This window comes from Emydura macquarii, unplaced genomic scaffold (genome assembly GCF_026122565.2).
Source record: "Emydura macquarii macquarii isolate MOO-44397 ecotype Brisbane River unplaced genomic scaffold, CSIRO-AGI_Emac_v2 contig_3220, whole genome shotgun sequence".
NCBI lineage: Eukaryota > Metazoa > Chordata > Testudines > Chelidae > Emydura > Emydura macquarii.
The window spans coordinates 1,460,998-1,521,945 of record NW_027133357.1 but is presented as its reverse complement, the minus strand read 5'-3'; the positions used below and the strand labels follow the sequence as shown (position 1 = coordinate 1,521,945).

The window sequence follows — 60,948 nt, the reverse complement described above, 5'->3', positions numbered from 1 at the left end:
TTCCCATCCCCAGCTCCCAGCCCAGGCAGGTGGCTCTTTGCACCGGCCCGTGCTGCTGGGCGCGGCGGCCATGGGATGTGGAACAGCCCCATCTCTGCTTCCTCTCCCACCGCTGCAACATGCGACACACAAGCAGCTTTCGTAGCGGCCCCTTTGCCCAGCTGATTCTCAGCTCAGGCTAGCAGCTCAGGCACCACAGCAGCCCCCGGAGCGGATTGCTGGGGGAAGGAAGGGGGTCTCCGACCATGGGTGACTTGTAAAAGAAGAGAGAGCAGCAACGCTTGGAGGACAGAGCATCCTAGAGCAGGGAGATCCGGCAATCCCAGTGGCTGGCTGGGGCCTAACTGAGCCCAAGCACCCTGATAGCCCAGGCACCCACGAGCCAGAGTGGATTTTCAAAGGACCGGCTCCCCCTGGTTTTCTGTCTATCTAGAGCCGTGTCATAGCCCGCAGCCCCGAGGTAACCAGGCACCGCACACTAACTCGCTTTCCCTTCGGTCCACTTTAAATTGTCTGCCTCTTAACGTCACTGCACGGCCCTCGGCCTTGCCCAAGGAGAGGGGGCCCATTTACCTTCTCTGAGCACGTTACACATTGTGCTGGCTCCCTCTGACCCGTCCTCTTGGATTCATCTCCTCTGAGTTGTTAAGGCATCATTGACAGTCACCTCTGGCATCTCTACCCCCATGCCTGGGACAGGCATGATAGGGACAGCGCGCCTGAGGACTGGGCTGGGGGAGGGAGGGGAAGGGTTAGGGCACGGGGAACGGCTGTGCTGTGGTGACCACAGCGGTCAGGGTTGCTCCCCACCAGCAAGAGCAGCCTGTGGCAGCGCTGTGCCGGGGCAGGCTATGCTCCCGGTGCCGTCAGCATGTGGTCGTGACATGGTGAAAGGCGGGGGCCCCTGAACGGCCTTTAGTCCTAGCAGGGGAACAACCGGTTTCTGGGACACTAGAGATGGGGGAAGGGTTTTGGTATACGTGTCCCTCTGGGCCCGCCTCGGCCCAGGGTGTGATATTTCCACCCCGAAGCAGACGAGGCCTCACGTCCTGGCATGAGTGGCGTGCTGCACTCTGTACCCTACACCTTCCCCAGCCCGTCTGCCCAGCATTGGGGGGGGGGGCCTGCTCTTGCTCCAGCCTTGCTCTGACCACGCCCTGGCCACATGATTCTGGCTCCAGCCACTAGGCCTGACAATCCCCATCACAGGTGCTGCTGCCCTCAGTACCATAGGGAATGGCACGGAGGTTGCCGGGGGAACAGTAGTTCTACGGTTGCCAGGGGCCATTGTTCTATTCAGCAGGACTGTCCAACGCACGGCTCCCTTCTTGGGACAATGCAGGGTCCTCCACCAGCTCTGCAGCAGGAGACCTGACAAGGAGCTGCTGGAGAGGCTGCAGAACCCTCCTGGGATGACACCGAAGCCACCACACTTGCCTCCCAGCACGGGAAGCCCAAAGCACCCACCTTCCCAGAAGTTTCCCTCAAGCTTCGCTGTCTCTCAGAACATCTCTGCTGGCAAGAGCCACTGGGTGGCGAATGGAGCCAGGCTTACCCTGCCCCCCACCCTCCTGCCCCCCAAGGGCAGGGCTCATAGGAGCCTTGTGGCCCATTGCAGGGGGAACCGGGCCAGGGACTTGGAGAGACGACCTGTGAAACCCCCCCCAGCGCGTGGCTTGGGGCCCTGTTTATGTCCACAACAAGCTGCACTCGGCTTGTACTGAAACTCTGGAACCTCTTAGTAATTTCATGGACACTGGAAACTGCCTAACGCTGGGCAGACGGGCTGGGGAAGGTGTAGGGTGCAGAGCGCAGCACCCACTCATGCCAGGACGCAAGGCCTCAGCTGCTTCAGGGCAGAAATGATCGTCCTGGCACAGAGCAGAGGCAGCGGCTCCCTGTGCACCTGGCGTCCCTATGCAGCACATCTCCTCTTGGCCCAACTCCTCTGGCCTCTCCTAGCCAGAAACCCAAACAGCACCCAGGGGGCGCCACCTGCTGGCAGCTTCTGCTATTGCACTAGATTGGCACACAAAGGCTTGGGTCAGACAGCTGGTTTAGTGACTCGGCTGCTGGGCCATGAATCTGCCACGTGCTAACAGTTCCTGAGCGTGCTTTGAGCTACCCCACTGTGGGACAAGACTAGATCAAAGCGATTCCATCGGTGCAGATCAGCAGGGCCCACGTGCGGCCAATTCACACACAGGCTCGCCCTGCACTGCCTGTTCCTGAAGACTAGCCCGAGGGAGGATTGTGGAACTGCAAAGTTTGCTGTCTGGTTGGAACATGGGGTAGCAGTAACCGCCACAATACATGCACCCTGGAATCTATTCTGGGCCCCCCACAGCTACACCACTGCAAGCTGGAGTCTGCGGCTCGCTAGCACTGGAAAAAGTTAGGGGTGGAGAGGAAAATCCTCGGCTAATCGCAATTTGATGGCCCTTTTTTTATGCCCAAATCAGGACACCCCTCCCTGGCACCTGATCTGCACAGGTGCTGTGCACATGCAGCTCGCCCCATGAATCTTTTCATAATTAGCTACATCTCATTTTAGCTGACGACTGAAGGCAACGTAAGAATTGAAACACCCAACACTCATTAAAACTAAAAACGGGAGTTTGAAAAATCTCTGAGACTCGACTCTCCACTCCCTTACGTCAGCGCCACTCCATCGGCTTCAGCGATGGCCACTCCAGCCGTGTCCCCTGGGTATTTCAGGGTCTGTCTCCGCCGTGGTCACAGGGCGTGACTGAAGCTAGCTCAGGAACATGCAGACGTGCTGGAATCGCAGCCTGTGAGGGCAGTGTAGACAGGCTCTAGGAAATGACACCACCTGAAAATGACTGCTCCCACGACTCCTCCTTGTCCCAGCTCAGGCACACCGCCCAAGTAGCGTGAAACCATTTGGGCCCCTCCACCTCAACGACTGAACCAGTTTATAGGTGGCCTGGACAGGAGTTAAACAAAGCAGCCAACGGGGCGCTTCTGTGCGTTTTTGTGGTTTTCGATGAAGGCCCGAAAGGACGCGGGGTTTCGCTTTTTCCTGCCTGGTGTTTTCTGAGAGGTGAAGGCTGGATGCGGCGGGGTTTGCTGGAGACCCTCAGACCTTTCACCACCACGTTGAAGCCACCAGAGGGACACAAACCCCCCCACCTGGTGCCGGTTCCCTTTAACACCCCTGCCCAGGACACGGTTGCTGATAGTGATTGTTGGCAGCACGTTATCTTCAGCCTGTGAATTGATCCTTCGCTTCCCTCCTACAGCGTGAGCTGTTCCCTGGGGTCAAAATCGACTAACTCAGTGTCCTGCACCTTCCAAAGAGGCAGGAGGCTAGTGCTTTCACACTCCCACTTGGAGACCCATTCACGTACTGCCCCCTAGAGGGAAAAGCTGAGCTCTCCAAGGACCATGAGTGTGAGCACAGGCTGATCTGAGCAGAGCAGCGGGAGCTGGGACGCCTGGGTTCAATTCTTGCTGTGCCATTGGCTTAAGCCGTGCCTCGGTTTCCCGGTGTGTAGGATGAGTGGTAATAACCTATCCCACGGGCACTGGGGGTTAATCTCAGGTCTGGAAGGCAATTTGGAGACAGAGCGACAGCGAGTCCTGAGCGTTATTAGTGATTTACGGCACCGAGGGCCGCATAGAAATCAGCATGGGGATGAACAGTGAAATCTCTGGCTGAAGGCAGCTCCCACAGCTCCAAAGCAACCCCCACCCCCCTCTGTGACTCACACACACCCCCAGCCAAAGAGTTTACTTAAATAGTTCGTATTTATTGATCATGCTCGTTTTTTAACATGACATCGGAGAACAGGGAACGCGTGTCGGCGGTTGCATCCGAACGATGTGGCAGTACCAGAGTGAGGGCAGGTGAGAGGAAGGGTGGGGGTGGGGGAGCAGGGCTAAGATACATCTCTAAAGGGAATCAAAAAACTTCCTAGGCCTACTAGCACGGAGAAGCAGGACGGGTCTGGCAAGGCAGGGGGGATAGTCCCCTACTGATAAGCCACGCCCCACAGGCCACTGAGGTGCCTATCCCCACTCCATAGCCAGGATCAGCAGAGTCCCTCTGCTCTCTGATTAGCACTGCTCTGTGTCCCGGCACCGGCCAGAGCCCAGCTGCAGCCTGCACTAGACCCGGACGTGCAGTGACGGCTCCTCAGAGCCGCCGGCATCAGGACCACAGGCAAGGGCTGCAGGGGTGGGAGTAACGGCAGATCCGTGGACGGAGAGCTCCTCCACCCCGCGGAGACTGGCACCAGCGGACCAGCCCCTTCGTGAGTGCTCTGGCCAGGGTGGCACCAGCGAGGAGAGTGGCATGGGGGAGGCTGTTGGGACTGGCTCTCTGACAGCTCCCCGCAGGTCAGAGCGGGAGTGGCAGGCACTGGCTGCTGTGGCTGGGGCTTCATGGGAACAGATCCAGCTGATCCCAGAGCCCCGGAGAGAGAGCAAGCGCTGGGTGAGAAAGGCGACGGGGATGGACAGAGGAGGGGAGCAGCCTGCACACCCGGGCCCAGGCAGGGACTGTGACCAGAGTTAGGGGGCTGGGAGCTTAGCAAACGCTGCCCTGAGCCCAGGAACAGGGGACTGCACCCCCCGAGCCACTGGGGCCAGGGAACCTCCCCGCTCTGTGCCCATGTGCGACACCCTGATCGCCCACCATGCCAGTGAGCTGGGCCTGAATGAAAGGCAGATGGGCAAGGGCAGAGTCAGGGCGGGCAGCGCTTACCCACCCAGCTCCCTATGGCTCCGCCCCCTGCCACATACTGCCAGCCCCTCCCTAGCCAAGGGGTCACCCCCCAACCCATAAAAGCTTCACTGAAAGGGGACTCGTGGGGCCGAGCTCCTCTCCGCACCCCCGGCAGAGCAGGCAGGGACCCCCTTCCCCACGGCCGTGGGCGCATTTTCTGGATCTGCTCCACGGGGAGCCAGAGATGGCTCCTCCCCCGTCCCCAGAGCGCAGTGTGAACCCACGGCTGGGCACTGACGCACGTTGTGGGGCCCGGAAGCAGAGCGGGTGCCACTGCGGTGGCTCCACAGGGGATGGGGGACGGCCATGAGGCAGGGGCACCGCCCGTAGGAGGACGGTCCTGCAGCCCAACACACAGACGGTGCACAGGAGCCCCCAGGATTGCCCCCGGGAGACGAGGCTGGCTGTAACCGCCCTGACTGGGAGGTTCCCGGGAGTTAGAGGGTTAAAGACATCCAGGGCCCTCCCCTGCTGCCAGCACAGATAAACGTTCAGACTGACACTAGATGCGAACTGAGTTAAAAATAGCAGGCCCAGCCTCTTCTCCGGCCCCTCCTCCCATGCCAACCCAGAGCAGGACCCGCAGGCCGGGCACAGACCCACGCTGCTCTTGGGGGGGGGTGGGGGGGGGGGTGTGTGTGTCTCAGGACTTGGGCATCACAGTCTGAGGAATTTGGAGAATGGATCCTCCTTTATTTAAAAAGTACCTGGCCCAGCTAGTCCCCGGCGCCCGAGTACTGGGCCAGGGCGAAACCCAGCTCTCGGCCACCTGCCCTTATGGCTACAGATCCAGACACAGAGACATCCAGCCACACGAGTCACCGGACTGACATAACCTGAAGGCAACATCTTTCCCGGGCATAAAAGCCACGCTGAGTGTGGCACCTGCCCAGAGCACCATGCTCCAGCTACCACCACCCCCAAGAGAGAGGCCCACCAGGACCTTGACTCGTACCAGAGCCCGTGTGCTTTCACGCCAGCACACTGGCGCCTCAACTGCCTGCCACTGGGCAGGAACACGGGCTCACTAGCACCTCCAAGCCTCCCAGGGTGCTAGGATCCATGCTCCTGGCCTGCGATCCAGCCCCTTCTGCATCGGTGCCCCCCAAACGGCTCCGCAGACCCTCACGCCGGAGTCAGGCAGGAGTTTAAAAAAGAAAAAAACCCAGAACAAACAAACCCAAAACAAAAAATAATAATAACCCAAAGCAACCAACTAAAAAGGCCCCGATCTGTTACCAACGGCAGCCACTAAGGAAAGAGACTTAACCCCTTCCTTGGGGAAACACCAAGCAAAAGGGAATGCACGGAAACCAACCACAGGAAACGGACAGAATCCCCAGGATGGAGGTGGGGGGGGCATCTCCTCATGCTCCAGGCTAGCCTTTGTGTGGGGAGAGCGCGCCTGGGGGTGAGCGTGCAGACCAGCGTCTTTCACTGAGCACCCAGACTGGAGCTCATGGTTAAGGAGTCCTCTTCTTGGATGGTCTCCAACTCCGCCGACTGCACGGCCTGCGTAATGAGGGTCAGCTCCTGGCACAGCGTCTCGAAACGGTAGCTCACGCGGATGTCCGGCACGTTGGTGCGTCTGATGTCGTTCCCCTCGGAGCCTTCCTTCTGGTAATTGGGTCCCAGCCAGTAGCTCTTCACCTGGGAAAGAGAGTGGAGAGGGACAGTCAGGAGGTCTCAGGGTGGGGCTTTCATCTAGAAGGCTGACATGCTGGCTGGGAGCATCTTTACCCACTGTTGAAATGCGGCTACCTCTGGGGTGGCGAGCAGCAGTCATGTAACAGACTGCAACAATGCTATGCAACAGTCTAAGCTGGGAAGTGAACCAGAATCCCATCTCCAAGAGACACAGTGGTGGAATTCATGAAGCAGGTCTGGAATAACCAGAGCTGGAACCTGGCCAACACCCCACCCTCTGTACGATGTGCCAGGGGTTCTGTAACAGGCATTAAGGTCCTAGCCTCTGGTTCGGATCTCGTCTGAAAGGCATACAGCCCCCGGCACCGTGCTGTGTCATGTGACAGGACTCCATCTCCGGCGGCGCAGTCCCCCTGCGGCGGAGCTGGGAGCTGGGGTGTGAGCAGGTTACAGAGCACAGTACCCCCTAAAGCTGGGCAGGGGGACAGGGAGGTGGCAGGGGGGCTGTAGGGTACAGAACGCAGCCCCCACTAATGCCAGGCTGGGTGCAGGAACCTGCCCAGGTTCCTCAGCTTGGCGTGAACGCTTATTGAACAGCCGTGGATGTAAGGCCGTGCTGGGCTCGGAGAAGAGAAGGGGACCCTGTCGGGGGGACCCCAGCCTTACCTTGTGGGAGAAGCCACTCATGAGCACGCTGTTGCGAGCCAGTTCGCACATGTCGCAGGAGCTGAGCTTCCACACCTGCGTGGCGATGCTGTACTCCTCCATCAGGGGCTCCTGCAATGGCAAGGCCGGGTCAGACAGGCCCGTGCTGCTCCCCCAAACCCCACCCACAGCCAGCTCCCCAGGGCAGCCTCTCACCCCGGCCCTGCCTGCCGTGAGAGAGGAGAGCATGTGGCGGGGCTGTCGCTCGCTGGAGAGCGCAGCCAGCGCCGGTGGCACCAGGGCATGCTCCCCCACGCTGTCCTGCCCCACGAGCCACGGCCCTGCCCTGCCCGGACCCCACGAGGGCCCAGTGAGCACCAGCTGTGACTGAGCCCGGAGAGGGAAGCTGTGACGCAGGCACCTTTCAGCATGAGGAGCCCTGGTGTCAACTGCCCCCTGGGTAGGGACTCGGGAACACAGCCGTTTCCACACGGGTAGCCTGCGGTACACGCCTTTCCCCAGGGGCACAGGGCGGCCTGCAAAACCGAGCCCGGCGACCAGGTCTGAGTCTTGGCCCTGAATGAGCCCATAACTGAGGGGAGAAGGCAACGATAGTCCCAGCTTCCCTGGCATTTCGTGTCCCCCCCCTTCCTCCCAGGGTACGTCCTCCATGCAGCAGCACTGGAGTCAGAGGAATCGTGGCCCGGGGCAGAGCACAGTTGTCCCGTGTCCCCCCCCCCCCCCGCCCGCTTCGTTGGACTAGCTGCCAATGGCAGGACGGGACAGAAATCTGGGCAACGAGGGGTGACGCGCAGCAGAGCGGAGGGCTCCGGATCAAAGCAAGCCCTGGAAGCAGCGTCTCCCCCCATCACAGCATGGGGGGCTGCTTACAGCCAGGCTCCTTCCAGCCTGAACAGGGCCTGCCCTGAACCAAAACCTGGGTCAGCCCCCGACCCCTCCCCCGGCCTCAGGAGAGAATCTGGATCAGGGGCTTGGCCCAATTTCTGCTCTCACCATGGCACCTGCCGGGAGGAGCCTCATCCCAGCTGCAGAAAGCTGCGATATCACCCTCTGTGCCAGCTTAAAATAAAGCAACAGTGCTGGGGAACTCTGGCGTTCCCTCCAGCAGCTGCAACAATGCCTCTGCCCTCCTTTAAACCTGACCTTCCCCCAGCACGCGGCCCCCACCTGCGGGGTTAGCGCACGCCCAGGCCTGAGCCGACAGAGCTGCAGGGTCCAGACCTTCCTCTTCTCTAGGCTCCCTGCACAGAACCTTCTGGCTCCTCTGACGCAGAACAGGGGCCTCTGCTAAATTCCCTGCCCGCTGCATCTCCCGGGCAGGAAGGGTCTCCTCGCCTCTGTTTCACCCTAGCAATGCCCCTCGTGACACCAATCCCTCCCCAGCCACAGCGCCACAGCCTGCAGACGCGCCAAGGCTCCCCGCCCCCCAGCTGCCCTGGGCCAGGCTAGACACATCCAGCTCTTTCCATCTTTCCCCAAAGGTCGGTCCCTTCCATCCCCGATGGTTGGCCGCTGCTCTCCTTCGAGAGCCCCCCCAGTTTGCTGGCATCTCCCTGAGGCCGACACAGCGCTTTGTGTGTGTGTGGGGGGGGGTGTGTGTGTGTGTGTGTGTGTGTGTGTGTGTGTGTGTGTGGGTGTGGGTGTGGGTGTGGGTGTGGGTGTGGGTGTGGGTGTGGGTGTGGGTGTGTGCGTGTGTGGGTGTGGGTGTGGGGAGGCTGGGCGATGGGCTCTCGGCCCCGGGTGCCCCGACTTGCTCACCTTGGTGAAGTGGAACTGCAGTGGGTCATCAGTGGAGAGCGAGACAACCAGGCCACGGGAAAGATACTCGGGCAGCGGGTTGCGGTGGTAGCTCAGGAAGAGACTATTGTTGCTGAGCGGGGACATGGCGATGCCAATCTGGGCTAGGTAGTAGAGGTACTGCAGCACGGGCGCCTGGCCAGGACGAGCCGGGAGAGAGCGTGGTTAACAGGGCAGAGCAGCTCCCTTCAGACGGGCTGAACCGGACTTTTCTCCCACCCCATCTCAGAGCCCTAGGGCTCAGAATCTCCCATGCCCCCTCAGCACGCACGTTGGCTGTAAAGCATCTCTCCCTGGCATGCTAGAATGCCAGCGCTGTCCCTCTGTCTGTCTGTCTGGGCATCTGTAGCACCCTCCCCTACCTAGGTTCTCTTAACGTGCCCATCACCATGGTATCCAAGCTCCGCACCAGCCAAAGGCCTTCCCCAAGACCTGCCACGATGGAGATGCAGCCATTTGTACTGGGAACATCACAGCCCCCTGCCCGCCCTGCTCCGCTAGTGTGTCAGGGTTGCTGTCGGGTACCACACGACCAGAGCCGGCTGCAGAGCTGGGCGGGCAGGGGGAGAGGGGTGCGCGGCTCTCCGTGCTCTTACCTTGCGGAGCAGCAGACCGTGCGAGATGTTCTCCGACAGCATGAAGGCCGACACCAGGTGGTGGATCGGGCCCGCCTCCCCGCAGTGGGGGCGCAGGACAAAGGTGTGGAAGCCCCTCTTCCTGCAGAGAGGTCGCCAAAGCAGCTGAGCGCCAACCCACGGCAGCTGAGCCAGGGAGCCACGTGGGCAGGAGACACCAGGGACAGCCACCACCCAGACACAAACACCAGGAGTGGGCCTTCCCGGAGCAGGAGATCGAACAGACAAGGCCTGCGCCTGAGATCCTGCTGGGTAACTTCCCAGCCATAAGGGTCCACTCCACAGCCCAGGGGTGTGACAGACAGGCACGGCTGGATCACCGATGTCCCTCTCGGTTGGGGGGGCTGGGGGGTGGCCTATGCTGCTTCCTAGGTCCACGCAACTGGCACTGAATTGCCAGGGGAGCCCCTCAGTGCGGTGGAGATGGGCCAGGCAGGGAGAGAGGGCTCCCTTTACTCCCACGTGAGCCCCGAGTGGTGGAAATGGACGGGTTTGGGGGGGGAGGGGGAAGGGGAGGCAGGATTTCCTACCTACGCAGGTGATTCAGCACCGTCATGTTGGCATACATGTAGTACAGGTAGTAGGAGTAGGGTGGATTGTCTTCCTCGACCCAGGTCCCGGGTAGGGGGCTGTCCAGGTTGAAGATGTGCTGCTCCGGCTTGGATTCGTCATCCACGCTGTCGAAACCATCCACCTGCGACCGGGAGGATGGAGCATGAGATGCCGGAGGAGGCGCGCACAGACGGGGGGCTCCTTCCCAGGGGGAACCCACTGCTGGAGGCAGTGCTGTGCCATCCTGGGTGTCTAGACATCCCAAGCCCCAGGTGGCAGGAGGAAAGGGCACCCCAGCAGCAGGAGCCTGTTGGGCCTGAGATCTGGCATGTTACCCTCCCCCAGAAGGCTCCTGTCACCCCGTGGAAGTGGAAGCGCTTGACTGGCCACACACAGGGGCCAGCGCTGGGCAGTCCCTGCCTGCCCAGCCACTCCCAGCCCAGGGTCCCTGGGCAGTCCAGTCCAGTCCCTAAACCCAGAGGGTGGCACGCACATGTTCCAAGAAGAGGTGCAGCTCCGGGTGGCTAGCAGGGTGGATGGTGGCTTCAAAGAGGGGCAGGAAAATATTCTCCAGCATCTCCTGGAAGTTGGCCAGCTGCTTCTTGGTGCGGTACACGTCGCTGAGAGACACAGAGAGGGGGCCCGAGGGCAGGGTCAGAGCGGGCTGCCTCCACGCCGTGGCCGGCTCAACTAGGTCCCTGAACACCCTGCTAGGAGCCGGATCCTGCCTCTCCCTGCCCCAGACTCAGAGTTGTCAATTCCCTCCCTTCTGGGCTCCCTCATCCTGCAGCGTCTTCTGATCTCATCCCTCCCTCTGCTGGGTTCAAACAGCTCGTGGTCCCTGGAAGCAGGCTTCCCAATGATCCTCACTCCTTCCTGGGCATGGAGATCCAGGATGGCTCCCCCTCTAGCTGGATCCCTTGCCACCTGGGTCAAGAAGCTGCCCCTCTAGGGATCTCCTGGACGAACCAGCTTTAGCCAAGCCCAGAGCAGGGCTCCCACCCCCAGCAGAGCAGATAGAGCAAGAGGGATCATCCTGGTTCGAGCACATCAACAGCTGCCCCCGGGATCTTCCATCCCCCATGCGCACAGCTCTGGGGCAAGTGTCTGTTGCTTTCCAGGCCTCTCGCCCTCTCCCCTCACGATCTCAACAGCAGCGTAAATCATGGGCCTACGAAGAATCATCGCCCTCTCTCATCTCCACCAGGCCACCCGTCCCCATCCAGGAGCCTAACTAGCTGCTCTCTGTGCCCTCCCCCGGCCCGTGGGCCTTCCAGCAGCCTCGTGCCAGAACGTGGTCTTCTCAGTCTCACACTAGCGAGGGGGAGGAACACAGTCTGGGGATCATGGCAACAGAGAGCCAGGACTCCTGCGTTCCATCGACTCCCTTGGATGCTTCATCGCCCTGTGCTTAGAATCTGTCCTCAATAAAATGGGGAGAACCCCACTGACCCACCCCCGAATGACTATCCCTAGGAGGTGGCTAAGCAATCCAGGGGAAGGGCTTGGATATCACTAGGGCTACTGGAATACAAAGACTCAGCATCCTTGGCTGGAAGGGTCACAGTCCCTGGCGTGAGTCCACTGGACCAGCTCTGCCTGCTGGTACGCCGCAGCCCAGGGCCCCTCCTGCCACCCGGTGCCCCCGGACGGGGCGATGCTCACAAGAGGCGCGGCACCTGCACCAGCCAGCGCACGTTGTTGGAGTGCACCTTGTGGCTCACGGCCCACTTGGCCAGCTTGTCCCACTCGTCCCGCGACCGGCCGTAGATGGAGAGCCGCAGCTCGGCGTTCTGGTACTTGCTCTCCTCCAGGTCGGACATCACCTCCTGCGGAGAGCGGAACGTGCAGGTCAGCCGGGGGCAGTGCCCTCCCAGCCAGCAGGGAACGGGCGCAGGCGGGTGAGACACGGTGGTGGGGGGGGGACACACCCCCTCGTGCACATCGCAACTTGCGAAACGATCCAGGCATGCGCCTGGTCTCGCAACACAGATGTCGGCGCGCTTTGCCTCCCTAACCAAAGGCATATGCGTGTTCGCTACAGCGATGTAAGACCCCTGCACACGTGTGCACAGACCTCATCTGGGGAGACAGCCACAAATCGGGCTCATCTTATACGCGCCCCACCCCACACACACACACGTTCACCCACTGGAGATGCTCTTCTCTGGATTCCACCTGCTCCCTCAAACAGCCTCGGTTTCTCTCTGTCACCAGGCCAGTCTCTGCAGCAGGGCGGCAGAGGTGCGTAGGCCCGGGGGATGGGCCTGCTGGGAGCACAGGACCGGAGGCAGGTCTCACCTTGATTATGTGAGCGAAGTACTTCCCCGACACCTCGTTGTCCGTCTTGATGAAGATCTCGCGCAGGATGGACTCCCCGATGGGGTTGTACTTGGTGTTGAACTTGTCGAAGCGGTGGAAGGTGTTACGGTCCTGCCGACCGGGGCACAGGGACGCGTCAGTGCCTGGGCAGCCAGGAGAGGAGCACGGGCCGTCCCAGTCCCCAGGAGAAAGCCCGGAGACCTCACGGCCCCAGCCCAACTCCTCCACGACTCCCACCAGAGCAAGGCTGCAGAGATCCCTCCTCTTAGCGCCCATCCCCTGCCTCCAGCCTATGCCACCTCCTTACAAGATGCACCATCTCCCAAGAGCCCCCAGCTGCCCAGAAGGTCCCAAGGAGAGGATGCATCATGCAGCTCAGCAAAGGCCACAGGGATGGAACATCCTCTTGCCTCAGCCACTGGACGTCTCTGCAGACCAATGCTGGGACTGAGCAGGCACGGGGGTGAGAGCACGGTGAGGCAGGTCCGACCCAGAAATGGGTTTGCTTCTCCATGCACCCCAGATGGTGCTGCGCCCGGAGCAAAGGGGACCGTCCCCAGAGGGCAGCAGAACAGGAGCGCCTTGCCAGGGCGCTGGCCAGGGGAAGGCAACCTACCGCATGGACGTCCAGCGTGTCCACGCTGAGGTCGTAGGCCGTGAGGTTCATGGTCTCGAAGACCTCCTTCAGGGTCTGCTCCTTGCCTTTCTCCACGTGCACGATCTCGTCCAGGTGCTTCTTCATGGTGCGCTTGATGAAGCGCAGCAGGTGCTTCTGGTTCATGCAGGACGAGGCGTGGATGTGCGTGTCCACCTGCCGGGGGGGAAGGGGAGAAGGAGGGGACATGGGACCAAGACCCCGGAGGCTGATGCAGGTAGTCCCTGCAGACTGGGAGGAGCTTGCTGTCAGTGCCTGTGCCTGGGGGACAGAGGACCTCGCTCCCCAGGGTGGTCAATCCAACAAGGATTTGCTTGGCTGCACGCGATGAGGCGCCGGGACAGGGTGGGCCGGGCTCAGGCCCTGATCGTACCTTGCGGATGTTGTAGAAGTCCCGGTGGGGGACCTTCTTCTGAGCTGCCAGCTCCTTCATCTCGTTGAGCAGGACGTGCATCTGGAACTTGGAGCTCAGATACTGCAGCCGCCGGTAGCAGAAGGATTTTCTGGAGGAGGGAACAGGTTATGGGTCTGGGGGATCTCTCTTCAGAAATCCTTGGGCCTAAACCCCCTTCATTGCAGCGTGGTGGTTGCCTAGTGGTTAGAGCACCAGACTAGGACCCAGGAGAGCTGGGTTCTACCCCCGGCTCTGACACTCTGTGGCCCGGGGCTAGTGATGAGCTCGGTGTTATTAATTGCAACTCTCAGGGGCTGGAGTCTGAGGAGGGGGCATCCTGTACCCCCAGCGCCTGCAGCCCGAGGCTGGACTGGTCCCACTCACACGAGGCAGCCCTTGGCGCAGCTCTAACGGCGCAGCAGCCAGCCGGACAGAGGGGCCAGGAAGAATCCACATGGCCCGTCTCAGCCGGGGCCGTCGCCGGGGACAGGGAGGGACGGGAAGCCGCTCTGCTTACATGGGGCCATTGATGATCAGAGCCATCAAGACGTTCATGTCGGCGATGAACTCCTGCAGGTCAGGATACGGCAGGTCCAGCTCCACACTCCTGTGGGAGGGAGACAGGACACAGAGCCCGTCACACAGAGACATGGTAGACAGCTGTGGGGGCAGGGAAAGGGAATAGCCTGGCGGGCACCCAGCTGGCATGTGGGAGACCCAAGGTCAAGTCCCTGCTCCGGGGACTATTTCCTTATGTATACAAGATGGCCCAGCTCCAATAGGAGAGACTGAGAAAGCCCCGCGGCTAGGGCATTGCCCGGCCATGGGGGAGACCCAAATTCAAATCCCTTCTCCGCTCAGGCAGCTGGGGGTAACTGAACCCTTTCACAAGGGAAGGGGAATTAATCCAGTGCCCAGGCCCTGTTCATAGGGTTAGGGTTGTCTGCAACCACCTCCCCAAATCCCTGAAGCTATTTCCAGCAGCAGTGTTACTGGCCACCTTCCCTCCCAGCCCCCACTGGGCAGTGTTTTTGGGGGCTGCTAAACAGCTGCCATGCCCACCCCTGAGGTGGCTGCCCTAAGGTGCTAAGTAAGTGACTGTGTCTAGTTCCTAGGGCTCCCTGGGATCTTTCGATGCCATGTAAAAAACCCTCCTATTAATATTATTATTACTACAGGGAGAGGCAGTGTGGCTCAGTGCTTAGAGTAAGGCACTGGGCCCAGGACCCTGGACTCTGTTCCTGGCTCTCTGTGACACCTTAGGAAAGCCAATCAGGCTTGCAGAAGTGGCCGCTGACTTGGGGTGAATAAAGAGAGGAAGAAACCCCAAGGGGATGACCAGGAAACGCCATCCTGCGGGGCACCTGGAGCCCCATGAAGGCAGAGGGCAAAGGGAACCAGGGATCCAGATGTAAAAGGGACGCTGCATCTGCCACGCCATACAGTGCCTCTGAGAGCCTGCTGGGAAAGGGTTGGATTGGGCCCCGCGGGCAGGGCGCTCATTCCTCCTGCCCCAGAGAGGCTGCTTCGCCAGCATGGACCCGGCTCCTTTCAGTGCCCCTCCACAGATCCACCCACCCTTGCTCCTCGCCGGACCAGGTGCTGGGGTTACACCTGGGGCGCATGCCCCGGATGCCCTCCCGCCTGCTCTTCCCCCTCCCGTACCTGTCCCCAACATCCTGCTTGGTGTAGACGTGGATCACGCCGCTGACCATCCTGAGGCTGAAGCCCAGGTCGGCGGGCATGGCCTCGGGGAGGCAGGTCTCATAGGGGTGCCGGTCTGTGAACGGGGGGTGCACAGGAGCATCTGCAAACAGGACGAGCAGCGCAGGGAGAGTTCGTACCAGGCTGGGGTCTGGACAGCACCTAGCGCCAGCCTGGGATCCCTCGTGGCGCCACAGGAGTCTCCGACAAAGGCGGGGAGAGGAGGGCAACCTAGTCCAGATGCATCCCTTGCCTGCTCTCTTGCTCCCTTCCCTCCCCCACACCCAACTCCCTCCATCTCGCAACCCAGACTTTTGTCCCTCCCCCCCCGCCCCCATCAGAGATCCTCCTCCCTCAGGCCCCCCTTGTGCAGTGCCCTCTCTGATTCCCCCCCCCCCTTTGGAATAACGGGGGTGGCAGGAGCACGACCAGGGAGCAGGTGCCATGTTACCATCGGGTGGGGAAGGAGCAGGTCACCCAGCCCTTCGCCATGGAGCTGAGGGGGGGCTGGGAAAGCCCAGCTAGCTCGACCCCCCTACTCCTGGGCAGGATTGTTCCAAGGGATGCGGCTTCTCCTGCTGCCCTCCCAGGAGTCCATTCTGCAACCCAGTGGTCCTTCCTAATGGGAGCTGATCTGCAGACCCCTGCTTAGCTTCCTCCCCTTGCTCCCCACCCTCTCCTAGCTGTCCATCGCGCCCCCACCCCCAGGGTTTACCCCTCCACATCCCCATAGGCCGGCTCATTGCTCCCCCGCCCCAGCAGCCCTGGCCTCGCCTGCAGCCACGGGTGTCTCAGGGATCTCATCGTAGATCCGGGTCTCCGGCGGCTTCTCGGAGAGCTCCTGCAGGAAGCGGGCGGTGGTCTTGCAGAAGCTCTGCAGGGAGAGCCCCATGTATTTCTCCCGGATGAACAGCGCCTTCACTACGCTCTTGGCTGCGTCCAGCAGGTCTGTGAAGGGCACCTGGAGGGGGAAGAGGAGATACGGGCTCTAGCCAGGGTCGGGGGCCCACGGCCTGGAACCAGCCTGGACAGGTTTCCATGAACAAATATGCTCCACACTGAGGCCTGGGAGGATCCATCCTACCAGCATCCAGGAAGATGTGGATGCCAGTGCTTTAAGAGGTTAGAATGGGACTTGGGTTTTCCTCTCGGGGAGGAGGGAAGGGGGAAATCTTGCTCACATATAAAGGGTTAAAATGATCAGCTGATTTGGGCTTTGGAAACATTTTCTTCAGTGATATCCTGCAGCAGCAAGTTCCATGGGTTAACCCATACATGGTGGATGTAAAATAATAATAGCTTTAAAACAGTAATAGTTTCATCAGGTTTAAATGTGTTTACCTTTTAATTTCATTGATTAATTTCATCCTTGCTCTTTCACACACTCTCACGCACACACGGTCCTGGCAAGGATTTAAGAGCTACCAGACCTGCCTGCTCACCACTTAATTTCCTATATTAGGACGTTTTCCTCAGCCACCCACCGCCATGGTATGGGAGCGCCAACATTTTAAGGTTTGCGGAAGAAAACGAGTGACATTCCATGCAGATTAATGAAGATGTTGATGTTAATGATCTGGAGGATGGGGTAGATTGCACCCTCAGCAAGTTTGCAGATGACGCTAAGCTAGGGGGAGTGGTAAATACCCTGGAAGGTAGGGATAGGATACAGAGTGACCTAGACAAATTGGAGAATTGGGCCAAAAGAAATCTGATGAGGTTCAACAAGGACAAGTGTAGAGTCCTGCACTTAGGACGGAAGAATCCCATGCACAGCTACACACTGGGGACCAACGGGCTAGGCAGCAGTTCTGCAGAAACTGGAACTGGGGGTTACAGTGGATAAGAAGCTGGATATGAGTCAGCAGTGTACCCTGGTTGCCAAGAAGGTTAACGGCATATTGGGTTGCATTTGTAGGAGCATTGCCAGCAGATCAAGGAAAGTGATTATTCCCCTTTATTTGGCATTGGTGAGGCCGCATTTGGAGTATTGTGTCCAGTTTTGGGCCCCCCATTACAAAAAGGATGTGGACAAGTTGGAGAGAGTCCAGCGGAGGGAAACAAAAATCATTAGGGGGCTGGAGCACAAGACTTATGAGGAGAAGCTGAGGGAACTAGGTTTGTTTAGTCTGCAGAAGAGAAGAATGAGGGGGGATTTGATAGCGGCCTTTAACTACCTGCAAGGGAGTTCCAGGGAGGATGGGGCTAGGTTGTTCTCAGTGGTAGTAGATGACAGAACAAGGAGCAATGGTCTCAAGTTGCAGTGGGGGAGGTCTAGGTTGAATATTAGGAAAAAAAGTTTTTCCCTAGGAGGGTGGTGAAGCACTGGAATGGGTTACCTAGGGAGGTGGTGGAATCTCCATCTTTGGAGGTTTTTAAGCTGCGGCTTGACAAAGCCCTGGCTGGGATGGTTTAGCTGAGGTTAGTCCTGCTTTGAGCAGGGGGCTGGACTAGATGACCTCCTGAGGTCCCTTCCAACTCTATGATTAAAATCGAGGAGGTGTCAGTAGAAAAGACCGACCTGAAATAGGCTGTGGAGGTACAGATATGCACACACAAATCTAACGGCTACAGGGGAGTGGAGCTAGCAGGAAAAGAGTCACGTCACTGCAACACGCGTCTTTTTCAGCCGCTAACATAGGGCTCTCACCAGATACCCCGTGACTCCAAGCATGGAGACACCCAGCTCCCCACATCCATGTGCCCCCTTGCCTCCAGGCCCCACACCCTCCATCTCTGGCCTGTGAGAGGAGGGATGGCCCGGTGGTTTGGGCACTAGCCAGGGACTTGGGAAACCTGGCTCCGGTCCATGCCTTGCCACAGACCCCCCGTGAGACTTTGAGCCAGTCACTTCGCCTCTCTGGACCTGGGTCTATAAAATGTAGATAGTAGCACATCCCTGCCTCACCAGGGTATAGGGAGGGTAAATACGGTAAAGAGTGTGAGATGCTCAGTTACTATGGTAACAACAGCCATAAAAACACCATAGACAGAAGCCCGCAGCCTCCCTACTGCAGGAGCCATGCCGGGTGATTCACGGTGCCTCCCCCTGCCCTGCCCTGGGTCCCTTCCTTGAATGCCTGGGGCTGAGCCAACCAGGGAAGATGTAAAAGAGGCTGTGGCCTGAAGATGAACTCTCTGCTGCTGGCTTCAGCCAAGGAAATGGAGGGAAGCTAAGAATCCCCCGGGTGGGAACTTGGGGGCAGAGAGGAGGGAGGGAGCGACCCGATCCCCAGTCACCATCTGCCTCTGTCCTGCAGTGGGGGAGCTCCCCCATCCCAGCCTGCTGGAGGTGTAGGACAAAAGCCTGCCTGGCCCAGGCATCACCAGTCCCAGCCCTCGGCCCTCAGCGACTCCCCCAGGCTGCACAGCCCCACTGGGAGTGATACAAGGGAGTAGGGGAGGTGGAGGGAAGGGGAGGTGACAGATGACAGAACAAAGAGCAATGGTCTTAAGTTGCAAGGGGGGAAGGTCTAGGTTGGACATTAGGAAAAAGTTTTTCCCTAGGAGGGTGGTGAAGCCCTGGAATGGGTTACCTAGGGAGGTGGTGGAATCTCCATCCATAGAGGTTTTTAAGCTGCGGCTTGACAAAACCCTGGCTGGGATGATTTAGCTGAGGTTAGTGCTGCTCTGAGCAGGGGGTGGGACTAGATACCTCCTGAGGTCCCTTCCAACTCTATGATTCTAAGATGCCTCTCTGCTCCTTGGGTCGTTGCCACCTGTTGGGCACACACGCCCACTCCGTCTGCGCTGCATGTGCGGCAGGATGTGTGCGCGAGGATTTGTGTATAGCCACATCCTTCCGAGTGTGTAACACACACCCACGCAGCGGGAAGCGTTCTCCGGCTGGGGAATCATCTACATGGGGCCAGGAATCTTGAGAACAAGCAGGAAGGGTGTGTGTGTGTGTGTGCGTGTGCGCGCGCAACAGTGACGCTGTCTTGGCAATTTAACTTCCCCATCGTGGGTGTGTGTGCAAGCGAGTGATCTCCCATGCAGACAGCGTACACACTATATACGTGGTGCCAGATGTTCTGGCACCTGGGGCTTTGCCGTCTTCCCCCAGATGCTTTGACTTCTTATCTGCTGTCTTATTCAGCTTGCTGACCACGTTTGCAGCCTGGCACATTCAGAGGCAGATCAAACCCACTGCCAACAAGCCGAAGGTGATTGGAGATAAGGAATTAGAGGATCTGGAACAGAAACAGGAACCGTCCTGCCCTGGAGGACTCTAAGCAGCAGAGGCATCACACTGGCCACACAAATCATAATACACTGCTCTTTTCCACTCGTGGCTCATAACGTGCTTTGCAAGCATTAGTAAGTTTAGCCTCACAGGGGAGGAGAGGGAAACAGGCTAGGGATAGGGCAAGAAAATCAGCCCTCTAGTCATCTCACTTCCTGGAGGATACCCTCGCTAGGTCTCTTAGCATCCATCTACACAGCGAGCAGCAGCGAACCTCAGAGCTCAGGTCTACAGACTCCGGTCCACCGTACGGTGCTAAAACCAGCTGTGTAGACATTCAGGCTTGGCCTGGAGCTCAGGCTCTGAAAACCACTCCCTTCCCTAGGCTTCAGAGCCCGAATGTCTACACAGCTACTTTAAGCATCATAGTGTGGGCCCCGCGAACCAGAGTCTGCAGACCCAGGCTGTCAGACTCGCTGGCACAGGCTGCTGCTCACCGTCTAAACACACAGTTTGAGCCACAGGGTTGCATGACAAGCTCCTGATTACACTAGAGCTCCCTTTATTGCTAGCACCAGACGCAGACACACAGTCCATTGAAATTAAAGGCTCCCAGGTCCAGATCCTCAAAAATATTGAGGTGTCAGACTCCCAATGTGGAGTTACCTGAATGCCTTTGAGGAGCCGTTGACTCCAGCGGGTGTCAGAACGGGCCCACAGTGGGCCGAGTTTAAAGAGACATTGTCCAGATGAAAGTCATGGGCCAGATCCTCAGCTGGTGTAAACTGGTAGTCAGTCAGTAGAGTTATGCCAATTTCCACCAGCAGAGTGGCTGGCCCCATAAATGTTAACACTTCCTCTTGCTGCTAACAACACTTTATAGATGATTCAAGCGTCACCTTCTCCTTCACATTTGCTATCCCTTTGCATTTCACTCCCTAGATCAGTCAGTTTCTCTTTCTAGTCAGTTTCGCTCTGATCCTCAGGCACTAGCCCAAGGTGATTATATTCAGGTTCCCAGTCCTGCTGGTGAAGGGTTAATTTAAGAACACATGCACACAACCCCCCCCCCCACCCCTTTTCATACACACACTCTTTTAAATACAGGAAAACATCCAATTCAGAGCAGGCTTGGTAAACCGCATTTCAATACAAAACTACAGTCAAGTCCCTTTACGCAATACTAATGGGCTAATTAGGAGAATCCCTTTCACAACATTTAATCCCTTGTCATGTGATTTAAGCAGATGGTACCCTACAGCTCAGAACTCCTTAACCAAATTACACTGCTGCATAGCAGTACCCCCTGCCAGGGAAGGTGATCGGAAGATGGGTACCCATTGTTATTTCAGCGAGGAGAACTGTGCTAGGAACAGAGGAGGACTATTTTTAGATGTCTCCTTGTCCCCTTTCCCTCTGAATCAAGGTGAGAGAAGACTGGGCCAGATCTTCCACTGATGTAAACTGGCATCACCCTTGACGCCAATGGAGCTATGCCAATCCACACCAGTTGGAGATCCAGCCCAGGGACTGGTGGTCCCAGAATGAATGGATAATAAGGAACCTCTGAGGATCTCACTGGTTCTGGAGAAGGGAGGGCCAGCCCCTGGCTCGGGGATTCAGGGGCAGTCATGTGACCCGCTGCCCAGACAAGGAGTTTTGGGGATAGTTGCTGTGGCCCGGGGCAGAGGCGTCTCAGGGTATGCCGACACTGCAGGTGAAGGCGTCACTCCTGCACAGGTAGATGTACCTGCGCCCCCCAGCCAAAGCCTGCTGCAGATTCAGGGGGACGTGCTCGGGTTGCTGACCCGTATCGGGGTCTGCGTTATCGTGTCTTCACCGTTCTCGTTACCCGCGCTAGATTACAGGTACACTCGCACCTTCATCTGCAGCACAGACATACCCCAGAAAGGGGCTGCCCAGGGTAGGGGGACTGGCAGACCCACTGGGACACAAGCCCTTCCCCTCTAAGGGGTGCCAGGTCCAATCCTACCCCAGGTCACAGGGATTGGCTGGCTAATGGGACAAGAAGCCTTTCCCCTCTAGGGGGTGCTGGCTCTGATCCAGCCCCAAGTCAGAGGGGATCGGCTGGGACTGGGGTCTTTCAAGAGAGGGAGGGTAACCCAAGTAATCCTTAGTTCCCCCTCCCCCAGGTAGCCCCTTCTGCCAGGCAGCCTCACCCCACACGTCTCTTCCCCGGAGATGGTGACCCGCTGGAACTCTCTCTCCAGCAGCACGTCCCGCTCCTTGGGGAGATGGTCAACGAAGTCCTCATTCTGCTCCTTGAACAGCCTGTGGGGAAGGAAGGGGACGAGATGGGTCAAGGAGCAAAGGTGGGTGTCTGGCCATGGCCAAGCCCTACCTGTCCCTGTCGCTTCCAGGCAGGCATGTGGCGCTATCCAGAAAAAGCCACTGCACCAGGAGACATGCCAGGAGGGCTCAGCCCCCCTGCCATCACCAGACTCACACTGTGTGGGGATGGCTAGGGGGGTAACCGCCAGGCAGGAGGCATCTCCCTTGTGATCTCACCAGCCAGGCAGCGGCAATGGTGCTCCCAGGGCTACCAGTGGCCTGGTGAACAGCTCAGCCGCCCTGCACACCAGGGAGCTGGTACTCAGCTGGGGTGCTAGCTCCCGGGAAGCAGCCTGTAGCCAGGCTGGCACACAAGAGGGTCCCATTCACCAGAGCGCAGCTTGGCTGCTGGTGGTTGGGTTACTGGGAACCTGGCTCTGGAGATCAAAGCCCTGCCGGACAGAGCCCCCTGCCCGCCCTGGGCAGGTCAGCCCAGGAACGCATGAGCAATGAGGGGGGACAACAACAAACTGCAACAGAGACAAGAGGCAGCATCGGCACCGTCGGTGGCATCTGGAAGCAAGGACAGACAGGAGGGGGAGCTCAGAGCACGGGCGAGTGCCCGGCGGGACGAGGGATCCAGCCAGTGCCAGCACTCCCGCCTGGCCACCCTGAGGCGGGCACTTTCCCAGAGGGCACGGGAATGAAGCCCACCCCTCCCCTCCACCCCGCACTAGCTGGCCTGGCTAGAGCTTCCGCACCCTAGAGAGAGCACCCGGCTTAGCCACTGCCCAGAGGGCTGCTGCTTGACCCAGTCCCTTTCTCTTCCATCCCCCACCCATGCCTCACTATCTGCAGAGCCCCCAACACGCACCATCACTCAGGAACGGGAAGGGGCACAGAAAAACCCCCAGCTTGGCCCCTTTGACACCAGCTGAGCAGCTACTGCAGGAAGGACCGGAGCTCATTTGATGCCCCCTCACCCCCAATCCTGGTGGATCCCCTATAGGATGCGGCTCCCCAGGATCAGGGTGAGGGAGGGCAGCTCCCAGGACACTCCCAGCTCACCTCAAGTCGCTGGCAGGGAGGGGAAAAGCCAGACACTCACTGTAAATCAGCAGCACTGTCAATTTTCAGGAAGTCCTGTTTGGCTCTGAGTAAAATGTCGGGTTCTAGTCTGAGGACGAACGGGAAGCAGGGGTAGGGGCAGACGCAGACAGGGAGCAGGAGAGAGGAGGAGAGAAAACACGGGTGTTAATGCAGAAACCGACACCAGGCACGACACTGCAACCAAGTGAAACGCACCAGGATGGGGAAGGGGACCCCAGAGCAAAGAGACCAAAGACAGCCCGGGGTGCTGGGGAACCAGAGAAGAACCAGGGCTGGGGGACCCAGGAGAGCCACAACGAGCCGGTCCCCCTCCCACAAACTCCATCCAGCTCTGTTCTTTGGGGTGCTGGTGTTCCCGAGGCCTGAGCGAGGCGGAAGAGACTTGGAGCCTGCTCTGCCTGGCGGACGGGAGAGGGAGAACAACATTTCCAGCTAACCCCACGGCAGGGATCCCCCAGGGAGCCCCAGGACGCTGCAGGCTGCATGGACTCCAGGCAGGCTGGGGTAGCTTAGCACACAAGCAGGCCTGCACAAGCAAATGCTCAGCCAGAGATACATACATGGCTCCTCGGTTGCCCATCGGCTGCCCCACTGGGCTTCGTGGCAGCAGACCCGGCCCCGAGTACCGAGCGGACGGGTCTAAGAACAAGCCCGAGGGCTGCGGTGCCTCCAGCGTCCCACGGGCCCTTTCACTGTGCGTTCATTCCTGGCTGGGGTGCAGTGAGTGTCTCTGGTCTCTGACCAGCAGATCTCACAGCTGGCCCTGGAAGGGAATCTCCCGCTTGGTTAGTCCCAGCTCCCTGGTGGAGCAAAGTTGCTTGTCTAGCTGGGACCCTGTAAAATCAACGATACTTCTTCCACGCTGGCCCAAGCAGGGCATGACAGGATCAGGACCCAAGTACCTAGAGGGATAGGGGGACAGAGCAGGGGCATCGTCTTACTTCACATCCTGGCTGATCTGCCGCTCCAGTCGCTGGCGCCTCTCCTCCAGCTGCTCGATAGGGCTGTCCTCGGGGAACTCATAGGGGGCACTGCGCATGTCGCTCTCTGCCAGCGAGCGGGAGAACAGCTCCTGGGGGCAAAGCGGCACAGGACAAGCTGTGAAGGGAGCTGCCGGCTCAGCCTTCAAACTGTCTCCGCCCTGGTGAGCTGGGGCCGATCACCGGCAAGCACCAGCGTGACGAGTTCCTCCCGTCCTCAGCTGCCTCGGGGAAGCTGTGGAGGCTTTCCAAGTTACGCAGGATTTCCCAGCAGCATGGAAGTCGTGCCCCAAGGCGTGAGAGGTGAGTCAGCAAAAGGGGCAGAAAAGGAAATGGACTAGCGAGCGGAGAGTGGACGGCTGAGGGCAGTGGGCTATACAAGGAGGCCAGCTCAAACCTAAGCCAGGCCAGCACTAACCAGGAGCTGCTGCCATCCGCTAGGCTTCAGTGCGGGGACTGGTGAATGAAACTCCATCTGTCAGCACGGGGGGAATGGGCCATGAGGGCCCTACCCAAACGGTGGCCTCTCGAGAGCACAAGTGGGGCAGCACGGAGGAAACCATCACCTGCTGCGCTGCCCTCTTCAAGCCGCAGGGCTGCCGGTCCAGCACGGGTCACAGGCTGGCACTAAATGCGCTCAGGACGCTTGTTAAAAGCGAGGAGGAGTTGGTGTGGTTTGCCCAGAAGGCTCAATACATACAGAGTCCCCTGCAAAGAGACCCCCACTCATCACAGTAACCGCACCGAGGGTGTCGGGACAGGGGCCGATCAGACAGCTCTCAGCATCACCCTCCTCCCCCACGTGCGGCCTGCCCTGCATAGCTGCTTTCAGGCTCGAGACGCCTGACAGGATTAATGATCCTTCTCAATTGGATTATGATAAATCTGCCCCCAGGGGCCAGGGGTTTGCTGATCAATGGCTTTCGGCATCTGGGCCAGGAGGCACAGAGCCCTATGGACGCGACTCATCGCATTCCCGGCCCAACATCATGCCCCGGCAATGCGAGGGAACGCAGACAGCAGATCCATGCCGCAGGAGCGCTCACTTAGGGTCGCTTCTCCCCACTGCGAGCACCCAGCCCTGAGGCTGCCACACGGTGCCCCGGGCGGAGATAAAAGCCTGGAACTGCTGAGTTGGGTCTGCTCTGCAAGGATCTCCCCGGTGCCTCAGAAACACAATGCAATCACTTAACCCGGCGTCAGCTTAAGGAAATGCCCGTTTCATTTACTCAAGAGCCTGACTCTGCAACCCTGATGCGTGGCGCTGGCTCAGGCAAGGAACCCGTCAGGGACAATGGGCTGACGGACCGTGCTGCCACTCCATCAGCTCCACTGGACCACTGCCCAGCTGAGGCGCTGGCCCACGGCCGTTCATCGTAAGAGCGGCAGAACGGAGGCCATCAACGGCAAGAGTCTGGCCCGCTTTGCCGAGGTGTCAATGACACCACAAGGCGCCAGGCGATACAGAACCAGGCTCCCCATGGCTTTGGGGCTGGGAGGTGCAGGGCTCCCCAGGACACATCAGGCCTCATCCGGAAAGGAGGTGGATACACGCTGGCTGGAGCCCTAACAAGGAGCTTCCCTGAGCTCGGGCTGACCATTTCCGTTCAGGTCTCCGTGGACACGTCAAAGACCAGCGCAGCGTCTGAGCTGGAGCGATGCTCAGACCAGCCAGCCAGGAGCTGCATTGCAGTGAGTCTGCAGGGCCGGAGCTGCTGGCTTCCCCTGCTTCGTTACTGCTACCCTTCCCCGCCATTCCCTGGGGCCGTCACTAGCCTCTCAGTCACGACAACATCTGCAACGGCCAGGGGCCCTGCAGTTAAGAAAACATCCCTAAAACAGCCCCTGGTCTGACTTGCCTTCCAACAGCCAGCTGACATCTACCTGCATCGGCTCTGTTCAGGAGGAGGGGACCAGGCCATCTCACGCTCTGCCGCTGTTTCCCAGAAGCCAGCAGAGTCAAGGCGGCTCTTTTGGCCAAGCCAGTGGGGACGAGAGGGCTGCAACGTGCCCGAGGGGCTCTTACCTACCATCCCGGACAGATGGGTGGAAATGTCTCAACAGTTCATGGCGGCTGAGGAGTCACCCATAGTTCTGAAAGCCTGATTCTTCAGGCTGAGCCCTGGCAAACTCAACACACAGAGGCACAGGGAGACGGAGGCTGAGGGAAAGTGGGACCCTGCTCATTCCACTGCATGGGGACCCCTCACCAGCCTTGCTTTAAAGGGACTACAAATGTGAGACAATGGGGTGGAAAGGAAAAGATGATGGATGGAGGTGTACAGGGATGGAGGGATGGATGGGTGGGTACGTAGGCAGGCAAGCCTGGAGAATGAGGTGGGGTGGGGTGAGATGAATGACAGAAGGACAGATGAATGGATGGGCGTGCATGGGGTGGAATGGGATGGATAGATAAATAGATGGCTAAGTCACACGGAACGGAATGGGACAGATAGGTAGCTACCTCAGCAATTTCCTTGTACTTGCCATCCATGGAGGTGCGCAGGTCGACAGGGAAGTGCTTCAGGCAATGCGGCGTCCCGGGCAGGGAGCAGGCAGACTGCAGCGGTCGAGATCCCAGCCCACCATGGATCTCTGTGGAAACACATTTGAGACCAGTCAGCCAGTGAAGGGAGAGCGTGGGCTGCATGGCACAGCCAGCGGCAGATGCTGGCCACATTGAGAGACAGACTTTGGCCAGGAGTTAAAAAAAAAAAATGGAGGAAAAATACACTTTAAAAAACCCCAAACCCCAGAGTTAGCATGGAGAGGTGTTTGTACAGCGCCTAGAACAGAGGGGTCCCGGCTACTACCGGGGCTCATAAGCGCTACTGTAATAATAATAAATGGATAACACTTATAGAACCATAGAAGATTAGGGATGGAAGGGATCCCAGGAGGTCATCTAGTCCAACCCCCTGCTCACAGCAGGACCAACCCCAACTAAATTATCCCAGCCAGGGCTTTGTCAAGCCACATCTTAAAAACCTTGAAGGATGGAGATCCCTCCACCTCCCTAGGTAACCCATCCCAGTGCTTCACCACCCTCCTAGGGAAAAACTTTTTCCTAATATCCAACCTAGACCTCCTCCACTGCAACTTGAGACCATTGCTCCTTGTTCTGTCATCTACCACCACTGAGAACAGCCTAACTCCATCCTCCCTGGAACCCCCCTTCAGGTAGTTAAAGGCCGCCATCAATCCCCCCTCATTCTTCTCTTCTGCAGACTAAACAAGCCTAGTTCCCTCAGCCTCTCCTCAAGTCTTGTGCTCCAGCCCCCTAATCGTTTTCGTTGCCCTCCACTGGACTCTCTCCAACTTGTCCACATCCTTGTTGTAGTGGGGGGCCCAAAGCTGGACACAATATTCTAAATGCGGCCTCACCAATGCCGAATAGAGGGGAATAATCACTTCCCACGATATGCTGGCAATGCTCCTACTAATGCAGCCCAATATGCTATTAGCCTTCTTGGCAACCAGGGCACACTGCTGACTCACATCCAGCTTCTTGTCCAATGTAACCCCCAACTCCAGCACTGCTCGGCTCCCTTTAGACCCCTCTGCCTGCTATCACTGCAATCCAGTCTCTAATCTGTGTAAATGAGGTTTCCATACCCATCACGGCAGCATACGGGCACCTTCCACAGCAAATCAATAGCAACAGTTAAGCTCCTAGCAGTCATCATGGTGTCTCTGGCATTTCTGCCTATTTTGGAGTAAAAGCTCAGCTTGGGGTAAGGATAGGATTTTGTTTTATTTCTTCATTTCAGGGTTTGGTTTGATTTCTTTTCTGAGGTAGATGAGGGGGAGGGGAGGCAGCATTTAGATAAATGGGGGGAGGGGGTCAATAACCATGGTAATACCCTTCACTTCCTTAACTTTTTCAGGGCCTCAAAGCACTTCACAGCCACTCATTCAGCAGGCAAGAGAGCAATAGGGAAGTAGCATCTTCATTTTACAGCTGGGGAAACTGAGGCACAGAGTGACTTGCTCCAGACTAACCAGTGAAGGAGAACCCAGGATCCCCATTTCCTAGCTCCTTGCTGTGACCTCCCATTTCAGGCAGCGATTCAGACATCTAAAGCATCCAGGCCGAGGTGTGTGAGTGAGCAACAAAGCACACAGAAATATCTCAGCACATGCTGTCCTATGAAAGAGGATGCCGCTCGCGGCTTCGCTGTCAGAGGGTCTGGTGCTTTTCCTAAAGCCATTCCCTTCCCTCAGCAGTAAACAGCAGAGAGGTTCCAGGAGCACTGGATAGCTCGGAGGATTGGCAGTTCAGATACCACAGTAATAGATGCTATATAAAAATCTAAGACAGAGGGGTAATAGGAGAAGGAGGCTTTCTCTGATGGGCTGCTCCAAATCCAGTCCAGACTGACAGTAATTGGAAGATGTTACCTTCTAGTGGCTGGGTTAGTGGCCAGCATGAAATGAGGTGGTGGGTCTTAGCCCAGCTCCTAGGCAGAACAGAAGCACATAAACCAGCCCCTACGCTGATAGTGGTCATTGATAGGCCACAATAGCGTTCAGTGCCAGGGTCCCAGAATCTACGAGCCTTCGGGAATTTAACCTCGCAGCCCCCGGGAGCGAGCTCAGCAGCGCGCCCTTTTTACAGACGGGGAGCCTGAGGCCACGTTTTCGAGTACTCGGCTCTCGTTCAGGGATGTCGATTTCAAGAGCCCAGCACCCAGCAGGGTCCAGCGTTCCGAGTTCACGAGGGTTGGGCCCTTTTGAAAACACCAGCCCGAGCAGCGAAGCGACTGGCCCAAAGTCACACAAGGGCTCTCTGGCAGAGGCAGGAATAGGGCCCAGGTCCAGACCACAGCCCAACCCATAAGACCATCTTCTCTCCGAGAGGCCAGGACCTGAGTGGCCCACTGAGAGCGAAACTCCCCTCTCTTCTCTAGAGCTGGTCCCGCGAGGTCACAGCTGATGGGTTACGGAGGCCGACGCTCGTCCCACGCGGTCTGTTTTGGGGATAAACCAGACCTTCGGCCCCTAGGGCTGCTGAGCCCGCGGTGAGCTCACTGTAGCGTAGGGGTCCCTGGAGAGAATGCGAGCATCACGAGAACGACACGGGCTCTGTTCTGTTAGCCCAGGACAGTCTTAGCCTGTCGGAGGGAATACTGACGCAGCGGCCAGCTCTCACACCAGGGGAAAGCAGGCACAGAACCACAGAGAAACCTGAGTGTCTGTTTTAATGGGTGAACTGGCTAAAACTCCCTGGCCTTGGGACTTTCACAAGAACAGGAGTTACCTCCCGGCGTCCTCTAGCTCCCACTCAGAGCACAGAGAAGGCAGTGCTGAGGAAAGCTATAAACATTTCCAGATAGGAAGCTTCCCTCCCCGCTGCCCCACAAACCTCCAGTGCTAATTAGCTAGTTAATTAGCTAGGTGTGCTGCTGCTAGGCCACGGATGCTGGGCTCAATGGGCTAATGATCTGATCTCACAGATCAAACCCTAAATTCCTTCAACACAGGGGTGCCAAAAGATGCCCTTCCATAGTCAGGCGTTCAGCATACGGACAAGGAATGGATAATGCTAGCGCAACAGCGGCCAGTTGCTGCTTCCTCCTGAGACTGGTACCACCTGGAATCACAGGCCCAACTGCAAAGGGCAGGAGGACTGTCACACAACAGAGTAAGATAAATAGCACGGTCTCCCCAAGGAAAAGAATGGGAGTCCCATCGCCCGAAACACTGAAAGCCAGATTGACCAGACCCTTACTAGGGGGTCCATCCCCAGGTCCCCCTCTCATGGAGCCTCCTGTTTCTTTCCAGTCTCTCATTAGACGGGCAGACACATGCTCACTGCTAGCCAGGAGAGATGTTTATTACCTCTTCTCTCCCATAACCGCAGAATCTCCCCACGGCTGAGGAGGTTCTGCTATTCTCCCTGAAGGCCACTGTCAGGTGTAGGTGAGGGGACGGGGGAAAGAGCTGAGGGAGAGAGCGCTACTGTTTTACACTACCCAGCCCTCAGCTGAACAGTACCTGCCTCAACTCAGAGCTTCCCCAAACAGCAGCATGAAATTGCCCCCTGCCCAGGACTCTGAACAGCAGTCCTGGAACTGACCAATGTCTTGTTACTTTCACTCTGCAGCTGGTAAGCAAAGTTCTGAGCTGGGGCAGAGAGGCTGGAGCTGTCTGCCTGCAGCCTCCATCCCTGCATCCACATTCCACTCACGGGGGGGTTCGTTCCATAGCTAGAAACAACATTATATAAATTATAAATGAAAGCTTAAATTCTACAGAAGCTGGTTTCTTCTCCAAGCTCTCTGGGGAAACTCCTACTCGCTGCTGAGGTGCAGATGAATTTGATCTCAAATGCCACTGGGGAGCAGTTGAAAGGATGTTTAACTCCTAAACGGAGAAGATGGATGGGAAGGAGGTAAGGAAAAAAAAAATCAGCACAACATGCAGAAGTGTGCAAATAGAGACCCTGCCACTGGGAAGAGATTCCTTCCCCTTCCCTGTCAAACTGAGTAATCCACAGCCAGAGCAAGGAACGCCACGCTGCTGAAGGCAACATCTTTCAAATAAGAAATGAAGCCGAAATCCTGGTGACCTGGAACTCCATTGCCCTTCCCCCTTCTCAGTTTCAACTCTTCTTCATTTCCTGTCCTCAGCTGCTGCGTAACACTGATGTGCACGGTGAAACAGCGGCTGTGAGTCACCCAAGAGGTGGCTGCACTGCTGTGCAGGCTGAAGTGACTCTTGTTCATACCAGGTGTAAAGTGCTATGAGGTCCTTAGGGACTGAAGGTGCTGAGGAAATGGGAGCTGCTGCTGCTGCTATTAGCACACTTTAGCCAGCATCCCCCATGGCTACCAGCTCAGTGACTCAGCTCCCAAAGCAGGCACATTTCCTACCCCTCTTAAATATCCAGTGGGATTTTGAAACTACTGCACTGATTTAGCAAGTCTGGGTGGCGAGAGATGGACCGGTTTAATCTCTTGGAAGTTTCTCACATCCTGAGATCACTGCTCTGGATAGAAGTCAGGTCCCATGAGGAAACTAGGCTTTCTCACGCCAAAAAGTCTGAGCCGCCCTTAGACCTATTAACCCCTTTGCATCTGGGCTCCACTTGGTGGCCAGGTTGTCACTCAGTGGAGGTGTATTTGCTGCATGGGGCAGCCCTGGAGATGCACATTTTGCCCTATAACCTGGGCTGTCAGACAGCACTGAAGTGGTTAAATCATACCTCCAACCCAGAGGGCTCCCAGGGTTTTAGCTTAATGCTCTATAGACTGCCAGCCCTGTGCCGGGATGGGTGAAGGGTGTTCGCAAAGGACCCCACTGGAGCTCTCCTTTCAGACTCCATGGCCAAACCCTGGCCCTGGCTGAAAGGAAAAGCTCCCCTTCCCACTGCCAATGGCCCTCACATGTCTCCCTAATGGTCTCTGAGCACAGTGCCTGCCATCAATTCATTAGGTGAAGCAGTTGATGCGGGGCAGCCACAGCCTGGCCAGCTCCCAGGACAGGGCTCGGCTAATCCAAGCCGATGAGGGTGAGGGCCAGGCTCTCCTGACCCCCAGGCACCCCTGGCTCTGCCTCCCAGGGCGATGGCACGTGTGCAGTGCGCACGTCCGGCTGCAAGCGCCCACTTGGGAAGCACAGCCAGAGCAAACGTGTGGTTAGCTAACGAGCGTGCCACTGGGCCAGCTAGGGGCTGCAGCTCAGCTAGCCTCCAGGCAAGGGCCCAAAGATCCTCGCCCATGGAGGGGTCTGCCTGGGCTCCCTCAAATCACCACCATCAGCCTTTGGGGATCCCAAATCCTAGTGCAGCCACCTGGCCTGGGACCTGCATCCTTGCTGGGCAGCAGAGAGGCCCTGCAATGCTGCAGCAGAGCCTCAGTCATGTCAGCAGCCCAGCCTCCCCCCCCCCAACCCAACACACCTGAATGCTCAGCCATGAGACTGTTCCTCTCTCCAGCTGCATCTCCCCACCCAGCGCTCCCCCTCCTGGCCTCCAGCCGAGGGGGCTGTTGCAAGAGATGCTGCCTTCACCGAGCACGCCCAGGCATCCTTTGGCCCTCACGACTATGGGGTGCAGCCCCACCCCCCAGCCCAGAGAAGCACCCCTGGCCTCCGGCAGCCGACGCTGCTGGGTCTGTCGGTCACCGGCTGCAACCTGCTCCTCACCTCGCCCCTTGGGAAGGATGGGCTGCCCCTGCCACCCTCTGAAAATAATTGCCCAGCTCCAGGAGCCTGATACCACCCAGGCAGTGACACAGAACAGAGCTCCCCCCGCCCCCAGCGGGACTTACTGCCCCTGCAAATATCGCATTGCTAGACAGACTCTATGCCCCCCCCCCGCCCCCAGGACACATTGCTGGCTCGGCTAGAAGGGTGTCCCCCAGCAGGGCTTTATTTCCCATCCCTCCTCACACCTGGTACCAACCCCCCTTCCCTCCCCCGACAAACCTGCAGGCTCCTCGGCTCAGCCACAACCCAGCCCAGCTAAGGAACCGAGCCACTGCCTCCCCGAGCATCCCATCGCTTCCTACCTGGGCCACCCCTGGGGCGCTGATCTGGAGCGGCTGCAGCGGGCGGGGGTCCCGGGGAGGGGGCGGGGGGACCTGGCGCAGGCGATGGGCTGCAGCCGGCGTTTCACCGGCAGCCTCCTCTCCGCCGTGCAGCTGCAGTGATCCCCCAGGAGCCCAGCTCGGGAGCCGGCTTGGGCTGTACCAACCGTAGCCACGCGCCGGGGGGGGGCGGAGACCAGCCACATTCCTCCATCCAGCCCCGTGCAAAAGGCAGACAAAGCACCTCCCGAGCCATCCTCTCCTGCCCAGCCAGCACCCACGGCCCGGCTCAGCCTGCCCAAAGAGCCCCCGGCTTCTGCCAGCACCAGCTGGGCCCATCCATCGCCAGGCTGGCAGCTCTCAGCACCGGACCAGGATCAGGGCCCGGCCACGGGCGAGAGGGCTGGGCCAGGCCTGGCCATGGGCACCAGCACATGCTGCTCCAGTGCAGGCTCTTGTTCCAGCCCCAACATCCCTCTCCCAGTGGTGGGGGGGCAACTCACAGCATGACCTGACCCCCCGAACCCAGTCCTGTAGCCCGACCAAAGAGGAGACAGCCAGGGGTCCTGACTCTCCGCTCTCCCTGCTCTCACCATTGGAGCCTGCTCCCCACCCAGAGCTGGCAACAGAACCCAGGAATCCTGACCCCCACCTGTCCCTGCTCTGACCACTAGACCCCATCCCCACCCCAACTCACAACAAGGCCAAGTCTGATCCCCCTGACTCCCCCAGCCCCTTGGAGTTACTGGGAGGTGGTGAACAAGCCGTGGGCAGGGCTGGCACGAGGAGAGGAGAGGAGATTAAACCGCCCTCCTGTTGTGTGGTTTAACGTTCTCCTTATAAGGCTGAGGCCCAGCAGCTGAAAGGGGGGTGGGGTGCACCCTACTTCTGGGTGACGTTAGCTACCAGGGTTGGCTTGAGGAGCCTCCTGCTCCCGGAGCCACGGATCAATGAAACCAACGGCTCACACTGACCTAGAAGAAGCAGCAGCTGCTTCCTCTCTCCCTGAGGAGGGAATGGAAGTGCCCAGCACACTCCACTCACTCAGTCAGTCAGTCCTGGAGAGAGCAAGCTACAGGCCTGTCCTTACGCAGCTCCCCGCTCAAAGGCAGCCAGGACTGCCAGCCTCCAGACAAGCGCTGCAGCTTCCCTTCCTCTCTCGGGGGCACCCCAGCTCCTCTGCCTGGTTCCAGCCCCTGGCAGCTGCACCTAAGCCTGGCTGGAGCCCCCCCCACCTGTTACAGCCAGGGGATAATGGAGCTCAGCTCCAGGGAGGTGCTGTGCAGCTAGGCTTTAGCTGACGGGAGTCTCAGGTGCTCCTGATTTGGGTCTAATTTAGCATTTACTGGGCCAAGCAGGGAGGAAGGGGATTGGTGAGACAGCTGCCGGGCTGGGACCAAATATCCAGGGTAAGGAAACATCCATGCAGATTTGTCCCTTCAGTCTCTGCACTGTGAGTGGATCACGCTATGTTTGCCTGTCACTAAGCATGCCACCGGCACTTGCTTACTAACAAGACAGCAGGGCGGGGAGGCAGCCAAGTCTGGGAGAGCAACAGCAATGTAGTGAGGGGCATGGCAACCACCAGCCGTCAGGGAAGGGGACCTGGCGCCCCGGCTCTGCAATGAGATGCAGCAGCCAGGCGGAAGTTAACTCTGGTCCCTACCGTGTCTGGCAGAGAGAACGGGCAGCCCTGGGGAAGCACTAGCTGGGACAGCCCCAGGCCCAGCACCTATGAGGGGAGATCCGTCCCTCACAGCCTGGCAAGCAAGTCTTGGCCATTGGCATTTGGGTGCAAGAAATGAGTTGCCAAAGCTGCTCTGCATACGGGATCCCCGCTCAAACACTGGGCTCTGGCAGCCACGCCCCAGCACTATCCCTGGCTTCACAGACAAACACAGCTGTGGGGGGACCCTGGAAGCTGGCCGTAACCACTGCTAACATAGCTCTCCCGAAGCACTCTGGATGCCCAACTGGGGACACCATAAAGGACCCAATTGCCCCAGGGATTGAGCACTTGAGTTGCAGGTGTTCATTCAGCCTTTGTGACTCTCAGGTGACTCTACTCAGGCTCCCAACTCCTGAGGCCCTCTGGACACCGTGCCAGTGTTTGGCGCCCTGGATGGGAGTGCGTCGCTGCAATCGCGGCCTCGGCTCCGCTCCCAGATGGCTGCTTTATTTCCTGCTCCACGCAAGTGATTAAAGACAACAGCTCCTGTCCCTGGAGACAGAACAGGCTGGCACTGCGGAGCTGCCTGCCTCCAGCCTAACCGCGGGGCTGCAGCCCACCGCCAGCAAAGGGGTGAGCCACAAAGCCCGCACCTCTCTGCTGCACCAGGGGCCCTCGCCAGCCTCCGCCCGCTCGCTCCACTCTGCACACGCTGAACCCTGTTCCCAGCCTGACCCTCTTAGCGTCCCCTGACAGGGCCCCTCCAAGCCAAGTCCTTCTTCTTCTTATTAGAGTCACCTTAGGTCATCCTCTGAGACCCCATTCCCAGATCTTCCCCCCCGCCCCCGTGGGGCACCCTGCTCCCCGAGAGCCCGCCACTATTCCCATCTTCCTCTCTCAGCGGGTTCTTTCGCTGGCCTCTGGGCCCAGCCCTGGAGTTACACAGCCCGATCAATCGGCCGGCGGGGATCCCCAAACTCAAGAGCAGCTGCTTGCAGCACACACACACGCGTCCTCCCCCGCGAAGAGCTTGGGAAAGGAGCCGCCTTACGTAACCCGGCTGCAGCCTGCAACCTCCCATTGCATAAGGTCAGGTTCCTCAAAAGCCATAACCTCCCCCTGCAGCGCTCCAGCTCAGGGAGGGCTGTGCAGACCTGCCCCTGGGAGGGATCATCACGCTACAGGGGGGCTCCCAAGCCCCAGTGGCAGAATTATCCCCTTCCTGCCTCCTGTCCATGCTACAGATGACACGGTGCTAGCCAGCGCCGGCTTTACATATTCTGCCACCCTAGGCAAAATAAAAACGTACCCCTCCCCCCAACAGAAAAATGTTAGTATTTGCAGCAGTGCAGGGGCTGTCATTCTTGTCAATTTCACCCCTCCTGGAGTGAAATCCACAAGAAAGCCAGGGGCAGATAGAGCCTGCCTCTGGGAGGGGACAGGGCGACTGCTTCCCACTGCCAGTGGGAACACGGGCGGCTGCCACCAGGGTCCCAGCTGTACATCGGTGCCAGGAAGGAGACAAGTGGCAGCCAGGACTGAGCGGGAGGCGGGTGGCAGGCGGCTGCAGCCCAGCAGCTGCCCTTTAGGTTTTGCCGCCCTAGGCAAATGCCTGCTTTGCCTATGGCTAAGGCTGGGCCTGGTGCTATCAACAATCAGGAAGGCCCCATGTATATTTTGCCTTTCTACTGGGTCTTTCAGCCAGTGGTCCCATAGCCCTTTGCAAAGAAGAGCCAGTATAGGCACCCCCATGGCACAGACAGAGAAACTGAGGCATGGAGGAAGGAAGTGACTTGCTCAACATCACACAGAGAGTCAGTGGCAGAGCCAGGGAGGGGGTGGGATTCCTGACCCCAATCCTGTGATTGGGCCACTCCAGCTGGTATCAGCCATCAAAGGGAAGAGGGTTGGGATATATCCACATGGAGAGTCTGGCCTTCCCTGTTCCAGAAAGAGAGTCTCCGGGACCTTGCAGAGCCCTTAGCTTTGAGGATGTCTCATAGCCACGCACAGATCAAGCCTCAGCCAGGAGCTGCCAGATCCTGAAGCTACGGATTGGAGTATGGGGCTGCATGATGTCATTGTGCTGGCGAAGGGACCCCAGAGATCTCTCCATGGGAAGGTAGGGTGCTGGAGGAGTAGCACAGTAGGGGGAGAGGCTTGGTTGGAACTCCCATAATCTCTGAGCATGCAAGATGGGCACATCGCTGCCTAAGGGCTGAACAGTGGGATGGAGATTTCCCATTTAGATGCCAATGTTTGAAAACTGATCCCAGAGACTGAATCCGCCCCTTGTCTCAGATCAGGGCTAGGAGAGAGGAGGGCAGTTGTGAACTGTTCTGGTTCTCATAGCCCGGGAGAGGGGGGTGGTCAATGACCCCCCAATCCCAAAAGAAAGAACTAAAATCTAGTCCTCTTTCAGGTGCTCTCAGCCACTGCCCTGAACACCTCTGCTGGTGGCCAAGGCTGTAGCTGTATTTCTGCATCCCAAATTCCACACAGCTAGTTACCTCTCCCCTCCCCTCTGCATCCTACTGGGAGGCTAGGCCACAGGAGACAATCCTGTAGCAGCGAAGGGATTCGATGGGGCCGAAGAGGTCTTTTCCATCCCTAGAGTCAAGGGAAAAACACTGGCCTAGTCAATGACTACAAGTGTAACTGACATGTGATGATTAAACTTTCACTACCCGTTTCACAAAAGAACCAGGACCATAGCCCAGGTCTTAATACTCAGTATTCCTTTGGCAGACAATAAATGGCAGCAGCATTTGCCAGTGACATTGTCAGATATATATTGTTTTCATTTTCCAGTTGTTTTCTTCCTCAATGATGGCATCATTTTGTGTGAAAAGACAATATTAAAATAATACTCTGCCCTTCCCTCTCTTAGCTACTGCAAGACTCTTGTGCGGCTTTATAAACATTCATTCATTACACCCCTCACTGGGAAGTAGGCAACACATGGGGCAACTGAGCCACAGATGAGTGACTTGCCCAGTCAGACCACAAGCCAGTGACAGTGCTGGGAACGGCATCTAGGAGTCCTGGATTCCTTGGCAGTAGCTGTGGACCGGCACTGCCTTCATAGCTACCAACACGCCCTCCTGCCAAAGAGAAAAACCTAACACAGAAGCATAGCAATAGTCCAGTCAAATCAAAAGGCTTATTGTACCAGAGCAGCTTCACCACAGGCCTCTCAGTAGGGTCTCCATACACCTTGTGTCTAAGAAATGGGATTCTCCCACTCGCTGATCTGGGATCACTGGAAGTGCCTGTGACGGAGATTTAGGGGACACTTTTAGTTTAAAGCATCTCTGCAGCATTCGGGTATCACAGGATGTGGCTAGCCCAGCACCCTATCCACTCGGCATCATAAGACCATCCGCCCAATTTTTCCCACTCCCCTTGTGCCACCATTTACACCAGTGCAACATAAGTGTGAATCAGAACAATAGTGTTCTACACCCCGTGTCTGCATGAGTCACCGGGCAATAGAGAATCAGGCCCCTGGGTTCAAATCCTAGCCCTGTCACAAACTACCTGTGTGTCCTAAGGTGAGTCACTTCCCTGTGCCTCAGTTTCCCTACTGGGAAAACAAGTAGACAGTGCTACTTCCCTACCATTTGCATAGTGTTTTGAGATCTGCAGCTGAGACGTGGATAAGTGCCAAGCATTCTTATGGCTACAGGACTCAAGTCCCAGAAACCCCAGGATGCCTTCTCACGGGGGCTTCCCATCGGCACCTTTAACCAAAGCTGGTGAGCAGATAGCTGTGATATTAGTGTGCTCCTGCTCTCGGGAGCCCACGCTCTCTAGAGCCCTGGCAGCATCTGATTAACAGTTCCTGGAATAATTACCATCCGACGGGGTTCGCTTGCTGGGAATGCAGCAAAGAATTTTATACTAATCCGGGCTGTGTCAGTAACCAGTTGCTTTAACCCTTCAGAAAACACGTTTGCTTAAGGCATTGTACACCTTGAAGGGCAGCCATTGTCCTAGGGTTGGGGTGGCATCTCTAACCAGTGAGGCAACGGTGCAAGTCCCATTCTCCCCCTCTTTCCCCTTGTGCAACTTGTGCGCACCCTCTGCCGCGTCATCCCCTGCCCTGCCTCAGATCTCCTGCTGGGAAGCAGCAGTGGCAATGAAAGGGAGGGGCGGTGAATGGAATCTGGCAAGGAGCGATGCTTGCCAGAGACTGTCATAAGGCAGGTGGGTGGCAGGGCAGGGATCTTGGGGGGAGCACAAGGTCCCAGGAGCAGGGAGGAAGCAGGACAAGGAGAGGCTCAGCTTGGAGCCGATGGATCAGCTTTAAGGTCCTAAAGGGTTAATTGGCATCGAGAGGCCCATGTTTAAGAACAACCACAAATGTGGATCTAGGCCCCACCATCTGCTCAGCAGAAACCACCCCATTCCCTGGGCACTGGCGGTGCAGGCCCATATCAAATGCACACATCCACAGGCCGGGGACGGGGTAGAGACAGAGCCCAGGAAGCAGGTGACACAGCTCTGCCGCTGAGTCCTCAGGAACTAGGAGCCACTAACGGATCCACACAGCAACGCAGGGGAACAGATCGCACGTGGGCACTGACTCGCCAGGAACCTGCCGGGTTCCCCACGGACCGAGCGATCAGCCCTCACCCCATCTTCTCAGTTGCCCTGGAGCTCATGTGGCTTCTGCAAGCCCAGCACCCACGGGCTGCGGTCCTCAGTTTCACACGGAGGTGCAGCCATGCTGGAATCCTCTCTAAGGGTACGTCTACACTGATTCGGGCTCGTGAGGCTTGGGCTAAAGGGCTGTTTAACTGTGGTGTAGACAGCTTGAACATCTACACCAAATCAGCTGGCACAGGCCAGCCCTTGGTGTCTAATTGCAGTGGAGACAAACCCTAAGTGGCCCATCACCGGCAACCTGTCTGCAGGATGCTTTTCACAGCCAGGGGACTCCCAGCACCACGAGACATCACTACCGCAGCTGTCTGCATGAGGCAGGGTGACCAGATGTCCTGATCTTATAGGAACAGTCCCGATATTCGGAGCTTCATCTTATATAAGCGCCTGTTACCTGCCACCCCCTGTCCCGATTTTTCACCCTGGCTATCTGGTCACCCTAGCTTGAGGCAAAGCGTGTCATTGGCAATGGGCTCTCTGGCAGCGTGAACTTCCTCACAGCAGTGTCCTGTCGATACCAGCTCAGCCCCTGAATCCCGGAACCAGCTTCATCACACAGAGATGCTGATTTCATCACCTTCCTCACCTCACACCTTAGGGATGGCGCAACCCAGTGACTCTTCCTCTGCTGAATCCTGTCTGCCCTGACCTCCTCCACCTCTAGTCAGCCTCTCCACTCCCTTCGCCCAGGCTGCTTTGCTTCGCGGGAGCTTGTAACCTGTTCCACTTCCCTGTGCTAAGGAGCGCAGAGTGGGGAATGGTTGTTAGGGAGGCTACTACCCATTTCAGGAATTATAATTGCAGGCAAGAAAAACAAGGTATTGATCCACGTGCAGAAAATACACACCCCCCTGGCCCCGTGTGTCCAGGGCACACAGTATACCCCCACGACTCCACAATGCACACGCCTTCGCAGAGTCCCCATCCAGCGCACCCACACAAGTACGCAGCATGCACAGGTTAGCATCGGGGTGTCCGTCCGACACAGGCACACGAATACACACTCTCCCCAGTACACAGCTTGCTCATCAGCATCCGCTGGGCTTCTAGGGTCTACGGTAACACAGCTACTAAATGAGTAAGACTAATGTGTTCATGCAAAACAGCTACATGAGTGCACAACACCACACCCACACACAGATTAGCTAGGTGCATTATGGGTTCTTCCCCCACCACCACCTGCCTCTGACACATCAGGTAGTAGCTGCCTAGGCACTCAGATACCACGATGCCCAAGTCGGACACAGGGAAGTGAGCTAGATGGCACAGTGGTCTGATCCAGTATTAAGCCGGATTCCTTCTCACCTAGTATGGCATTCGTTGGGGGGGGCACATGCACCCACACATGAGGAGCTGGTTGGGCACGCTCGCATCCACATGGACATTTGCATCCACAAAGAAACACCCAGCCAGGCACCCCACCCATTGGTGCATGCACAGCACCCCCAAAGGTGTCAGGGACCCACCCAACATTCACAACCCCCTGAGGGGTCATGTTTTGAAGCCTGTGCTTAAGTGATGCAAGCTGGCTGTCACGGGCATCACTGGCATCCTGTGGCTGGAAAACGGGGCCCCAGGGTCACCTGCCTACAGACCTGACACCGAAGCCAGTGCACCAGGTCCCCCGACATTAGAAGATGCTGCCCAGGTCCCCACAAGTGAGATGCGGGAAGCGAATGCTGCCCACTGTGCCCCAGGCTGGACATCTCTGCAGAAACCTGCCTGTACAGGCTGGGGCACCTGGAACGCAGTGGAGGGAGACGGTTGGGCGGCTCCCAAAGGCGGTGGGGGCTATGTTCCAGGCCTGGGAGATGGCCCCAAATATTGGTTCGGTCCATGCATTCTGTGCCCACCGTCCCATGCCACCGCACACACCCTCACCGAGCGGCCTGGGCTCGCTGGGGCATAGCCACACTTGGCTCTTCCACTGCAGCTTCCATCCCAGGATCTCCAAGCACTCAAGGAAGGCAGGCGAGGAGCATCACCCCCGTGTCACAAATGGGGAAACTGCCGATAACACATCGGGGGTGGCTCAATCTAGAAACGGAAAGAACCCAGGCACCCAGCCCTCCCCCAACCCTGCCACCACACTCCTGCCCAGAGCCAGACAGCCAACCCAGGCATCCTGACCCCAGCCCCCCCAGCTCTAACCACTAAAGGTCACTGCCTCCTGGGCCTACCCCCCCCCCCCCCCACATGCGGTGCCCCACGTACATCACACGCATGCACGCCCCCATATCCACACGCAATGGGGGGTGTGTGTGGAAGGGGTCCCCTTTCCCTCCCCCCACCTCGATCCAGCCCTTGCCTTTGCCACCGCTGCTCCCCCCCCCCCCCCGCAGCGCGGTGCCCCCAGACAGACCCCCCCCCCGCCCCGATCTCCAGCATCCCTCGCAGCAGCGATTCCCGGGCTCGGATGGCCACGCCAGACAGCGACACCCCCCGGGCGAGGGGCAGCGGAGAGCCCCGGAGCCCCCGCGCGGAACAAAGGCAGCGCCACCCACCCGCGGGCGTGGAGGGGGGGGGGGCGGCCAGCCGGGGCTCACCTGCGGTGGCGGGGGCCTGCAGGCTGGCCCGCTTCTGGAAGGGGTACTTGCCCCGGGGGGCCGGGGCGCCCGCTGACATTTCGCTTCCGTGCGGCGGGGACTCGGGGGCTCTCTTCCTGCAGCAGCCGGGCGGCGGGCACGACTCGTCCCAGAGCTTGCGCGGCCCGCTCGGCCCCTCCCCTGGTTGATGATTGATGCAGCGAGCTCGGGGCTGGACCAAAGTCCCACGTTGCCTGGCTTCCCTGCTCAGCCCAGCCCCGCCTGGCGCCCCTCCAGGCCCCGGCGACCGAGGGAGGGCGACCCCAGCTCAGCCACCGCTGGCCAGGCGACCCTCTGCTCCCGCGCGGAGGGGCGGGGAGGTGCAGTCCCGGCTTCCCTGGATAGAAATAACGGGGGGGTGGGGGGCTCCCCCCAACTTCAGCAGCCAGGCCGGGTCACAGCTGATTCCAGAGCCGGTGAGGCCAGGGGTCCAGGTAGCCCAGCCTCCTGGCTTTGCTAGTGGCCAGGGCCGGCTGCTTCAGAGGAGAAGATAAAGATCCCTGCAATGGACAGTTGTGGAGTAGGGGGGGCTCCTGGCAGGAGATGAGGCAGACAGACCTGATCCCCGTCCCTCCCCCCTCCAACACATGCCTTAGGATCCGTGCCCACAGTGGCATTTACAGGCAGATCTACCCGCTCCTCTCGTCGGGGACCCTCTGCCAGGCGTCTCCCCACAGAACAGGCAGGCCATGATGATCCAGTGCCACGATACACAGCATCCTTCCTCTGAGCAGCTTTATGTGCCCCATAGACATTGCGATCTCCAACCCGCCCTGTTAGGCAGTTCCCTCCATAGCTCCATTCTCTGGGGGAAACAGAGGTCCCACACCACAGCACATCGCTATCAGAGCAGGGATGGGAACCCAGCCATCCTGCTCCCACCCCACCCTGCACTAACTACTAAATAGCATAGAATTGTAGAATATTAGGCTTGGAAGGGACCTCAGGAGGTCATCTAGTCCCACCCCCTGCTCACAGCAGGACCCACATCCTGATCTGCAGGGCAGGCAAAGGTTTACACTGCTTTACATTCAGCTTCTCCCCCCAACAGTATTTTCAGAGGGGGTGAGCCCAGCCCACACATTGTGCTCCAGGGAGTGCCAGAACAAGAGACATGAAAAGGGAATCTACGTTGGGGTAGGAACAGCACACCAGGGACAGTTCCTCCACACCTGTGTCAACAATAACAACACATGGGAAGAGGCACTATGGCCTAGTGGTGAGTGCACTGGACTAGAAGTCAGGAGACCTGGGTTCTATTGCAAACTCTGCCACTGGCCTGCTGGGTGACCTTGGGGAAGTCACTTCACCCATCTGTATCTCAATTGCCTTCCCCCCACAACTTTTAGCTGTTATGTGCATCTATTTGAGGCAGATATATTACCTATGTCTGACAATATTTCACCCAAGAGGGTTGGGTGTTGAGCACTAGCTGGTTGCAGGGTTATTGTGGGATGTTGGTATGGAAGCTAGCTTCAGAGCCATGTAAGTAAGTATAGGATCCTGGGTTTCAGATTTGGTGAAATGGAACTTGTCACCCGAGGTGAGCTGAGTCTCAGAGCTAACTCAACCAACACTGAGAACAATGGAGATCCGGGGAGCCAACCCTCTGTTTGCTGTCTGGACCAGGTGCAAGTTTGATGAATCACAAAGACAAAAGAACCCCCAGAAATGTCTCTGAACAGGGGACCCCTGGGGTGAGAGACAGTCTGTAACTGTACTAGTGATGAAGAAAGAGCCCAAGTGATTATCCGTTACAGAGAGAGGCATCGCCAGAACTGATTTTTTGGCAGGGCCTGTGGTTGACACAGGTGGACACAAGCCTTGTGTCACAACAGAACAGAGACTGATAAAAACGCAGGATGAATTGCTTAAAATCTGATTGGGTGGGCCTGTTTTCAAAGTGGGTGGGCCATGGCCCACCTGTAGCTATGCCACTGGTTACAAAACCACACTGCCAGCTGGAGTGTCTCATGAAAGGTGGATCGCAGCTTTCTGAACAGAACAGGTGATTTTAGGACTGATGGCTGGGTGAGAAATACCTTATTACAGGAAAGGAACTTGTTAACATGTTCAACTGTAGACTGAGCTTTACATTTTCCTTTTACCTGTAACCTCATGTTTCCAAATCCATTTATTTGAATCTTGAACTCAAGCTCTGTTAAATAAACCTCCGTTTAGTTTTAGTATAGACACATCTAAGTGACTGGTGCTGAGGAGAGCATTGAACTGAGGGGAGGCTGGTGAACCAGGGTGCCCTGCTTCCATGGAGGCAGCGGATTGGTGTGTGTTATGGGTGTGCAGAAGGCAAAGGAACCGGGCTCTGGAGTGTAACGAAGCGGGATGTGTCAATTGCTAGCTTGCAGACAGAAAGAGTGGGGTTCAGGGAGCCCAGAGCAGAGCATCTGTGGTGCCAGCAGAATTGGGAGGCTTTTCCCTTGGTGGGCGCAGACAAGACTCTCTCCTGCTGTAAGCAGAGGGTAGTGATTCACCCCAGACACCCCAAAGCATCACACCACCCTCACAGAAATAAGTAATAACCAGAAGAATCCTGTGCTGTCTAGGTGCTGATTCTTGCTCCAGCCTGAGGCTTGGAGATTTCAAAACAGCTGGTTGCATCATATTTGGCTTGGAGAATTGCCAGCAGTTGGAGGTCTGCTCAGCTGTACTAGGAGCTCTGCTGCCGGAGGGGGAAATGTTTTTCTGTGCACTTCAGAAAGCAAAATCTTCTCCCCAGTCCCTTCTGCAAAACAGCGGGCAGGGCGGGGGAGAGGCGGACTCAGGCCAGGCAGGAACTTTGGCTGGAGCGAAGATCGCCTGCGATTTAAAGGGCCACTCACTTCCAGCCAGCGGCACAAGAAGTGTACGTTATTCCCAGCGAGGTGTGGTCAAGCAAGCAGCGGGAAACGTGAGGACACGAACCCCCTGCTACTGGGGAACCCTCTGCCCTGTCCCCTGTGGGGGAGCTCTGCTCCCCACCCCCAACTCTGCTGCCTGTAATGTCCCTCCATGGCATGCCCTATAAGGTGCGTGTAAACACCAACTGTGCCTCCAGATGGGCTGAGCTGGATCCAAAGCAAGGTCCCAGCTGGGCCAGTGAGATAACATCAGTGATCGCCGCCCCCAGGCCTCTTCCATGCCAGCTCCCCTGGGCCCAGGCTGTGAGCGCCTCAATTCTTCACCTGGGAACCGGAGACCGGCCTCCCTCCCCCCCCCCCTTATCAGCAAACAAGCCCAGGCGGAAAGACAAAGAGGAACCGAACAATCAGCCTTTGTGCTGCCGGAGCTGGGCGCCGGGCGGATCTTCCGCCGGAGGGAGCCCGTCCCGACCCGACCACAGCCAGCCCCCGGGGCTGCCGCACGGCCCCAGCTGAGCTCTGCAGCCGGGGCGCCCCCGCGTGGGATGTGGGCGAACGATGGGAAAGCGGAGCGAGCAGCTGATCGGAGAGCTGGGGGGGGGGGACAGGCTCCACTGATCGGATTGAGGGCGGGGGGAAGGGGCACCAATGGCAGATTCAGAGTAACCCAGGGCGAAGGGGGGGCGGACACTAATACAGAAGCTCGCCCCCACCCAGCCCTGCTCTCAGCCCATGCACCCTCCCTGCTTTCCCTCGCCCTACCTGAGGCCATGCTGATCCTGCCCGCTCTGTCACTGCCAGAGGAGGCAGGAAGCCAGCAGGGTCAGGCTGGCAGGGAAGCAGCGAGTGATCCTCCCCCTGAGCGGGGAGAAGAAAGCTGGCTTTGTGCGGGAGCTGGGAATGGAGCAGGGCCCGGCCTCAGTGCCCCTGCTGGTAGCAAATACAGTCCCTGAGGCAGGCTGTCCCGGGCCAGGCAGGGGAGGGCTCTCAGCTACTGGTGGAGGCAGGAACTCCCCGCCCAATCAGCCCTAGCTCTCTCTGTGTCTGGAACTTTAGCCCTAGTGCTAAAGCACTGGAGCTAAAGGAGAATCTCCATTGGCTGTTAGCAGTAGAGTGCCTATGACCCACAGCTGAGCCGTTCTGAATCCATCCGGCAGAGGACAGTGGTGACACACCCATGAGCTCATAGCACTACAGATATTAATAGCAGGATCCTGCAGTTTTCAGGTCCCCCCCTCCATGAATAATTCTTGACTTCCCCAAATGCCCCTCCCCCCATCATTGCAAGACCTTATTCCGAGCTGCCCTCTGTATCTCTGGGGTGACACCACTGGCTTCAATAGAGTTTCACCAGGCAGCATTTTGGGCCCTGTTGTTTAAAACCCTTCGTGGACTCACTCCAGCTACTTCCCAGACCTGGAGCCAGATTCTCAACTGGGGTGAATGGATTTAGCTTCATAAGCAACAATATAACTAGAGCAACTGAGGTTCACACCCTTCCTCTCTCCTCCTTCATCTGCTGCTGGCCCCTCTCCTCTCTGTGCTTTCACCCAATACCAATGCAAGAGTCTCCTGCTCTGCAGCTAACTGCCACCTGATGCAAGAGCTGTTTGGACTGCTCTGCAGCTCCTGACCCATCTCTGCCTGCACCTGGGTTCATTTCAGATCTTTGCTGGACACGTCTTTTCTCCTTCACCCCCTCTCACATTCTATCTCTGTCTGGTTCTCCTTTCATTTACTGTTAGACAAAGAAGTGGGGTTCTAGTGGGGTTCCCTAAACATACACAATACAAAAGCAATGACCCCTCACACCCAGAATCCCAGTTTCCAGCTGTTCTTTGGGTTCTCCTGCTTTTCACGAGAGCTGCTGAGCATGTGATGCATGAGGAGTGGGGGGGAGGGGAAGGCACCAAACAGAGAATTCCTGATAGCGCCCAGCCCATCACTGCTCAAATGTGTCTAAGGAGTGAGCGGAGAGGAATTCCACCCGGAGGCGTGATTGGACAAAGGACTGGAAATGGGTCCAGAGCACCTCCCATCCAGCTTCCTCCTCCTCCTGGAGTGATGGATGGCCATCTCAGCCAGCACCAGGAGGAGGCTGACAAGGTGGCCTCGCAACTTTGTGGGGCCACGGATGGGGTGTGCGCACTTGAGGAGGTACAGGAAAAAGTGCAGCCAGAATCTCAATAAGAGGTCCTGCAGGGGCCAGAAGAGAGGCTGCAGCCTGATGCTCTCTGCATAGATGTGTGTCAGGGTCTCCTTCTTGCTGCAGAAGGGACGGGTGTCAGGGGATTCTGTGAACCATGCCAGATAGATACCCATGGTCATGACTCCATGGAGGATCCACCAGCCACTACCCCCAGCTGGCTGTGGAACTAGGGTGGAGCATAAACTGACCCACTGGAACTCCCCGCCCTCCGCAGACGGCAGCCCCTATTGCTACTTGAGGTCGGGGTGAGACATGAGGCCAAGGAAGTGGATGGTATGAAGCATGAGCATGAACAGATGTTCTCTGGGAGCAGTTCGAAGACGGACTGGCTGGATGGCATTCAGCCAACTCAGGTAGGGTGCCCGAGGCAGCTGGGGAGGCTTGTCAGTTGTGCCTCATTTCAGGTCTCTAGTTCGCTCTTCCCCATTCACCCCTCAGCTCCTCACACTTCTCTTAATCATGATTAAGGACAAGATTTGATCCCGGAGGTCCAGGATTCTGTGACTTTCTGGGACCTACATGACTTCTGGGGCAGGGCTGGAGCAGCTGGCAGGCCCGGGGCCGACACCAAACAGCTGATGGGCCGGCCAGCCCCAGGGCCGTGGAGCAGCTGACGAGCAATCAGCCCTGGGCACTCAACAGCTGATCGGGGGCCAGCCTGCTGGAGCAGCAGGCTGGAACAGCTGCAAGCTCGGGCAGCTCTGTTTTTCCCCCTCCCACAGGTTATTTTTAGTAAAGGTCAGAGACAGGTTGCGGCTTCTGTGAATTTTTGTTTATTGCCTGAGACCTGTCCCTGACTTTTACTAAAAATACTGGTGACAGAATCTTCACCTTAATCATGATGGACTTCTAGTACCCAGGCTCTATGAGGGCATACAGAGAATAGGCCAGATTCAGATCTCAGCCCCATGCAATCCAGATTTCCACCAGTGCAACCAGAGGCAGAGACTGGCCTGCTGCTATTCACGTAAAGGAGAGGACTCCAGCTGTCCTGAATGTTCCCTGCTAAGCCATTTTGGGCCTGGGATCCATATCTCAGCATTAGAAATGGAGGGATAGTGGGAAGCGTCGGGGTTAAATTCTGCCCCTCGCTTATACCAGCACAGCCCCTCTGCAAGCAGGTAACATGGCCTATGGAGGCCAAGAGGTGCGCTTGTGTGCGTCTCCACATTTGCATGTGGGCATGAGTGCTCGTGCACAGCACGAGGTCCTTTCTTAGCCACCAGCGCAGGCTGAGGATAAAGCCATCCAGCGAAAGGCCCTTGAGCAAGCAGGATCCTGTCATGAAAGGAGCAGTCTGCTGCTGACACTGCAGGCCAGCCCCAGAGGTAACGGCAGCACTTAATGCCCACCCCGGAGGGGGGCTGGGTTCTTGCCTATCACTGAATCACTTCAACCAAGAGCCCCAAGGAAAGGATGATTCAGGCTGGGCTGGGTGGGGGAAATCAGCCTGCACCATTCCCCTTCATCTCTCTCTCTCTCTCATCCCATGTATCTACCCCTCCCTTTCTCTCCTCCTCCCTCCCCTGGCTTCTCAGCAGCTCCCCTTTCCCACCCTCTGCAGGGTTTTGTGTTAATCCCTCTGGCTGAGGGGGATTGGAAACGTCTCCTCGAAACACAGCTTTATAACGCCTGAGCTGGTGAAGGGTGCTGACTCGACAGTGGTGAAGGGGCCTCTCTTCATAGACAAGGCTCCCTCCAGCACAGCACAGCACAGCACAGCACAGCACAGCACCGCACCCTGTCTAGCACGGCTCACTCCATGAAGGGGGAGGAGGAATCAGTCTCCAGGGTGCGTTCAGCCCTTGGCCTCCATGCTGAGCCTGCCTGCTCGTGGGAAGAGGTTGTTTTGTGAGGAGCCAGCCAGGCAGTGGCAGCAGCAGCATCATGTGACATGCGATTCTAAGCCTTCTGGGGAGATTGTCACCAGCAGCCTGGGGGGATTTGAGCCTGTGACCTCTGGGTTCCCAGTCCCTTGCCCTTACCACTGCACCACATATCTAGGGCCCCTGTGGGACACAGGGTCAGACTCACCAATGCATTTCACCGAGGCCACCAGAAAGCAGCGACTTTCAGTCCCGACTGCCCCAGGGAGGATTTGAACTGGCAACCTCACAGCCAAAGCAGCCACGTCCCACTACAGCCAGCCTCTCCTTGGAAGTGTCAGCCCCACCAGTTCCTCTTGAGAGGCTTCTTTAAACCTCCCCTCATGACTCTTCTTTAAACCTCATTCACTTGGTCCATGTCTGCTCTGGCCCCACCCACCATCTGCCTCCCCCTCATACTCCTCTCTGTCTCCCCTCTTCCTCTGCTTTAGCTGGAGCCTCGCGAAAAGCCCCCAGGATGCAGAGCAGCTGTCATGCCAGGGGGTGGATTTTAGTGCAAGGCTTAGGGACCTTTCCCAGGCAATTGCTCTGCAAAGTCACCCTAATCCATGGCTAGCGAAGGGGATATTTTTAGAAAGCCTCCAAGCAAAGGGAATTCCACCCTCTCAACCTCCTGTCTCCTTCCTGCCATGCGCCCCGAGTGTTTCTAGGGGAAACCTACCACCGGATCATTAAAGATGATCATTTTCAGGTGGCTGCAATGCCTGGGGCTATAAATAAGCCATGCAAAGTCCCCGGCTCAGTGCTGAGCGTACATGACACACACATCAAAGAGAGGCAGGAAGCGGATCAGGGCAAAGCGGGGGTGGAACATCGCCTCCTCACTCTGAGAAAGGAAGGTCGCTATTGCATGCAATCCTCATACAGCGCCGGGTGCCCACACACTCTGTGACTTCTGGACGGGGCCCAGCAGTGCCACCTCGACCCCTGGCCTCAGCCAGTCTGCCCCTGCAGTTTGGAAGGCCATCTCTGCAAAGCATAGGACCGTAGCCTGCTCTGGCCATTGTGGGATCTAGTTGGTGAAGGTCCAGGACTTTCCTTGACACAGGGCAGGGCTGGTCTCCAGCTACTGGGGCAAGCAGAAGGAAAAGTTAATGCCTGCCTCATCAGGCAGGCTCTAGAAGTGGGTCAAGACGCCTTTCCCTGCCTGCTTTCTCCCACTCAGATCCCCACCCAGGCTGGGGGGGGGTCAGGGCTCCAGGCGCCCAGAGTTACAAGCACCTCCTCCCCCCCCCCCCAACTTTGAGGCATCTCTCCAGGAACTCAGTTCAGAACCACACCCCATCCTCCCCCACCACATCCTAATCTGAACCCTTTGGAAACTAGCCAGATCCCAGCCAGATTTTTACTGAGAAAAAAGGCACATTCCCAGGGTCTTTTGGGCAGCCACTAGGGGGTGCTATAGGGGGCAGGGTCTCTAGCGGCTGGGAGGTGGGTTTGGGTCTCTCATGGCTGTAGGCAGAGCCAAACTCAGTCTGCCATGCCCCTGCTGGGCCCCCTCTCCTCGCTGCTCACATGGGGCGCCGGTTCCCGACCCCTCCCTTGCGAAAGGAACCCATGAGCAGGCGGCTGGTACCAGGTCAGGCTAAGGGTGGGGACAAACTGGCACAGAGTCTGTCATGCGGGGGGGTGGGGGTGGACCAGCAGCCGTGTGAGGTAAGCGGACAGCGTGAGTCTGTGCCCACCGGCGGTGGGGTCTTCTGTGGCGATAGGGCCAGGGAGGTGAGAGGGTTCTCGTGGGGGAAATGTGAGTGGCAGATATTAAAGGGTTAAAAACCTGGGAAAACAAGGGGGGAGCCTATGACTGGCCCCAGCCCCTCCCTGTCAGAGTGACAGGGTCATCTCTACTACACAGGTTGGACTGGCCATCACCCATGGCAGCAAAATACCCAGAGGGAGTGCGAGGCCAGGAGGGGAGTTTGCCTAGGGCAGCAAAACCTTGGGATGTGAGAAGCATCTCCTTAGATGAGAATGGGAGATGCTGCTGCTGCATCTGGGGCGCTTCCTCTCATAAGATCATAGTGCAGCCCCCCCCCCCCCCCCCCCCCCCACGCACAGCTACCCCCCTCACGGTGCAGTCCCTCCCCACTCAACTGAGTCAGTCACCCCTCTTGCCATCCCATGCCCGAGGAAGCGTGGGTTGCCTCAGGCCATCTCCAGAAGGGATCATGTTCCCAGCGACCAGAGCTCAGCTTGGATGGGTGCGAAGGGTTTGGTATTTTAATTGGTCGTGTCTTTTGGCATTGCTCCATTGGACTCCATTCGCACCAGGTTTATTAGAAGTGTTTGCTTCCCAGGGTGCTTGGAAATCTTTCACTGCTCACTGCAGTGTCCCTTCTGGATTCCTTCACAACAGGGCCTTTGTTTCCTGTTTAACACAGAGCAAAAGAGAGAAAAAGCTGCCACGACCTGGCCCAGTCCCCATCTCTGGGTGGACACCGGTCTGTTGTGAGCAGATCCAATTGCTGGATATGTCACATGTTTCTAAGACCCCCAGGCAGAGCTGGGTCATGCTTCCTTGCCTGGGTCTTTAAGGCACACTCCCAGGTGCAGTTCCTGTGTCTTCCTCCTTATCTTGGGACATGGGACTCTGCAGGCCAGCTGCCTTAAACCCCACAACCAGTGACTCAGTCATCCACCTGGCTGTGGGTTCTCAGAGCTTCTCAATTAACCCCTTCAGGGACAACCTGGCAGACAGTCAAGGAACTCAGGGCTTTGTAAAGGAATTTCTTAACCACAATCACTGAGGGGTGTCTCACAAAGACAGGATGCAGGGGCAGTGCCTGATCACTGGTGAAACAAGAGGTTTACTTCAGCTCATCTTCCCCTTCCCCTTGCATGGCAGCTCAGGGAAAGGGCTGTGGACCATAATCCAACGCCCCACGATGTCAGTGTGTTTTGGACTATGGCCCATATAAGTGGTTGCTTGGGAGGCTGAGGCATGGGGAAGAAAGCTTGGAGGAAGATGGGCTCCAGATTTTCAGACTCCTTTCTAATCACATTAGCCTGTTTTGCTTCCTTGTTATAATCACTAGCCCTTGAGGGGAAGGCCCTGCTGGCTGGGATTGTTTCTCTGCTCTGTCATTCCACCAGTGTCCAAACCGGTTCCTTCTTTCTCAGCCACGTATTCCAACCGAAGACAAAATAACAGCTTAAGAACAGGAGAGAAGTTGAAGCTCCTAGGCCAGAAGGGAGGTCATCAAAGGACAATGCAAGGAACATGGCAAACCCGCAAAGAGATCTAGGAGCATTTCAACACAGACGTCATCTCGCAGGCATCACTGAAATCTGGTCAAGGAGTCCTGCCTCAGTGCTGAGGAATGGACTAGATGATCGTCTGAAGTCCTGTCTAGCCCTGCAGCTTTGTGATTCTGTGTACTTAGCCAGCGGTGTGGGATGGAAAGGCAGAGAAGCGGTGGTGTAGGTCAGAAGTATTTATAGTGGCAAAGAGATGCCATTCAGAAATGGAAAGTGTGATAATAAAATATCATGGACTGACTGATACAAGGAATAAAGGAGCAAGGATACTGGGCATCTGCCCCAGATCCCCAGGAATGGAGAAAAACAGCAGCAAACTATTCCTAGGCCAGCGCTGGCTACTGTACTCCCAGGGGATGAATTACCGAGCGATCTGTTGGGTGAGAGACTTGCCAAACGTGCATCATCAAAATGGTTCCCAAGTTACATAGAAGGCAACTTTATGACACAGAGATTGCAGACCCTAAGCCAACCATCTCAGCTCTACTTCACCCTGCTGGGTGGGCCGGAGTGGCAAGAATAAGGCAGGTTGGCACCTGTTAGCATGAGCTCCCTGAATTCCCCACAGTACGGAACAGGCTCACCTAAGGCAGCCATAGGAGGGTGTTTGATTTCAGGAAAGAAAATCAGGGATCTGCAAAATCCAGTGGTCAGACTGCATGGGGACAAGGGGGGAAATGACTGACCTTGGAATCCTGCATCTTAGGAATGATCTTCAGTGGCAGATGGAGTTGTGGCATTGAAGGGGAGGGTGTAGTTTCTTCTGTGGGCCTTTGAAACCGGATCAGGTGTGTGAGGGGTCCGCCACGCCTTTACCACCAGCTGGGCCACACTAGGGTATGAAGACACAGCAACCCTGGAGGGGAGGCCTAGGTTCCCTTCAGGGGTGAGCCTTGTAGATTTCTCAATCAATTGCAACTGAAAGTCAGATTTATACTCAGGGACCTGACTGGACCTAAACCCCCTCCCACTACCCTCCCAGGTCAAAAGGGGAATTCTACCAGAGGAACTAGAAGCCAGGGATCTGGGTATATACATGTATATCCTCAGAGAAAAAGCCACTAACATCCACCAGTGTGGAAGGAAGCTGATTTAATCCCCAAACAGCCAAAGGCCACACTGCAACCCCCTTGTCACACCCTTTCACCCCAGCAGGAGCTGCGGGTGCTTTAGACTTTTTAGGATTTCGCCTGCCGTGATGAAGATTATGATCCCTCAGGAAAAGATGGCAAGGAACCAGGAGCAGCCAGCATGGCATTGTGAGGGACTCGTCAGAGAAAGGAGATTAAATAAAACATGCTGGAAATGGAATAGATGGGAGACAATCAGCCAAGAATATAGAATCAGCTGATGAGGCCTTTAGGGGGAAGTTAAGGACATTAACAAATGATAGAGCAGCAGCATCATTAGGGAAATGTTAATGCTGCCAGGGAAGTTAAGGGAAATAAGAAGGGCTTTTATAATTGTGGTAGGAGGGGAAGGAATACTGTAGCTAAATAAGGAGGAAGGCTACAATGAATAATGAGCCAAAATGTCTGAGTTCCTAAATGCTACTTGCAATTTGCCCTTACCTAGAATTTTAATGTAGGGCCCAATCCTGCAAGCGCTGCCCGCTTCCACTGACTTCAGCAGGGGACGTGTTGTGCATGGATCAATGCAAAGGCAGAGGGCATGACTTCAGAGAGGAAGGATGGCCCAGTGGTTAAAGCCCCAGTCCGGGACTTGGGAAACCATGAAAAATGGGGACACTCAAAATTGCTTGTCACTGGTGAAGGGGCTATGGTGGCGTTAGCAAAATTAAACACACCCAAATTACACAAAGGAGGTGCACATATACAAGGTGCTTCACGTAAGAGCCATTCAATAAAGGCCTGGCTGAACATATCATAGGTCTATATTTTCCTTGAAATCCCCTGCTTATGCTTTGATAGAGCCCCAGGGGGCGATGAGGAAGGATGGTCCAATGACTTGGACGATATGGAGGGTAAGTCCCTGCTCTGCAGCAGACTTCTATGGCCAAGTCACTTAGGCCCAGATCCTTACTGGTATTTAGGCTCCTAACTCCCACTTCAATTGGAGTTAGGTGCCTAAATCTCTTTGAGGATCTGGTCCTTAGTCTCTCTGGATCTCAGTCCCCTGCCCCAATAAAATGGGGATAATAGCACTGCTCTTCCCCACAGGGGGCTTGTGGGGTCCTCAGGTGACAGGGCCATATAAGTACCAATAAACAGGCAGAGAGCAGCTCCACTACTTACAGCTTGATGTGACAACATCCAGAATATAGGGTTAATTTCTGGACATGTTAATACCAAAAAGACCCAGGGGACCAGGGAGAAACAGAGAGAGCAACAAAAACTGATCAGGAGCTGGAGGAATTAATTTATGAGGCTAGATTAAAGAGCTAAATTAGTAGATCTTGGCGAAGAAACAGGTGAAGGAGCTGTGACAGCAGTCTGCAGATAGCTGAAGAATGTCATCAGAGGGAGAAGCTGAAATGATTTCAAGAGGCACCACGGGGCAAAACTCAGAGGAATCATAGGAAATTAAAAATGCACAGAGTGACTACATTGAAAAACAGAGAAAAATAACTGTTGGGTCCAATCTCTTTCAGGTATAGTCAACTCCAGTGTTACAGTAAGTCAGATGAAGGTGCAATTTTCAAGTGGAAAATGCGCCTTTAAGAAAAGGAAGCCAAAGGCTGGATATTAAGCGGCCCATCCTGCTATGGATGTGTTTTGGACTGGGATAATATCCCAAGGGAGCTTTTCATCACTTGGACATTTAGAACTAGACCAGGCTAAATGGTAGAAAACTCTGTTGCTTGGGCCATGTGTGCATTCCCAGGAAGACGGACTAGATAACGTAGTAAGGCTTTCCAGGCAAGATCCTCAGCTAGTGTAAACTGGTGTCAAACTGGCTGACTTCAATGGCGCTAACTGGTGTACACTAGCTGGTGATCCGGTTCATTGACTCCAATGGCGCTATGGCTGATTGACACCAACCAGGGATCTGGCCCTCCATTTCAAGCTTCAGTGAGCTAAATCCTAAAGCTCTTACTTAGATTTTACTCTCCTCTTATTCAGACAAAATTCCAGTATTACGAACCCCCAGGATTCAAAAATCTTGAGATTGGCTTTAAAATAAAGAGATCTTAAAAAACAATAAATGTTGGGCTCTTTTTATTTGAAGTCTGGTTTGGAGGCATTAAGGGGTCAGATTTTCAAGCTTTTCTCCACAACCTTTAAACTTTTAACTTTAAAAAAAATAAAAGAAAGTTGAGATTCTCAGTTAATAACCTGATTCCAGGAGCTGGGGCTTTAAGAAAAGCACCACGCATTGAGAGACTCAAGATAAAAGCACCAGAGTTGGCAATAGTGAAATTCTTACTGACTTCAATGAAAGCTTTCCCTTTATAAGGACCTCAGTATCTGGCTGAGCGATTTGCATCCTTTCACCACCAATATCTCAGATTAGTCGAAATAATTTATTCTTCATCATTTCTGCAGTTTGTTGGCCTTGTCACTATCTGCTCAGTGGGGGGCAATTTGAACTCAGCTTGTTAATTTCACCTGGCATTTGCCTTCTTGGTTCTCATGCACTAGAATAGCGCTGTGTGTTTCCATCGCCAACCCTAAATTTTTGATCATGAGTCAAAACCACAATGACCATGGGAGTGAAAAAGCAAAAGCTGTATGGTTTTTCCCACCAGCCTTCTGATTTTTAACCCTCCCAGCTCTAGTCTGATCATTCCAGGATGAAAATGGTCACACAGAAATGCAGGGCTTCCCCTCTCACTGTCACCCCTAACTCCTGCTAGCCCCTCAGATAGGGGCGCTGCCATTCTCTCCCTCTTTGCACCTCTCCCGTAGTAAGCTCCTCCCTCCCTTCCTAGGATCGCACCTCCCAGTCTTTCCTGATTCCCACATTTCCCCTCTGCCACCTGCTTTTCCTAGATCTTTCATTTTCCCTCTGTGCCCCCCACAGTCTCCTGCTTTTCCCCCTCTCCCATTCCCATGTACACCCTTCCTTGCTGTCTGCACACTTGAGGTCTGATTCTAAATCCACTGAAGCCTGCGTAGAATAGACTCCTTCCATTGATTTCAATAGGCCTTGTCAAACAGTGTTTGGATAGCCTTAATTAAGGGCCTGCCTGGCTTCGATCCCTTTGAAAGTAGTAGAAGCTGGTAGGGAGTCAGCATGACATAATGGCTGGGTCACTGGTGGGGCATGTGGCAGGTCTAGGTTCCATTCCTAACTTTGCTACTAGGCGGCTGGGTGATCTTGAGTGAGTCACTTCCTTGCTTTGTATCTCAGTTTCCCCATCCCTAAAATAGGAATAGTGATACTAAGCTCCTTGGTAAAATGCTTTGAGACCAACTCATGAAAAGCATTAGGTAAAAGGAAACAGTTCACAAGGAGAGTGCAGCTGAAAAAGTACTGAGAGTCTCAGGAAAACTTCACAGGCACTGGCAAGTCTGCCAAATGCTTCTTCCACCAAAAACCATGGAAATCCAGAACATTTCTGATGGTTACCCTTCTTCCATTGTTTTAAACAAAACTAGAGATGAGCAAAATTCAGCATTGCTGTCCCTCAGGAAATTCCAACAGCTCAACATTTGTTTTCATTCCAAATTAGGACAACAAGTTGAAATTTTTCACAGGACAGAAAAATAATACTTTTTTTTTACATTTTCAATTGAAATGAAACATTTTGACATTCCCCAAATTAAAATGTTTCCTTTAGGTTTCCTGAAATGACCCAAAACACTTCATTTCAAGTCATTTCAACATTCAGTTGCATTTTCCCATTATGGCACATTGCCTCATGGGAGTTACAGTTTGGCAGTCAGATGTCCCCATTTGCTCTTATAGGCCAGGCTTCCCGATTGGAATACATCTCCTATGATGCACCATACAGAGCCTAGTCAGAGGGGAAAATCATATTTCATTATGGGAGATATAGTCCTTTGGGGAGCTCAGACTACCGGAGAGACATGAGGGCTGAACTACAAATCCCATAAGGCAATGCAGTGATAGGGAAGTGAAGTTTAATGTTGTTTTCAACTGATTTGAAACAAAATGTTCTGGGGCAGTTCAACAAAACAAAATACTCTGATTTGGATTGAACCAACCCAAAATGAAATATTTCATTTACATTTTCCCAACAACAAAAATTGGAAAATTTTGACAAAATTGATAATTTTTGTCATAGAAAATTCTGACTTTGTGGAAACTGCATTTTCCATTGCAAAAATAACTTTGGCAGAAAAGTCTCAACCCACACTAAAAAAGAAAACCTAAATTTTGACTCTAACACTCTAGTTGATGGTTTAAATATGAACAGTCTGGAATGCAAAAGGAAAATCCTGCTGTGCCAATACTGATTGACTTTATTTAGGCCAAGGTTTCTAAAAACGATGTCCGGTACCCAGCGTGAGACCTCTTGAAGCGACCTGATTTGAGGATAGATATTTAGCAATGGCTGAAACTCAAGCCCCAGTTTTAAGGCATGTTAAACTGGGCACTAAAAAATTGAGACACTCAAAATAACTAGTCACTTGTGAAAATCTTGGCCTTAATTACTTTTTGTGATACTTTGCAATTAACACACATACATTACACCCAGGAAATGCACTCTCATAGGGAGGTTCTAGTCAGTGTAATGCAAGAATGGCCTGACTCAAAACAAAACAAGCCTCAATCTGTTCCTTGGAATCCCTTGCTTGTGTTTTGGCAGAGTATGAGGGGCAGATAAGGTAGGATGATCCAGTGGTTAGGGCACTAGCATAAGAGACCAAGGGTAAATTCCCAACTCTGCCGTAGATGCCCTGTGTGACCTAGGGTAAGTCCCTTGCTCTCTCTGGGCCTCAGTTCCCATCTGTACGATGGGAATAACAGCCCTACCCTGCCTTCCAAGGGTTGTGGTGGATTCTCCACCAGTGAGCATTTTAAAATCAGGATGGAATATTTTTCTCAGCGATGGGCTCTAAGAATTACTTTGGGGCCGTTCTCTGGCCTTTACACAGGAGGTGAGACTGGATGATCACATTGGTCCCTTCTGGCCTTGGAAGCTACGGATGTGTGAGGATAACTATGGTAAACGTGAGGAGCTCAGAGAGTACGGTGAGGGGGCCAGATAAGTACTAGAGATAGAAGCTGGCTCCATAAACAGGGTCCCTCAACTGAGACTGCCCTATCACTAGATCTGGAGAAAGCAAGTGCAATCCATTGGTCAGCATGTTATGGGTCCCCCCTTTGCGTCTGAATCACTGGGGCTGTGGGGCTGTGTCCGCTGCAGAGCCTGAATCTTCAGCTCAAGCTGTAGAAGTTCATGCTTTCAACTCAGGATGTCCCTGGTGCCAGCCAAGATGGTGGTTGTCATACAACCCTGGGAACCAGGAGCAAACAATGGAGTGAGAAATGGCCAGGATGGGACACAAATTTAAACTCTTCTTGGGGCATCATCTCTCCTTTTGCTCACTTCCCCCCAATAGTTCCCCATGAATCAACCATCAGGCACGCCCAATTTGGAGACAGACAGATCCTCTCCCTTGTGAGCTTCCTGCACTAGGCTCTGGAGTGAGCCTCACGGCTTCTGAGCTTCAATCACGGCCTCAGGACATTGGCTGAAGTGTCAGGACATCCCTCTAGGAGAAATATGGACTTCGCTGGGAAGCAGGGGCCAGGCAATGCATTAGGAATGCACCCGGGGGGCATGGCTGGGAACTCACCAGATTAACCTGCAACACCAGCAGGAAAAAATGTGCAGAGAGCAAGTGGTTCAGGAGAGAGGATAAGAAAGATGTTGAAACCTTGTCGGGTGGCGGGGAGGTAGGAGAGGGGAGTTTGCTGTGAGCTTTATTGACAGTCACCTGGTGGGTATCACCTGAAGGCTGGAAGCAGAGATCTCCTGATCCTTCTAGAGACAGGTCTGCCAAGACATAGGAGGGGAGGGACTTGGCTGCTGCAGGAAGAGGATGAGGAGGAGGAGGATTTGGTTAGCAAAGCTAACCCTTTAAAGAGCTTAAGTGGCAGGACAGAGGAGCCCGATTAGCCAGCGCTAGTCCTTCTCCTGCCATCGAGGGATTAAGAACACTTGTTACCCACCTCGATGAATTAGCTCATCCTTCAGAGCAGCCAGTGCTGCAAGGAAGAAAACGAAAGGAGATTTAGTTCCCTTTTTCCTCACCTCTGCCCCGCACTGTCCAAGCTGCTGGGAGGACAGGAAACCTGGGGCCAGCAGTATGCTAGAGAAACCAGATCTATTAACCCTGGGCATACCGCCCTGTTCCTTCAGAGCAGAACACACCGTGGTATCACAGCCTGATGCCTGAGCCTCACAGACCCCAGCTGGCATGGACCCAGACATGGCTTCCTCCTCTCCCTGACTGCAGTCAGCAGCAGACATGCTCACAGAGCACAAAAACCACAGGGCTTCATCTTGCCTAATAACGTTGACAGGCCTGGCCTGAGGTCAAATGAAAGGGAACTGTTGCTCCCAGGACTACTCTGGAGGTCAACGGTTCTGTGAGACCCCATCATTCTGGGAGACCCAGCTCACCTCTGCTTCCCTGGCTTATGAGAACCTTTTTCTGGACGCTTGGACAGGAGAAAAGCGCTGTTTAACTCTCCCTGGAGCACCTGCGGAATGAGAATGGTGCGTGCGTTTGGAAAGCTGAAAGGGAGCCAGAGGAGCCGGGCAGTAAAAGGTGGAGGCTGCTGAGCAATCTCTGCCTGATGGGATAGGTGGTAGCTGTGTCTGGCACAGTCTCTGTGAGAGGCCGAGAAGGAGCCTCACAAATGGCCGGGAGACAGAGGGGCAGAGACTTTCTGAATGTTAGAAACAACTGGAGAGGCAGCCTCTGCCAACTGCAGCAAAGCGTCAGGGAACGTCTCGGACTTCTACGACGAGGCGAGGAGCTGAAATGGTGACATGAACGTCAATGACACGTCGTGTCAAGATTTCGTCAGGCTGGGCATAAGGACTCTGCTTTTTCTGTGCTTTGTGCATCGATTTTACGAATGTGCATTTGACGATAGTTCTGCCGTACGTGTGGTTTTATGCATGTGTACTGAACCTTCCGTGAACATCAAACAGTGCAAGGGATAAAAATCTCTGTTGGGCAGGAGACAGTGCAACTGTAAAACCAGGGAAACGCGAAACACAACACGAGACCGTGCAAAGTGCAGAGGACACAGCACCGCACGTGCGGCACACGTTCCTAAGGTGTCGAATGCACGCGTCTGTGCTGCTCTGGGCCCAAGTGTGTGTGGGGCAGAGTGTTACTGATGTCCTTCCCTTGGGGTGTAGAATGGCAAGGGAAGAATCCATCCCTTGTAGTTGCAGGAGTGAACGTGGGGCCCCAGGATCCGCTGTTTTCCTTGTTGTGGGGTGTGGAATGTGGAAGGAACTGACTCTGGCTGGAACTTGGAGAAGGGTACTGATGCTCCCAGCATGCATTGCTCTTTGTGGGCTCCAGGACATGGCTGGGTTGAGATTGTGATGCTGGGTAGCAACACTACACCAAAATGTTCTCCAGCAGGACCATCTGCTTCTGTGTCAGCTCCAGAAGCTGTTCCTGCATGGACCTGTCTTTCTCACTGCTGCCCCTTGTCAATTCTCTGTCCTTCTCTGCAAGGAGACTTTCTCTCCACTCCTGTGTCTTCTTGTCCTTCTTCTGAGAGGCAGACATGCGGTCCCCAAACATCTTATCTCTGGTGTGACCCGTCCGTGCCTAGGGTAGCCACCTGACAATGCCAAGGTCAGGGCAGGCTGTAAAAGGAGAGCAGATTCTCCCAACACTGGTGGGTGACACTGAAGTCAGACTTCCCAACCAGCCACAAACAGTGCTGCTGATTCTCCACACTGATTATCAAGAAGCCAAAATAAAATATACACAGCCCCCTTTACTGCATTTCAGTCTCTGGCTCCCAATCAGCCACTAGGTCCAGTACAGAGATCAGTTATTTAAAACTCTGTGCTCTTTACCGAAAAGGTTCTCCTGACCCGAAAGGGTCAGCCACAGTACCAGAGCAATATAAGTTTAGATCTTACCCAAAACACCACGCTGCCAGCCAATCCTTTAGTAACTAAAATTAAAGATTTATTATAAAAGGAAAGAAACAAACTATAAGAGAAATGTTAAAGGATTAAAGCAATCAGATACATACAATTGATTTGAAAGTCCGTATAGATCAGGTTTCTAGTAGAATTGCGGAGTTTGCAGGCTTGTATAGTCCCTCTGGTATACATCCAGTACCTGGATGGGTCTCAGTCCTTTGTTTCACAGCTTCAGTTCAGTTCAGTTGTAGGTGAGTTGATCCAGAGGTAGGCTGAAGATAGAAGACAAAATGGATGTCATGCAGCTGCCTTTTATGTCCTTTGGCCTTTGCCATGCTGCTTGTGGAATTTTACAGGAATAAGATGGAGTCCAGAGTCACATGAGTAAGTCCTGGTGACTCATCAGGTATATTCCTGGCTTCTCCCCTTGGGCCCCTTGTACCTGTGAATTTCTTAACGGGCCATTAAGCAGACTAGTGCTGCAGCCATCCTGTCTGGGGTGTCACCCAGAAACACAGTACAAATTGAAATAT

At 56.0% G+C, this 60,948-nt stretch overlaps 1 protein-coding gene across 6 annotated transcripts; it reads right to left on the bottom strand.

Moving 5' to 3' along the window:
* Positions 1-5,422: 5,422 nt before the first annotated feature.
* AMPD2 (adenosine monophosphate deaminase 2) lies at positions 5,423-41,233 on the bottom strand. Of its 6 annotated transcripts, none has more exons than XM_067531515.1 (18): positions 41,105-41,233; positions 26,155-26,285; positions 23,652-23,782; positions 22,709-22,777; positions 21,489-21,600; positions 15,897-16,083; positions 15,084-15,225; positions 13,936-14,025; positions 13,398-13,527; positions 12,986-13,180; positions 12,349-12,480; positions 11,713-11,876; positions 10,541-10,667; positions 10,026-10,189; positions 9,457-9,577; positions 8,822-8,995; positions 7,064-7,174; positions 5,423-6,400 (listed from the first exon to the last, which is right to left on the bottom strand). In XM_067531515.1, exons 1-18 carry the CDS (start codon positions 41,181-41,183, stop codon positions 6,185-6,187), a joined length of 2,475 nt encoding a protein of 824 aa, XP_067387616.1. In that variant the 5' UTR covers positions 41,184-41,233; the 3' UTR covers positions 5,423-6,184. The 6 variants fall into 6 exon arrangements, with proteins under 6 accessions (XP_067387616.1, XP_067387618.1, XP_067387619.1 ...); XM_067531517.1 differs by lacking the exon at positions 41,105-41,233 and adding an exon at positions 32,204-33,454; XM_067531518.1 differs by lacking the exon at positions 41,105-41,233 and adding an exon at positions 33,196-33,454.
* Between the last annotated feature and the right edge of the window lie 19,715 nt (positions 41,234-60,948).

What these genes read in the sequence shown, in the direction of transcription:
- AMPD2 (XM_067531515.1), bottom strand. Translation starts at nt 41,183, where the DNA reads ATGTCAGCGGGCGCCCCGGCCCCCCGGGGCAAGTACCCCTTCCAGAAG. An exon ending in GCAGGCCCCCGCCACCGCAG is followed by an intron (nt 26,286 to 41,104) that starts GTGAGCCCCGGC and finishes GTGTTTCCACAG; the next exon opens with AGATCCATGGTGGGCTGGGA. An exon ending in GTGCAGGTGCCGCGCCTCTT is followed by an intron (nt 10,668 to 11,712) that starts GTGAGCATCGCC and finishes TGTGTCTCTCAG; the next exon opens with CGACGTGTACCGCACCAAGA.